General features: G+C 31.7%; 1 protein-coding gene across 4 annotated transcripts; it reads right to left on the bottom strand.

Annotated features, from left to right (window-relative positions):
• Positions 1-32277: 32277 nt before the first annotated feature.
• On the bottom strand, positions 32278-49354 carry LOC131173457 (probable disease resistance protein At4g27220). Of its 4 annotated transcripts, XM_058135832.1 has the most exons (9): positions 46238-49354; positions 42070-42414; positions 40047-40406; positions 38207-38566; positions 36383-36733; positions 34372-35025; positions 33077-33266; positions 32645-32912; positions 32278-32553 (listed from the first exon to the last, which is right to left on the bottom strand). In XM_058135832.1, exons 1-7 carry the CDS (start codon positions 49022-49024, stop codon positions 33129-33131), a joined length of 4995 nt encoding a protein of 1664 aa, XP_057991815.1. In that variant the 5' UTR covers positions 49025-49354; the 3' UTR covers positions 32278-32553; positions 32645-32912; positions 33077-33128. The 4 variants fall into 4 exon arrangements, with proteins under 4 accessions (XP_057991815.1, XP_057991814.1, XP_057991816.1 ...); XM_058135831.1 differs by having other exon boundaries at positions 32278-32912; XM_058135833.1 differs by lacking the exons at positions 36383-36733; positions 38207-38566 and having other exon boundaries at positions 32278-32912.
• Positions 49355-72089: the final 22735 nt, after the last annotated feature.

The raw sequence follows: 72089 nt of genomic DNA, 5'->3' as shown, positions 1-72089 counted from the left end.
CGAGCATTAAATGCTCACGGCATCCTAGGCGGTGCATCGGTTAGCGAGATCTGCCAGCTGTTTCTAACACGTCTCATGAATTTTTCGGAAATTCCACAAAGAGATCGACTAACTAGAGATTGGCAGATTAAGATAAATATTTTGAATTGCGGATCGGTTTAGGGTCATTTAACTTAAAGGTCGGATCGGGTAAATACTTCAGAGATCGAAAAATAATTAATGCAATAATAATAAGATGATAATTGACAAAATAAAATCTTTATTTCCAAAAGATCGAATTACATCATTTGGGCGATCTCTAGGGATCGGATTACACTAAAATTGGACCACGTCATTTCGGTGATCTCTAGAGATCGGAAGAGGGGAGACAGGTATGAAAGATCAGAAAAAGAGCGTGTTAAGAAGATCAGAAAAGAGGAGAGATCGGAAGGCAAAGAGAATAAGACAAATCCCAATAACCGTCATCAGAATCAGAGCCGAGGTAGTTAAAGCGTTGCAGACGAAATCTCCACTGCACGCCTAAAAATCGCCCACAAATGCTGACAGGTGCCAGAGTATGTCATGACAGTCCTGTACATCCCAATCTCCACCGTTGATCTCACTTGCAAGGACGAGCCCAGAGCCTTTGGATCAAAGAGGAAGACGACAAGGCTGGCGCCTTTCATTCCCAGTCCTTGGATCGCCCAGGTCAGCAAAGTTTGGGACCGTCAGATTAGAAGGAGAAAAGGACAAGTATTCTGAGAATGATCTCAGCCGTTCATTTTAATTCTCTTTAATTCTCAAGCATCCGATCATGTCCTTCAAAATCCAGACCCTCCGTCTCCCTCAAGGAAAATCCTGACCCTTCATGGGAAGCCCCCGGTTCCTATAAATACCTGCATGAAAAACTGTTGAATAGATGAAAAAAAATACAAAAGGCAGTGACTATAGTCGAAGAACTCTGAAACTTAATTCAGTTTGTTACTCTGCTATTTTTTTGAGCTTTCATAAGAAAAACTTTTGAAACCAGTTTTCTGAAGTGTTTTCTTGCAAAAGGGTTCTTGAATACTGAAACTCTTCATTTTCAGTTCGTTCATTATCCTGTGGCACTCTCACTTTCTGTCTTTGTTATCTTTTACTTCCACTCCTGTTGTCCAAGCTCAACTCCATTCAAACTCGGTTATTTTGACCCGACTGCATTTTAGCAAAGAATCCTTCATTTCAAGGCGAACCTTAGTCCTCCAGCTATCAACCTGCAGTCCTATTATATTCTGTGATTCTGTAGTTAGTTTAGTAGATTCGACTCCCTACAGGTGAGTGCTTATATTGCTACTTTATCAAATGCTCTTCTTTATTTACGTATTTTATTCATTCTTCTTATGTTTGTAATTTCCACCAAGTTTATACTGTATTTTAAACACGAAGACGGTCATTCTCGAGTTTACTTCTTTGTTAATCAGTCCATTCTTTGGTTAATCTTTATTACTTCTTAATACAGGAGTTCTGGTCCCGAATAGCGTAGAAGTAACTAAACAAAATGTAGGTAACTGTGTTTTAAGCGTTTCTTTGAAATAATAGAAGGTCTGGATAACAAGTCAGGAAAATAGTAAAGTATTAGGTCAACATAGAAAATGATTGGGAAAATGTCACAAAGCGAAATAAAACTAAATATTAGCTAAATGAGTAGAACAGATCGGATATCAAAAGGTATTGGCTAGGCGACCACTCAGGAGGTCGGTAAAATTCGGTTCAGTATCCCTTGTCTAGTCACGAGGTATCAAGGAGTTAAGAGAAGTCTTATTCCGATCCCTGGCACTCGTGAATATTAGAACCCTTGGTCTTAAGCTCTCATAATGTGTAGCTGCAATCAAACTTCAATCAGTCGGAAAAGTCCTTATCCGATCTCCATCAAAGTGTTAAAGAGATCGGAGGAGAGTTCTTATCCGATTCTCATCTAAAACTTTAACAAATATTCAAAAGAGACCGGAGGAGAGTTCTTATCCGGTTCTCAATCTAAAATTAAAATAAAAATAAAAGAGATCGGAGGAGAGTTTTTATCCGGTTCTCAATCTAAAACTTTAACAAATATTCAAAAGAGACCGGAGGAGAGTTCTTATCCGGTTCTCAATCTAAAATTAAAATAAAATGTTTAAAAGAGATCGGAGGAGAGTTCTTATCCGATCCTCAAATCTAAAACTTTAATAAATATTAAAGAGATCGGAGGAGAGTTCTTATCCGATTCTCAATCCAAATTTTAACAAATATTTTAAAAGAGATCGGAGGAGAGTTCTTATCTGATTCTCGATCCAAAATTTTAAAAAGTGATCGGAGAAGAGTTCTTATTCGATCCAAAATTCTAATTTTAATCTAAAAGAGATCGAAGGAGACTTCTCATCCGATTCTCAAATTGAATTTTAACCAAATAACCCTTTCAAACAAAATTAACATACAACAGTAACTCACTAAGGTTGTCTCATTTACTTATGTATCTGGGTAATCCGAATTAGTGAAAAATCAAATATTCCTTTTGTTAAAAGGATTAACATTTCCATTCAAGCCCTCCTAACTAATTTATAAAAATGCAAAGTTAAATCTACTTACCCTTATTAAGGGACAAGGTGGGGTGCCTAACACCTTCCCCACCCGTTTACGGACCCCGAACCTAGAATCTCTGCCTTGAAGTGGTTTCATTTCAATTTATCTTCACAAACGGTTTTCTTTAGTTTCCCTCAAAATTAAAGTGGCGACTCCTCACTCTTTCCCACTTCGGTGAGGGTTCGTCCAGGCAACCGCAAAACACCTTGCGACAGCTTGGCGACTCCACTGGGGAAATCAATAGTTTCGAACAACTTAACCCCTGTCCAGAGGTCCAAAAGTATATTTAATTTTTCGATCAAATCATAGTTAGGTGGGCTCCCTCGGCAATATTTTATATGTTAATTATTGTTATTCCTGCTAACCGTTTTGTTTGTCTTGTTTGTTTTATTTCTCGCAGCACTCTTTGTTTTAAAAAAAAAAAAGAAAAAAGAGAAAATTCCCCCATACTGGGAAGAGGTAAAGGTGTCCCTTCACACACTGAACACTCACACGAAGTCCTCACACACTTTAGCCCTATACTCGGGTTTTCTTACCCTTTTAGGAAAATAGGAGGGGGTCATGTAGCGGTACCCGTGGGTTTTACCCCGTTAGTATCCGTGAAGGCTTCTGCTCAAATTGAAACTCGTTCTATTTACTGTGATACCCGTGGAATTTTCCCGACAGTGTCATGGGGATAGAATGAGGCTCTACTGTTTACAGTAGGGGCAATTTGGGAACCTGTGACTTTTAGAAAATTAGACCTTGAGCTAAACTATCACGATAGCTGAAAGCCGTAGTAAGCTACCTTATAAGATAGAACTATCCAATTAGGTAGCACCCATCCGGTATCAGGAGTCTCCCTATTCTAAGACAAAAGGGGCACGCTTACTCTTACCCTATTCTGCCTCAGTTTTCTTTTGTTCGTTTTTGTGAGGGTAATATTGAATTCTACTGAAACACCTACACATTTTCCTACTTTGATAAATGTGTATGTGTCACCCTGTCAATAGTATAATTCAAAATTACCCAAATTTATCCTGCTAACGAGTTTTTCCCGCAGGCATCATCAAACCAAAAGTCTGTAAAAGAATAAGCATCATTTTTAACATGGCATCCTCGAGTCAGTCGGCAGAAGAAGTTCAGAATGCTAAACTGTGGTCCAAATAAGCTCATAGTCCAGTACCCCCGCAAAACGATGTTTCCAAGGCACATGCTAGCTTACTACCTTCATTGGATCCGAACAAAATTGAGGTCAGAATGAACAGCCTCGAGGGTTTGTCTAATGGTTGGAGGTCGCTTCCCGATCAGGTCAAGGCACGATTTGAGGAGAAGTACGGGAGGATTGCAACCTTAATGCGAGTCAAGGTCCAAATCTCGACATTAAAGGCCATGTTATCGGTTTGGAGTCCTAAGTACGGGGTATTCTCTTTCAATGATATTGACACAGTTCCCACTATGGAAGAATATCAGGCATTACTAGAGATTCCTTACTCAACGTAGAATCGGATCTACCTACACCTCGAGCATAGGCAGACTTGGAAACGATTGGCACATATGTTGGGTACTTCCCCAGAAGAAGTAAAGTCAAAAGAAACTGTCAAAGGAAACACGCATGGTTGGTATTGGACACATCTCAAGAAGTGGTTAGATCAATACATCCAAGAGAAACAGTGGGATCGAGCTTCGGTGGCACTCGCCTTGGGAATCTATGGCCTGATTTTGTTCCCGGGACCATCAGGAATCATAAACTGCAGTACGGTGGAAGTATTCTGGGCAGTAGAAAAGCAAGAGGTCAATCCGATACCGGCAATTCTTGCAGAGACCTTATTAACCCTTACCTACTGCAGACAACAGGGCATAGGGTCCATTAAGTGTTGTTCTCAATTATTGTACCTCTGGATTATCAGTCACATGTGTCCTATGGAGACAAAGGGATTGACTTGGTACCTTGACCAGCCTCTCATCGAGAAAATGACCCGATTAGTAATCAGCCCGAAGAATGAACCGCAGTGGCCAGAATAGATTTTGAGTTTCAATAGCCATGACTACTGTTGGAAGAAACTGTGGACGTCGAGCCAATCCATTTTGATCAGCACGGGAGGTAATCAATCGGTATCCCTAATCGGAGTGACTGGATACACAAGTTACACTCCAGCATTGGTAATGAGGCAGTTTGGTTCAACACAGCCCAGAATCAACATTAAAGAATACCACCAAGGTCATTTCTACCATGAGCTCAAGGAAGAAGAAGGGTTGAAAATGGCTCGCAAATCTTGGGAAAACATCACTCTGATAGAGAGGTTGCCTAAAGGTCCAAGTGCCACAGGCGATTATCTTAAGTGGAGGACCGACAGGGACCAGCAACACTTAGCTGCGGATTCAACAAAATTTGAAGACAGCAACTCTCGCCGGGGCGTCTTATCAGAGGAAGCTAGCAATCATTTGGCCGATTCCCTATAAAAGGCAAACATCGAAAACTCGCAACTGCAAAAACAAATAGAACAGTTGGAGGGCCAACAGCATATCCTCAAGAGAAAATTAAGGAGGCTCAGGGAAGAGGCTAGGACCAAGAAGATGGAGGTTGAAGAACAAGAGACACGGTGGGAAAAAGAAAGAAGTTCCCTCCAAGCTGTCATAAAAGAAGTAGAAGTACGGAATAGCGAGCTTCAGGAGATGATGAAATATCAGGATATACTCATAGAGGAACATAAACAAGAAAACAAAAAGAAGAGGCTAGAACTGAAGGAACAGGCACAGCTCATCAACGACGTTCTGAAGGAGTGTGCCAAAGAAAGAAAGGAAAAAGAAAGGCAAGCTGCTCTTTATCGAGAGCTGAAAGAGAACGTTGATCAGCTGGAAAAAACGATAGCGCAAGGGAAACAAGAACTCCTACCTGAATCCGAATATGCTCTGAAAGTGTTTGACCCCGCCAGACAGGAACAAAGGTTATATGAGTATCTCAGAAAGTGTAATCTCATTATAAAGAACCTCCCTGAGCCTAGGCCAATGTAAAGAATGCCATGTATGAACTAATCAATTAATGGAATGACTTTGGGCCACTGTTTAGCAAAATTGTGAATGAATAGTATGACTCCCGTAGGGACTCCCTCGCTAGAGTTATGCGAAAAATTGAAAGCGCCGTATGGACAAGTACCATAGAGGCGTGTTCAGTCCAGTCATTTACCGCCAGACTATCGAATGATGCCATGATAAAAGTGATGCAATTATCCTTCTGCAGATTTCATTTCTGGCTCTCAGATGCCACCGTATCCTTTGTCCACGTCAGGACCCTATTTAATTTTGATCAAGATTCGCTAAAAATTTCTTTTTTATTCCCTACAGAAAATCAACATTGCTTCAAACAAAGCAAGTTTGACCGGGCACGCAGTTCAACCCAAACGAGTGTACTTTAACAAGATCCCGAACAAAGAAGATAATGGAAGACCAGGAACAAGTACAGAATCTACAAGGGCAAGTCTCTGAGTTGAAAGATCAGGTCTCAGAACTTATGAGACTAATGAGGGAGATGTCCCAGAATAAACCTGCTTCAGAACCAAACTTGCCATTACCTCCACCACCTACAACAAATGATCCGCACCAAGCTTCAACTTCTTTTACCTTTCAGTCACCTATTCCGGACCCGACAATCACTGTCAATCCGGCTACCATGAATAATGACCTACCTTACTCTCATTACCCAGCTGTTTTAAACACCGACCCATACCCTTCAATCCTAATCCCTCCAGTACACTCCGCCCCTCATCTCCCAACTAGGGGAGTATTTCATGCAGTGGGAGGAGAAAATAAGATGAGAGAAAACGAGAAACTATCTGCTCTAGAAGAAAGATTGAGAGCGATCGAAGGACTGAATATGTATGTTCAGTCGATGTGGCATCGCTTAGACTCGTGCCTGATGTAGTGGTGCCACCTAAGTTTAAAGTCCCGGATTTTGACAAGTACACCGAGAACTCAGACCCCCGAATCCACCTGGCAACCTACATTGCCAAAATGTCTGCCTTAACAGAAGATGACAGACTTCTCGTCCACTTCTTTCACGAGAGTCTTTCCGGCGCAGCCCTGAGATGGTGCATACAATTAGACAGGAGCAGACTGCGCTCCTGGAAGGATTTAGCTGATGCCTTCTTAAAGCAATACAAATTCAACTGTGATGTGGCCCCCACGAGGAGGGACCTTCAGAACCTAGTGCAGAGAGACAGGGAAAGCTTCAAGGAGTATGCCCAAAGATGGAGAGAAAAGGCTACAGAAGTATATCCTCCAGTGACCGATAATGAACTTTGTTCCCTATTCATTGAGACATTGAAGGCCCCCTATTTCAATTTGATGATTGGGAATACTTCCAATAGCTTCTCGGATATCATCCAAGCCGGTGAAAGAATAGAGGCCAACCTCAGGATGGGACGACTGCAGGAGGTGAATGAGAATCCTGCGAAGAAAACTGCCAATTTCGGCAAAAAGAAGGAGGGTAATGTGCATTCCATCACCCGGCAAAACAATTATTCCCCACTTCCCCAGAATAACTATCGGCCATATCCTTCCCCTCATGGCCAAACGGTTGCAAACATCCCACCTCCTTTTCCAAATAATCCACACCCGCGCCCACAATACCCACTACCAGCAAACTATCAGCCCAGACCTCCTCCTCCACCTAACCAACCCAGACCACCCCCAAATAACCCGAGACCACCAAGAAATCCCGATCCACCCCTTCCCCTACCACTCAGCGAAATATACCGATATCTCGTCGGTATAAACTAGATAGTACCAGTTCCCCTTGACCCAGTCCAGCCACCATACCCCAGGTGGTATGATGCCACTGCCCGTTGTGAGTATCATGGAGGGGCACAAGGGCATTCAACTGACAACTGCGGGGCCCTTAGGGGGAGAGTGCACGCTTTAATCCGGAACGGGTGGCTGAAAATTGAGGAAAATGGTTCCCTCCCCAATATTACCTCAAACTCGTTGCCCAATCATAATGCAGGCAATGGAGTAAATATGATAGAATCAGATGGAGAGAGGTCGACACCGGAGGTAGACGAGCTGATTCCTCACTTTGAGGAAATTTTTGCTGTGGCAATGAGGGAAGGCTACCTTTGCCCTCGGGTAACAGGATCAGAAAAGGGCATGGATGTCCTTACCATGGAGGGGCAGCTGATCATGAGCTGCGGGATTGTGAAGAGTTTAAGCAAGAGGTTCAGAACTTACTATCCCTCAAAGTTCTGAGATGCCAGACAAGGTCGAAAATGGAAAGGGGAGTGAACACAACTAGATTCAGCCAAAATGCTTCTACCTCTAAACCCAGAATCACCTTCTCACCCCCAGTAGCCTCACCGCCAGTAACGGTTATCCGAACTCCGCCTCAGCTCCCTGTCACCAATACGCACGCTGTGCCTTGGAACTATAATTTCCAAGTCTTCACTCAAGGAGCGTCAAGCAGTACATCAGCTCCTAATCTTGCCTCACCTCCGGCACCACCAAAACCATGTTTCACTCCACATGAGCACTTTAAAATGACTTATGCGGGACCTATCACCAGTGCTACTCCCCAAGTTAATCTTCAGCCCGCCGCTGCCACAAAATCCTCCTCGCTTGAGCAAGAAGTAGAGTTCATAACTCGAAGTGGGAGGTGTTACAGGAACGAAGAGAAAGAAAAGAGAAAAGGGAAAGTAAAAATGGGAGAGTCACTAAAGAATACAGAAGAGGAGAATGAGAAGACTGAGGGAGTAGAGCCTGCCGGGCCTAAAGAGGAGGAGGAACTGTTGCTCCAAATAATGAAGCAGAGTGAGTACAATGTGGTGGAGCAGTTGAGAAAGACACCTGCCCGAATTTCACTGTTATCGCTGATCCTGAGCTCAGAAGTGCACCGACAAGCCTTGCAGAGAATCCTGGATCAGGCCTTTGTAAACCCCGACATCACACCTGGGCAGTTTGAGAATATAGTGGGACAAATCCAGGCATCCAGTTTTGTTACTTTCTCGGAAGACGAGATAGACCCTGCGGGTTTAAGGCACACTAAAGCTCTGCATGTGACAGTAAAATGTAAAGGTTGTATAGTGGCCAAGGTCCTTATTGATAACGGATCGGCTCTCAATGTACTGCCTAGTGCTACCTTGGCTAGGTTGCCAGTTGACCAATCAGATATACGTCAAAGTGCTATGGTGGTAAGAGCCTTTGAAGGTACAAGAAGAGAAGTATTGGGAGATATTGATTTACCACTCCAAATTGGCGCATGCACCTTCAAAGTCACATTCCAAGTGATGAATATTGAACCGGCCTACACTATGTTGCTGGGGCGGCCGTGGATCCATTCAGCGAATGCCGTTCCTTCAACTTTGCATCAGAAAATAAAGTACATCACGAACAACAAAATCATCACGGTGAGAGGGGAAGAAGCCATATTAGTCACCAAGCCACAATCACTTCCTTACGTGGAAGCTGCTGAGGAGTCGTTGGAAAGTTCTTTCCAGGCCCTCGAATTACAAGAAACCGGAAGTGAGGGGGCTATGGCTATGGTGGCCAAAGTGATGTCGAGGAATGGGTATCAAGAGGGCAAAGGCTTGGGCACCGCATTGCAAGGAATCGTTGAACCTATATCGACTATCCAGAAAATAGGCCATTGTGGTTTGGGTTATGAGGAAGATGCCCTTATGGATGGGCGATCCTGGATGAGGAAAATGCTTCGGGATCAAAGGTTTAACCAGAAAATAGGAAAAAGGAAGGTAGTCCCGAGAATCACGAAGATCTTCACTAAACCGGTCATTGAAAATCCGGCAAAGGTTGAAGAATCACCTGATGAACCATCCATCGATGTCATCTACCTGGATTCCTTGTATAAGGCTCTGGTCTCGCCAATAGCTAAGGGGTAAGAACTAGACAACTGGACAGCAGAGGACATCCCTGTACTCAATTTCGAGTAAAGTACCTTTGGTTATCTACACTTGATCATTTTGTCCATGATGCCAAGTGTAATATTGTAAATGGACCCTTTTTCTTATGGCATAAATATTAATGAATTAATAGCGCATTCTAAATCCAATTCTCTCTTTCTTTCCTTTTGAATTCCATCCTTATAATATGTTCTATTTTCATTCATTCAGGACCATTCATCAATTAACACCTAATAATCCAATAGACTCAGAAATTCCTCCGGTTAATTTTGAAATCCCCATAACTACCATTACTTCAAGTGATTCTGAGGAAAATCTCACAGAAGAAAGCAATGAAAGGGATGAACCTTCCCTCGTGCCTCGTGGAGACAAAACACGCACCATAAACTTAGGCACTGAAGAAGTAAAAAGGGAACTTAATGTAGTGGAGAGTGAAGAATTGGGAGATATGATCAGTTTGCTTAGAGAATTCCTAGACGTATTTTCCTGGAGCTATGATGATATGGTTGGTTTGGACCCCCAGATAGTGGCGCACAAAATTCCCCTTATTCCGGGGACAATCCCGGTGAAGCAGAAATTAAGAAAAATGAATCCTGACACACTGCTCAAAGTTCGGGATGAAGTCAAGAAACAGTATGACGCTGGGTTCCTGGAAGTAGTCAAATATCCCCAATGGGTAGCTAACGTTGTCCCGGTGATGAAGAAGGACGGGAGAGTCAGGGTATGCGTTGATTACAGAGATCTCAATAAAGCAAGCCTGAAAGATGATTTCCCTCTCCCTCACATTGATGTGTTAGTTGACAATGCTGCGGGATTGGGTAGATGTTCGTGTATTGATGGGGCATCAGGGTACAATCAGATCCCAATGGACAAGGAAGACAAGGATAAAACTGCTTTCATCACTCAATGGGGAGTATTTTGCTATCGGGTCATGCCTTTCGGGTTAAAGAATGCTGGTGCTACCTACCAGCGCGCAATGGTCACATTATTCCACGATATGATGCATAAAGAAGTGGAGGTGTATATAGATGATATGATCATCAAATCCCGGGGAGAAGAAAGCCATGTGCGGGTGCTGAGGAAAGTATTTGAGAGACTCAGGAAATATCATCTGAAACTGAACCCTGCCAAATGCATATTCGGAGCTAGATCTGGGAAATTGTTGGGATTCATAGTGAGCGAGAAGGGAATAGAAGTTGATCCGGACAAAGTCCGAGCCATTTAAGAGATGCCATCCCCAAAAATAGAAAGGGAGGTGCGCAGTTTCTTGGGGAAGTTGAACTACATATCAAGGTTTATTTCCAATCTCACTGCGAAAGCTGAGCCAATTTTTAGATTGCTCCGAAAGAACAACACCATTCAATGGGATTCAGTTTGTCAAGAGGCTTTCGAGAAAATCAAGCAGTATCTGTCAAACCCACCAGTATTGGTTCCACCCGTGGCGGGAAGGCCTCTGATCCTGTATATGGCAGTCCAACAGAACTCGATGGGATGTGTTTTGGGACAACATAATGATACTGGCCGAAAGGAAAGGGCTATCTATTACCTGAGCAAAAAGTTCAATGATTGTGAATCAAGGTACTCTTTCCTAGAGAAAACTTGCTGCGCGTTAGCCTGGACAGCGAATCGCCTCAAACACTACATGCTGAATCACAAGACATGGCTCATCTCCAGGATGGATCCTATCAAATATGTATTCGAAACCCCATTCGTGCCAGGTAGGATAGCCAAGTGGCAGGTCATACTCTCCCAATATGACATAGTCTATATGACCCGAAAAGCGGTGAAGGGTAGTGTAATCGCCGATCTCCTAGCAGAAAACCCTATCCAAGATTATGAAGCTCTGGATTTTGAGTTCCCCGATGAGCATATTAATGAAGCGGACTGCGAAGAAGAGGGGCCAGCCGATGTATGGGAAATGTATTTCACTGAGTCATCAATTTGTCCGTAATGGAATGGAGCTGTATTGATATACCCTGATGGAAAACAATTTTCGATAGCTAATAAGTTGAGATTTGATCGCACCAACAACGCTATGGAATACGGCTTGTGTAATGGGTTTACAAGTCGCTATCGAAATGAAAATCGTAAAGTTGGAGGTATACGAGACTCACCCGATCATTTATCAAGTCAAAGGAATGGCAAACTAAGGATCCGGTCGATCCCATATCGTATACTTACTGGAGCTGATTAAGAAATTCGAAGAAATCTCTTTCACTCATCTTAGTAGAAACAAGAATCAATTTGCTGATGCCTTAGCTACTCTAGCTGTTATGGCTCAAATAGAAGAAGGACAGACAACTCAAGTATTGAGGATTAAAGCAAGAAGTGAGCCAGCATACTGCTTCATGATTGAGGAAGAACCCGACGATAAACCTTGGTACCATGACATCCTGGTCTACATCAGAACCGGAGAATTCCCTTCAGGGGCAAGTAGAAACGAAAGAAGGATGATTCGGAGGTTAGCATTGGGATACTTCCCCAGTGGAGAAATCCTATACAAGAGGAGCTCCAACGGTGAATTGTTGAGGTGTGTGGATGCAAAGGAGGCAAAGAAAATCCTTTTCGAGACTCATGAGGGAAACTGTGCAACCCATGCCAATGGGCACATGATGGCTAAGCAAATCATGAGAAGAGGATATTTCTGGACTACCATGGTAAAGGATTGCATTGAGTACTTTCGAAAGTGCCATAAGTGTCAGATTTATGCGGATCCGATAAATGTGCCACCTCACAAGTTGTTCAACCTCGTCTCACCATGGCCTTTCGCAATGTGGGGCATCGATGTGATTGGTCCCATCAACCCTAAAGCATCCAATGGGCACAGATTTATCCTAGTAGCCATCGACTATTTCTCTAAATGGGTTGAAGCCACGTCATACGCCCATATTACACAGAACATATTTCTCAAATTCCTCAGAAACAATATCATCTGCCGGCATGGTCTCCCCAATGAAATCGTCACTGACAACGCCAAGAATCTGAATGGTCCGAAGATTCAAAAATTGTGTGATCAATACAAAATCTGACATCTCAATTCCTCCCCGTACCGTCCCCAGATGAATGGAGCGGTGGAAGCCGCAAATAAAAATCTCAAGAGGATAATCCAGAAAATGACGGTCACATATAGGGATTGGCATGATATGCTTCCCTACACTCTTCACGCATAACGGACTTCTGTAAGAACCTCAACCGGGGCAACTCCATACTCATTGGTTTACGGGATGGAAGTAGTATTACCTATTGAAGTTGAAATTCCTTCCCTAAGGATTCTGAAGGAATCGGGGATTGATGAGTCAGAATGGATCAAGTCGAGGTTGGATCAGTTAAACTTGCTGGACGAGAAAAGGTTAGCAGCAGCATGTCATGGGCAGTTATACCAGAGGAGAATGGCTAGGGCATTTGACAAAAGCTTTCGCCCACGCGAATTCCAACCCGGGGACCTAGTTCTGAAGAAAGTGCTGCCAAATCAAAACGATCCCCGGGGCAAATGGTCGCCAACCTACGAGGGACCCTATGTGGTTAAAAAGGCATTTTCTGGAGGAGTCTTGGTCTTGACCCACATGGACGGTGAGGAATTCCCAAGACCTGTGAACGCTGACACCGTCAAGAGATATTATGCCTAAAAAAAAAAAAAAAAAAATCTTGGGGTGAAAACCCGAAAGGGCACCCCCAAGAACCAAAAGGGAGAAATAAGGAATGGGGCATGAAACCGAGGATGGAGAGAAACCGTCACGGCATGAGGCTTCAGGGAACTTGAAATAATGGCAGTTAAGAGACTTCAAAGCCAACCATAAGGAATATGTGAGATCTACCCTTGTACTCTTTTTCTTTGAAACTCTATCTTTGTTTTTCTTAAAACCGTAATAAAAGTTATACTTTATTCCCTCTGCCTTTCCCTTATACTCACTCTTTAACATTATCTTTCTTTAATCTCGTTATTTAATGCTCTATTAATCAGTTAAAATTTTTGCCATAAGATTAGGATTTAACAATTGATAACCTCACGTACTTTACTATGAGATTTGCAGGGAATGACTTGAAGAAAAAAAAAGAAAAAAAAAAAAAAAAAAAAGAGAAAAGTAGGGTAGGAGTGAAAACCCGAAAGGGCGCTCCTAGCAAGATGTGTGAAAGAAGGCGAAAACCCCGAAAGGGCGCTTTTTGAAAAATGAGTGAAGGACGAAAACCCGAAAGGGCGTCCTGAAAGAGAGCCAAAAAAAAAAAAAAAAAAAAACGAAAAAAAAAATGTTTAAAAAAAAAAAAAAAACTAGAGGTGAAAACCTGAAAGGGCGCTTCTAGTCAAATGGACGAAAGGAAAGTGAAAACCCGCAAGGGAGCTTTTCATAAAATAAGAAGAAAGTCGGGAACAAAAATGGGGCAATGGGGTCATAGGTCAAGTCTTGCAACTCGTCCTCCATCAATCCTCGGCTTTCGGGATCCTGTTAAGTATACTTCGTCAGGAAAAACTTCTTGTGCCAAGATTAGACTTGCTTTGTAAGTTGATTTTAATTTCCTGCAATTTAAATTTCCTGTTATCAACCTCTGGTTCCTTGATCTAAGTTGATTTTAATTTCCTGCAATTTAAATTTCCTGTTATCAACCTCTGGTTCCTTGATCTAAGTTGATTTTAATTTCCCGCGATTTAAATTTCCTGTTATCAACCTCTGGTTCCTTGATCTAAGTTGATTTTAATTTCCCGCGATTTAAATTTCCTGTTATCAACCTCTGGTTCCTTGATCTAAGTTGATTTTAATTTCCCGCGATTTAAATTTCCTGTTATCAACCTCTGGTTCCTTGATCTAAGTTGATTTTAATTTCCCGCGATTTAAATTTCCTGTTATCAACCTCTGGTTCCTTGATCTAAGTTGATTTTAATTTCCCGCGATTTAAATTTCCTGTTATCAACCTCTGGTTCCTTGATCTAAGTTGATTTTAATTTCACGCTATTTAGATTTCCTGTTATCAACCTCTGGTTCCTTGATCTAAGTTGATTTTAATTTCCGCGATTTAAATTTCCTGTTATCAACCTCTGGTTCCTTGATCTAAGTTGATTTTAATTTCCCGCGATTTAAATTTCCTGTTATCAACCTCTGGTTCCTTGATCTAAGTTGATTTTAATTTCCCGCGATTTAAATTTCCTGTTATCAACCTCTGGTTCCTTGATCTAAGTTGATTTTAATTTCCTGCGATTTAAATTTCCTGTTATCAACCTCTGGTTCCTTGATCTAAGTTGATTTTAATTTCCTGCCATTTAAATTTCCTGTTATCAACCTCTGGTTCCTTGATCTAAGTTGATTTTAATTTCCTGCAATTTAAATTTCCTGTTATCAACCTCTGGTTCCTTGATCTAAGTTGATTTTAATTTCCCGCGATTAAAATTTCCTGTTATCAACCTCTGGTTCCTTGATCTAAGTTGATTTTAATTTCCCACAATTTAAATTTCCTGTTATCAACCTTTGGTTCCTTGATCCAAGTTGATTTTAATTTTCTAGTATTTTAACTCCCGTTACCAATCTCTAGGTCACTAACTTAGGTATGCTTTAGTTCCCTAACTTCGAACACCTAATCGTCCAAAATATGGGTCTGAATCTTTACATAATTCCTACATGGGAAAATTATTCCCTTTAATAGAAATTATGTAAAGAGGGGCAGCTGTCGAAACCATATTTTGGCCGACCCCCAGAATAATTAAACTTTGAAACTGATCCCCAGCACTAAGTCTCCCTTTGCCAGCCAATTACATTTCCGATCTCTCCTTGCCATTTAACCACATTTCCGATCTCTCCTTACAAGGAATTGAATCAACGCTAAGCCTTCATGTCAGTTAAAGCCTTACCGGTCTCTCAAATCACTCACCGAGCTCTCAAGCCAATTGTCAAACTTCCTGACCAGTCAACTACATTCCCGATCTCTCCTGTCAAATAAAATTGAACCAACACTAGATCTTTATGTCACCAGTTTCATGGCCGACCTCCCTTTTAAAAGTTTAGGAATAATCAAGTTAAGGTTCCAATCCAGTTTAATGTTGATCCCGATCTTAAATGTTCAAGCCAAATTTCCAATTTTAATCAAGTCCCGTTTAGCGTTAGTTCCCTGCCGATCTCATGCTCATTATGTTTTCCGACCTCTTACACTTAGATTAATAATCACTCTTAGATATTTCAATATACTCAGACAATCAAGCGTTTAAATAATTTAGACATTTCCGATCACATTCATTCACTGGACAAAAGAAGACTTCATTTCATATTAAAGTTTGTACAAGTCATTCGGCTGGAGGATCACCCCCAGCCTGATCTACATTTTGCTCACCTTCTCTCTCACCCTCGGCCTCCTCCTCACTATCCTCACCCTCACCCTCGGCAGCCAGGTCTGCCATCCAGGAGAAGTCCTCTTCCGGGTAACGCTTCTTGAGTTCGGCCAAGAGATCCTTGTGAGCATTCACATAAGCACCGGCCACTCCTGTCACCATCTCTTCTTCTTTCGCCTTGAGCTCCTCAGTAAGGTGAGCGATGTGAACAGCTTCATTGGTCCAAAGTGCTTGAACTTCCTCCAGAACACGGGTTCGCTCGGCCAAAACACGAGACTGTTCGGCCAGCTTGTCTTCATAGAACTTCATCCGCCCCTCAATTTGAGATATGTAATCCTAAGCGGATGAGAGTTGCGATCGGAGGGAAGCCACTTCCTGACTCTTCTTCTCGACCTCCTTACCCAGGTGGTGAGCCTTTTCCCGGACTATGTGCTGATTCACCAAGCACTCTACGTTCAGACTCATGGATCGGGTCAGAATGTCATCAAGGTTGTCCGGAGACAGCCTGTCCCGATCCTCCCGAAGGCAGATGGAAGGCCCCAAGACTTTGGCAAAACCTGGGTTCTCCCGAACAGTCCGGTTCTTCTCCAGGGAAGCGACCAGCACTTGAGCGCCACGAGAAAGGGACCTCACAGAAGGTTGAGAAGGACCCCCTTCTGCGCTTGGAGCAACTGGAGGAGGTGGAAGCGGCTCTTCTCGGCGAGGAGGAGATCAGGCAGCTTCTACGATCGGCGGTCCCGAAGGTTGGGGCGGGCCTTCTTGTATTTCCCTGGGCTCATGCAGGTGTTCAGATTTCTCACCGCTTCATCTCCCGTACCTTCCGGGAGATCTCCCTCTTTCGCTTCCTATTCTCCTTGGAGGCTTCGTCTCTTGCCATACCTGCACAAAGAAGAGGTCAGTGAGATCGCTAAGGTCCAAAGATCTGAGATATAGAAAATACCGATGCCGAGGTCAGAGAGCGGAAGCCCGCGATCTTGGCCGGTGACCAGCTGTATAGTCCAATGGTGCAGCTCGGCCGTCACTGCATCTAAGCAAGAAAACTTCTCTCGGCCCGCCTGATCTTTCAGCTCCATCACTATTAATCCTTCTTCTCTATTCAGGGTGATACGCTTCGGGAGTAAGGGGCCCTGGTGCCGCCAGCTGCGAGGAAAACCCTCAAAGTCGTTCGGTATTTTGCTTCTCAGGATAAAGAAGCGGTTCTTCCAATTCTTCAAGGAGGAAGGCAGGTCGGTAAAAAGCCCACAATGGGGTTTCGCCTGAAAGAACCAATACTCATCGTCTTTTCGGCGAGTCAGCCGATGTAGTTCGGTGAATACCTTAGCTGTAGGTATGATCCCTTTGGCTCGGCAAAGGCCCCTGAAAGCTACCAGGATCTGCCAGGAATTCGAGTGAACCTGGGCTATGCACACTTGGTGATATTTTAGGACTTCCTTAAAGAAGTCATCAAGAGGGAACCGCAGCCCGGCTTTTAACTGTTCTTCGTATACTATAATCATGTCGTTCTCTTCGAAGAAATGATCGGCCCGGTGATCGCCGTGACACCGGATAAGTTCATATGAATCAGGCTCAATGTTGTACTCCTGGCTGAACGACTGCAGATCGGTTTCTTGAAGGACCGATGGCAGCTCGTCCATGGGAAGATTCTCTCTCCCTGAAGAAGGCGCATGCCTTGATGATGTCGCTTGTCCCCAAGCTTGAACGGAGACCCTAGGAGGTTCAGGTCGCGCGCTTGGCCCGACCACCTCTACTTCATCAGATGACCACGAGAACTGGATGGAAGGAGGGCTCGCCGCTCTCTGACCTTCGGCGCCGCTCATTTTCAAAAGAAATAAAGAATTTAAACTAAAAGAAGGATCAAAACCCTTACCGGAGCTTGATCGGAGTCGGAAGAACTTGAGAAAATGAGAGAATTTGAAGTTGTTCGCAAGAGACTGAAAACGACACAAGGGAGTAACTGGCTAACCCCACCCCTATTTATACTCGTCCGAGCATTAAATGCTCACGGCATCCTAGGCGGTGCATCGGTTAGCGAGATCTGCCAGCTGTTTCTGACACGTCTCATGAATTTTTCGAAAATTCCACAAAGAGATCGGCTAACTAGAGATTGGTAGATTAAGATAAATATTTTGAATTGCGGATCGGCTTAGGGTCATTTAACTTAAAGGTCGGATCGGGTAAATACTTCAGAGATCGGAAAATAATTAATGCAATAATAATAAGATGATAATTGACAAAATAAAATCTTTATTTCCAAAAGATCGGATTACATCATTTGGGCGATCTCTAGGGATCGGATTACACTAAAATTAGACCACGTCATTTCGGTGATCTCTAGAGATCGGAAGAGGGGAGACCGGTATGAAAGATCGGAAAAAGAGCGTGTTAAGAAGATCAGAAAAGAGGAGAGATCGGAAGGCAAAGAGAATAAGACAAATCCCAATAACCGTCATCAGAATCAGAGCCGAGGTAGTTAAAGCGTTGCAGACGAAATCTCCACTGCACGCCTAAGAATCGCCCACAAATGCTGACAGGTGCCAGAGTATGGCATGACAGTCCTGTACATCCCAATCTCCACCGTTGATCTCAGACGTTCATTTTAATTCTCTTTAATTCTCAAGCATCCGATCATGTCCTTCAAAATCCAGACCCTCCATCTCCCTCAAGGAAAATCCTGACCCTTCATGGGAAGCCCCCGGTTGCTATAAATACCTGCATGAAAAACTGTTGAACGGACGAAAAAAAATACAAAAGGCAGTGACTATAGTGGAAGAACTCTGAAACTTAATTCAGTTCGTTACTCTGCTATTTTTTTGAGCTTTCATAAGAAAAACTTTTGAAACCAGTTTTCTGAAGTGTTTTCTTGCAAAGGGGTTCTTGAATACTGAAACTCTTCATTTTCAGTTCGTTCATTATCCTGTGGCACTCTCACTTTCTGTCTTTGTTATCTTTTACTTCCACTCCTGTTGTCCAAGCTCAAGTCCATTCAAACTCAGTTATTTTGACCCGACTGCATTTTAGCAAAGAATCCTTCATTTCAAGGCGAACCTTAGTCCTCCAGCTATCAACCTGTAGTCCTATTACGTTCTGTGATTCTGTAGTTAGTTTAGTAGATTCGGCTCCCTACAGGTGAGTGCTTATATTGCTACTTTATCAAATGCTCTTCTTTATTTACGTATTTTATTCATTCTTCTTATGTTTGTAATTTCCACCAAGTTTATACTGTATTTTAAACATGAAGACGGTCATTCTCGAGTTTACTTCTTTGTTAATCAGTCCATTCTTTGGTTAATCTTTATTACTTCTTAATACAGGAGTTCTGGTCCCGAATAGCGTAGAAGTAACTAAACAAAATGTAGGTAACTGTGTTTTAAGCGTTTCTTTGAAATAATAGAAGGTCTGGATAACAAGTCAGGAAAATAGTAAAGTATTAGGTCAACATAGAAAATGATTGGGAAAATGTCACAAAGCAAAATAAAACTAAATATTAGCTAAATGAATAGAACAGATCAGATATCAAAAGGTATTGGCTAGGCGACCACTCAAGAGGTCGGTAAAATTTGGTTCAGTATCCCCTGTCTAATCACGAGGTATCAAGGAGTTAAGAGAAGTCTTATTCCGATCCCTGGCACTCGTGAATATTAGAACCCTTGGTCTTAAGCTCTCATAATGTGTAGCTGCAATCAAACTTCAATCAGTCGGAAAAGTCCTTATCCGATTCTCATCTAAAACTTTAACAAATATTCAAAAGAGATCGGAGGAGAGTTCTTATCCAGTTCTCAATCTAAAATTAAAATAAAAATAAAAGAGATCGGAGGAGAGTTCTTATCCGGTTCTCAATCTAAAACTTTAACAAATATTCAAAAGAGACCGGAGGAGAGTTCTTATCCGGTTCTCAATCTAAAATTAAAATAAAATGTTTAAAAGAGATCGGAGGAGAGTTCTTATCCGATTCTCAATCCAAATTTTAACAAATATTTTAAAAGAGATCGGAGGAGAGTTCTTATCCGATTCTCGATCCAAAATTTTAAAAAGTGATCGGAGAAGAGTTCTTATTCGATCCAAAATTCTAATTTTAATCTAAAAGAGATCGAAGGAGACTTCTCATCCGATTCTCAAATTGAATTTTAACCAAATAACCCTTTCAAACAAAATTAATATACAACAGTAACTCACTAAGGTTGTCTCATTTACTTATGTATCTGGGTAATCCGAATTAGTGAAAAATCAAATATTCCTTTTGTTAAAAGGATTAACATTTCCATTCAAGCCCTCCTAACTAATTTATAAAAATGCAAAGTTAAATCTACTTACCCTTATTAAGGGACGAGGTGGGGTGCCTAACACCTTCCCCACCCGTTTACGGACCCCGAACCTAGAATCTCTGCCTTGAAGTGGTTTCATTTCAATTTATCTTCACAAACGGTTTTCTTTAGTTTCCCTCAAAATTAAAGTGGCGACTCCTCACTCTTTCCCACTTCGGTGAGGGTTCGTCCAGGCAACCGCAAAACACCTTGCGACACCATTTCCTACCTTGAATATGCTGGTCCAAATGCTTCTTAATGTAAATCCAAGGCCACCCATGCGAGTTTCCCTTAACGGTTTCTTTTACTTTAGCTTCCTCTGTTGGGACTCCTATTATGTGTGTGAACCATTTTCATGTCTGTCTGTGATCAAGGTGGAGATAAATATGATTCTGGGCTACATATGGGATCTCTAGCAGCATCTGATATTCCTCTATTGTGGGTGTCATATCAACATCATTAAAAGAAAATACTCTATAACTGGGATTCCAAGTAGATAACATGGCCTTTAGTGCCGGAGCTTGTGCTTTGACCTGTATCAGAGAGGCAATCTTCTCATATTTTTCCTCGAACTGCATCTGGGCATGATTGGTCAATAATTTCCAACTATTTAATAAGTCATCGAAACCGACTGTTCTAATCTCAATTTTACTAAGATCTAAGGATTCCGAGCCATGGATTGATTTAAACATTTGTTGAGTACCCCGTTTCTGTTTTGAAACCTCTTCAGCTGACTGGCTAGAAGATGCCATTTTAAAGTTTTTATTACCCTCAGCAGACACCAATTTATAATACCTGCGAAGGAAATAAGTTAGCAAAACAAATTCAGGTAAATTTGGATTATACTGTTTGCATGACAATATCTATACACCTATCAAAGTAGGAAGGTGTTTAGACTATCCTGGCAGTATGATTCAAAATTACCCTCATGTTATTTAAGAAAAGTCTAAAGATATAAGCAGAGTAAGGTGAAAGCAAGCATGCCCCTTTTGTCCTAAAATAGGGTAACTGTAACATTGGGTAGGTACTATCTAATTGGATGGTCCTATCCTCAAGGATGGTTTACTATAGGCTCTAACCAATGTGATGGTTTAACTCAAGGTCTAATTTTCTAAAGTCATAGGTCCCCAAATTGTCCCTACCATAAACAGTAGAGCCTCATTTCACCATTATGATACTAACGGGAAAAATCCATGGGTATCATAATAAGTGAAACAAGTTCTAATCTAAGCAGAAGTCTTCACGGATACTAACGAGCTAAAAAACCACGGGTAACGCTACATGACTCCCTCCTACTTCCTAAAGGGTAAGAGAGCCCAGGTGTAGGGATAAAGTGTGTGAGGATATCGTGTAAGTGATCAATGTGTGAAGGGACACTTTTACCTCTTCTTTATTCAAGGCAATTTAGATGAGGATTACTGCAATAAATGAAACAATCAAAAGAAACAAAATGGTTAGAGATAATAGTAATAATAAAAATATTAAAACTTCTGATTCTATAAGTTAACCCCCATAATTATCGATTTATAAGAGCACATAATTAAATTCGCTCTTTGGACTTCTAAACTAGGGTTATTTTGGTCTTCTTCCCCAGCGGAGTCGCCAAGCTGTCGCAAGGGTTTTGCGGTCGCCAGACGATTCTCACCGAAGTGAAAAAAGTGAGGAGTCACCACTTTAATATTAAAGGAAATTAAAGGAAACTATTACTAAAAATAATAAACCACTTCCAAAATAGAGATTCTAAGATCGAAGTTCGTTCACAGGTGGAGAAGGTGTTAGGCACCCCACCTCGTCCCTTAACGAGGGTTGGTAAATTTAACGATATGCTCTTAATAACTTACGATTGATAATTTTGGGGGGTTTGGAGTTATGATGTCGGTCCTTATTATTGATAAAAGGAGCGTTTAATATCTCACCATTTTGGGTTTTCTAAGAACACAGGTACATGGAATGACCCTACAGTGAATTGGTGTTTTTGTTTATTTAATTTATTACATATTTTGTCTAATTTTTCCTCTTTGAATTAGAATTCTTAATTCTAAAGAGGTGTTGTTTGGGTCCCTAGAGATTCATAATGAATGAGGAGGATTCCCGGCTCACATGTTATGCACCTCGGTATTTAGGTGTTAGTAATATTAAAATTTTGATTGAAAAGATTTCGAAAAAGGACTCTCTCCTAATCTCTTAAAATATTCTTATTAGAATTTTTGCTAAGAGAATTCGGGTAAGGAATCTCTCCCTTTCTCTTAAAATGTATATATTAGAACTTTCGTTGAGATGGATTCGGGTAAGGACTCTCTCCCAATCCCTTAAAATGTTTTTATTAGGATTTTTACTAAGAGAATTCGGGTAAGGACTCTCTCCCGATCTCTTAAAATGTATATATTAGAATTTTTGCTAAGAGAATTCGGGTAAGGACTCTCTCCCGATCTCTTAAAATGTTTTTTATTAGAGTTTTAGCTAAGAAAATTCGGGTAAGGACTCTCTCCTGATTTCTTAAAATGTATATATTAGAATTTTTGCTAAGAGAATTCGGGTAAGGACTCTCTTCCGATCTCTTAAAATGTATATGTTAGAATTTTCATTGAGAGCATTTAAGAAAGGGCTCTCTCCTAGTTCCCTTCTAATTCATCAAAAGTAAATTTTAAGAGGTTTCGGTCATGAGACTGAACTCGTTGGACCCTATTAGATATGAGAGTATTGCTCGCATCGCCTCTCGCTTTTCATATTATCCCAGACTTTTAATTTTAGATCTCCTGATTTATTTATCCGAACTTTCCTAAGCTTGCTACGACTCCTCATTTTGAGTCTTCTAGACATCTTAACTCAGAGGTTTCCCGTCCGAGCTTAATCCCAAATGCCGACCTCATTCCTATTTTCCAGAGCTAGTCTGGGTGGCTAACCTCTCAATTTATCCGTATTATTCCTAATCATTTTTATCCTGATTGGGAATCTCCATATTGTCTTCTCCCATCCATACTCCTTACGGTACTTACAGAATATTAGTGTCCTGAACTATCTTCTTTTTTTTTTTTTTTAACACGAAATAACATAAGAAATTAAGGACAACGTAAAAATGAAAGGTAAAACTCGCGAACGTCACAAAAAGGTGAAATAAGTCCAATTCGGGGTAAACTTATTCTGAAGATTTGTTGCGACGAAGGATCTAACAAAGACTCTATGTCATGAACATTTGAGAATGATAAGTTGAGCACTTACCTGTGGAAAAGGCTGAAATAATAAGTAAGCTGGTACCGATATCTTCGTGTATTCGAAGCCACTAAAACTGAGACGGTAAGGTGATTTTGAGGAGTTGAAAATGATTGAAATGAAATCTTCTTGACAAGCGATGATTGAGTTTTCAAGACAGTGCACAGTTGTTCATGGTATAAATTGCAAGGCCTATAGCTTACGAGGTAAGATTCTTTAGAAAACTTATTTCTAAAGTCTCTAGGAATCTTGAGAGTTTCTGATTGAAATAAAGCTATAGCAAAATTCCAGGGTTTTTCCTTAATAATCACCACTACCTCCATAGCATTACATGCAGGTATTTATAGGAGATGGGTGCTCGGAGATAGAGGCTAAAGATATCAGCAGGAGGGAATGAAGGGTTATGATCCAAAAGGACATAATCCTACATTCTGGAATTAAAGAGGATCAAAATTGAAGGTTAGGATTGCATTCCAAATTTCTATCCTTCATCCTTTCATCCAACGGTTAGGAGTCATGCCTTACAGAATGGATCCCAAGGTTGGGAACAAAAGGTGCCTAAGTAGTTATTTTCTTTTGATCTAAGGGCTTCAAATTCATCCTTACAATTATGATCAATGGTGTAGATTGGAATGTACTGGGCTGCTTTAACCGCCTGCAATCCAACGGTTAAGGGGCTAAACTCATAAATTAAAGGTTATGATTAGGAACAGTTGGACTCCTCCATCACCTCCGATCTCTATAGGTTGTTCCTTGTTTTACCCGATCTCTCTTATTCCTTGATTCCGACCTATACCAGTCAAAGCAATAAATCCTCTGATTATCGATGAGCCGCTTTGAGTTCTGCACGTAATAAATGCCAAGGCCTTATATATGCAGGAGAATATTGTCCTTCACATACTCACAACTTCCCTTCTCCGGTGAATTTCCAGTGTTTTATTTTCCCGTTCTTGGCTTTTCCGGCCAGAATTCCTCTCATGACAACCACCTTGATCTTTTTCCGAATGTTTCCTTTGTCCATCTCCTGAAAATGGACAATTTCGGTGATCAAAGGTTTATGAGGGCATCGTCTGATGACGGTGAGGGAACTAGACTAATTGACCAATCAAGGTCGAAACTGACTACCGCGCCAATCTCGGATCGGCTTATCGGTATGGCTTGTAAACCGATCTCTGACAAGGGAACCGCTAATTTCAATTTTAATATTGGTGACTGCCTCTTGAAGTTCATTTGGCTCCTCACCATCTCTGGGGTCCCGATCGTAGCTCGGTTCTAGTCGATGACATCGACAAAGACACCGAGCTTCCCGTAGTCTTTGCCATAGTTAACAAGAGTTACCCTCCCAATCTCCACGTATCTCTTGAACGGCATCTTGAAATCGAGAGTGGTTTGATCCGTAGGAACAAGATAGGTAGAATGTAGTGGAGGGAAATTTGTAATTGTTGATCTTGAGAGATCGCCCAAATGATGTAATCTGACCTTTTAGAAATGAAATGAAGTTTTATTTATTCAAAATTGATGGTTTATTTTATTTTATTATTGCATTATTTTTCGATCTCTTATAACTGTATCCAATCTAATCTCATAACTCACACTCATCGACCGATCTCTCCTGATCGCTCTTTAAATATCCGATCTCCCTGCCATGTTTCTAGAATTCACCTTTGATGAGTCATCAAAACAATCCAATCCCATTAACCGATGCATCTCTTGGGGCTGCGTGAGCATTTAATGCTCAGGCAGGTATAAATAGGGAGGAGTGTTGGCCATTTGCCTACTTACGCCATTTTGAGATTCTCTGAGCAACTACTACATTCTTTCCTGCCTTCTAAAGTTTTTCGGCACCATTTTATACTCTGGTAAGGGCTTTAATCTTTTCCCAATCAATTTATTTTTATCTTTGAAAATGAGCGGTATCGACGGTCAGAGAGCTGCCAGTCCTCCTTCTATTCACATTTTGTGGACATCGAACGAAGGTGAAGTGGCCAGACTGAGTGAGCGGCCTGAACCTTCTACAACCATTGTCCCAGTCCATGGTCGAGGGGCCAAGTCAAAACAAGCATCGTCTTTAAGTTAAGAGAACCTATCCATGGACAAGTTGTCATCGGTCCTCAAGGAGACCGATCTCCAATCTATTAGCCAAGAGTACAACCTTCCGATTGACTCCTTCGAACTTATCATATGTCATGGTGATCTTCGAGCCGATCATTTCTTTGAAGAAACCGACCTGATCATGGTATATGAAGAACAATTAAAAGCTGGGCTTCAGTTTCCCCTGAACGAATTCTATAGAGCCGTTCTGAAGTTTCATCATATCTGTATAGCCCAGGTACTTTGGTGGCTTTCAGAGGTTTATGACGAGCTAAAAAGCTCGAGCCCATGGTGAAGGTTTTTGCTGAATTGCATAGGCTTGCTCTGCGAAAAGATGATGAATATTGGTTTTTCTAAGCCAAGCCAAACTACGGGCTCTTTAATGATCTCCCTTCCTCATTGAAGAACTAGAAAGATCGATTTTTCATATTAAGGAGCAAGGACCTGAATGGCTTTGAGGGCATTCCACATAGTTGGCAGTATTTGGTTCTTTCAGTTCCAAAGAAGATCGCCCTAAATAAGGATAAGGATGCCATGGTAAAGGAGTTGAAGGATCAGGTGGTCACTCACAAGTGCTCATGTTTGGATGCGGTTATGGCTGAACTGAAATGGTGGTTAATGCAAGTGATCGCCCTCGAGAACTATGAGCTGCAACTCTTTGACCTCAGCCTTGGGATCGGTATAATCTAGATCTTCAGTCTCCTAACTTTAGTGATCTCACTAACTTGTTCTCTATGCAGATATGGCGGGAGGCGAGAGTACAAAGGAGAGCCACAAGCGAAAAAGGGAGCTCACCTAGAAAGTGCAGGAAATGAAGGTGCAGGACTTGGTAGAAGTACCGAGCTCTCCATTCTGACGTCTAGAGCAGCCAGCCTCGGAGGTGGAGATCGTTCCTTCTCCACCACAACAAGCCCAATCTCCACCTCCGCCGGTCTCTTTAAGTGCAGAAGGGGGGCATTCCCGACCAGTCGTAAGGACACTTTCTCGAGGTGCTCAGGTCCTTATCCATTCTCTGGAAAGAAACCATTCAGTTCAGGGTAATCCTGACCTAGCCAAGGTCCTGGGCGCCACCATCTATTTTCAAGAAGATCGAAATAGATTGGCCCCGGATAGCATTGATGATCTCCTAGCTCAGACGATGAGCTTGGGTTTGGAGGCCATCGCGAACCAACATATGATCAGAGAAAAGGAAAGAGATTCTGAAGGCATTCCAAGACGTAGCTTCCACTAAGGCCCAACTCTTTACTGCCCAAGATCACATCGCCAAGATAGAAGATCGGACAAAGTCTTACGAGGAAAGGTAGCTGAACTGGAGAGGGAACTTAAAGATGCTCGGGCTTGCCGATCTGCCGATGTCACTCGACTTACTGAGGAGATCAAGGTGAAAGAAGAAGAGGCCCTGGCGAGAGAGGCCAGTGCTCATGGCGATCTTCTGGCCGAGTTTGTGAAGTGCTATCCTTAGGAAGACTTCTCCTGGATGGATGACCTCGTCTCGAGAGCTAAAGAAGATAGCGAGGAGGAGCCTGAGAGAGAGAGAGGGAATGATGAAACTGAAAATGTACCTGAAGAATAGGTTAGGGGAGACCCTCCTGCCGAATGACTTGTATATTTCTATTTTGAAATGAATTAAGTCTTTTCATGCTCAATTTTCTTGATGAGATCAGAAAACATCCAAACCAAATTGTATGAGTACTTAATTAATTGAATAAAGTTGAACATTAAAACCTGAGACTGGTTATTAATCATAAAACATCAGGTCACTTCAAGAGATCGGAAAACCATTACACGTGAGCATGAGATCGGACGGTGCTGTAACCTGATATCGACTGAAACCTTGAAACATGTAAAGATTTGAAAATGACTTGAACTTATTAGGGTTGGAATCATTATTTAGAGATCGGATAAAACCTTAACTTTGTTGAGAAATGTTTGAACAATTCGAGCGAGATACCTGATCACAAAACTATACGCAGATTTAGAATTTTGAGGTATTCGAACATAGTGAGATCGGAAGACAATAACATGTAAGATCGAATGGTCCAAAAATCCAATATCGATCCGAACATGTCGAATAAAGATGAAGAGATCGGGAAACAACCTAAATTGAACGTGAGATCGAGCTATTCCGAGGACAAACCATTGCTGAGTTCAGAAAGGTGATCTCTGATTGGGTCAATAGTTGAGAATGGATAACATTAAGATGGAAAATCCATTCAAGAAAACATTTGAAATTAAAACTTCATTACAACTTTAAAAGAAAATTGTATATTAAATCATGCATTTGAGGGTCGACCAAAATATGGTGTCTACACTGTCTTTGAGCATTGTTCTCTCTTCCAGTTCACCAATTGTAGAGTCTAGTGGAGGTCAGTCCAGTGTGTTTCTTTTTTATATTAATTTTTTTTAAAAATAATATACATATGTATAGGCAGCTAGAAGCTCTACATTGTAAATATTTTCTTTTGATTCTCGCGGAGAGGATAATTGTAATGTGTGTATTTAAATATGGAAAATCCATTCAAGAAAACATTTGAAATTAAAACTTCATTACAACTTTAAAAGAAAATTGTATATTAAATCATGCATTTGAGGTTCGACCAAAATATGGTGTCTACACTATCTTTGAGCATTGTTCTCTCTTCCAGTTCACCAATTGTAGAGTCTAGTGGAGGTCAGTCCAGCGTGTTTCTTTTTTATATTAATTCTTTTAAAAAATAATATACATATGTATAGGCAGCTAGAAGCTCTACATTGTAAATATTTTCTTTTGATTCTCGCGGAGGGGTTAATTGTAATGTGTGTATTTAAATATGTTTGATTGGCATAAAGCCATATTCTATATATTATGTATTTTAACAGGTTTCATATACTCCTTTAGCTATATTTTTAGGGAAAGCACTGTCAGTTTTCTAGGTTACATCAGTCTCCACATGTTAGGGATAGATGTGACAATTGTCATCCAATAATATGTATACACATCCACCTATATGTTGATGGATCAATTTTAACAACTGTCCCTGAACTTATATGGTTGTAACATTATAGTCATTCAACTTTAAAATGTAACATAAAACCCCCTCAACTTTTAAATTTTGTACAGTAAAATCCCTCTAACTTTTAATTAATGATTTTCTAGTTAGATGCTGACGTAAACAGATCCAGCGTAATGCTTAGTCAGTATTTTTCTTTCCTTTCTTATGCAAAGTGTAAAATTATTCTCTCTATACATGAAAAATTATTTTCTCTATGGAGAGTAAAAAGATTCAATTTGTACATGGCTTGAGAGAGAAAAGAGAAATGATGACTAAGCATTACACTGGAACTATCTACGTTAATATATAACTGAAAAACCGGTGATTGGAGGTTAGAGGAATTTTACTGTACAAAATTTGAAAGTTGAGGGGGTTTTATGTTACATTTATAAATTAAAAGACTGTAGCGTTACAACTATATAAGTTCAAGGACGATTGTTAAAATTTACCCATATATTGATGATGATGATGATAATGATGATGATGATGAAATTTATTATTATTATTATTATTATTATTATTATTATTATTATTATTATTATTATTATTATTATTATTATTATGTGCTAAAATGATGAGTATGGTTATTATTGACTTTTTAACATGAATTTTTAATTTTTAAATAAATAAAAAATTTTTTATTTTCACAAATAAGTTTAATAAATGCTATAAAAAAATGAGCTGACAGTGAGGAGAAAAAATTATTTTTTTTATTAAACTAAATAATATAAATATTCATTTTTGTAATTATATTAAGTAAAAAAATATTAATTTTTGGCCAAGTTAAATGAAAATTAGTTAACTGACTATAAAAAAAACAAACTTATAAAATTAGCTATAATTGATAAAAGTCAAAAAATTTTAGATTTATTTTATTATTATAGCTACGCCACATCAGCAATAGCAGATGAAATAATAATATTTTTACCACGTTAGTAAGAACGTAAAAGTTCATGCCACATCAGCTGCCTCACCAACAACAACATATTTAAAAAATAATAATTTTGTCACATCAAGTATCACATCAGCATCCCCAATTCTCCATTTTTGACAGGGCCACAGTAAATATTGAAGTTCCAAATTAATCCAAAATTGACAAAAAAAAAAAGTTTTGGCTATAATTGCAAAAACACATAAAGTTTTTGTTTTTTTGAAACATTAGGCTTGAAATAAAATGAGATCTAGAATCACAGCTAAATAAATGGCTGAATACACTCTATATATATACCGAATAGATAGCACTTTAATGACTGATTATTTATTTTTAGCATAACTTATATTTATACTATCTTTGGGACAATTCTTCATTTACACAGCTTTTGAAGCGTATATCTGGTGGTTGCCCTTCGGGGTAGCTTTGCACATGTGTATGACCTGCATTTTATTACTCTTGGGCTATCAATGTCATTATAGTGTCCAAGATGTCAGCGTTGCTGTTAGATTGCTAATATTTTTATTTATGCACCTAAGATGCCAGCATTATCTACAGGAAACCTATTGTAAATGTAGGAAGATATTTTAGATTTTAGGATATTTCAACAATATTTTTATGGCATAAAATTTATTTTAGCTTTATTATGTGATTTGGAATAAATGATATTTATTTAGCTTACTTGTTCTAGCATAGCAAGTTGGTACTATTAAGTACCAAACCCTTGTTCTTTCCATATATGTTATTTATTTATCTGTTCATTGAGTAATTATATTCATCCTTTAATTTTAATATTTCAAATCATTTTTGCTTATTCTAGTATTAGCAGCTCTCTTCATTATTGTCCTTTCTTTTACTTCATTAGTTGTAGAGTTTAATAGAGGTCAGGCTAATATGTTTCATTTATATATTTTGTTTTGTTTTGAATTGTTGTACACATGTTTAGGCAGTTAGAAGCTCTATATTGTAAATATTTTCTTTTTGATCATCACTTAGAGGATGATTGTATATGTTTGTCTTTAGATATGTTTGACTGGAATAGAGCCATATATATTTAAATGTATTTCAGCAGGTTCCATATGTTTCATTTGTTATATTTTTAAGGGAAACTCTGTTAGTTTTTGAGGTTGCATCCGTCCCTATAGGTTGGTACTATGTGATAGGAAGCAGGTGAGAGATGGTTGAGTTGGTCAAATTTCACATAACCCTTCTCAATTTGATGTAAAGTGGCATCCTCCTGCATTTGCTTCCTTAAAGTGTGACTTTGATGCTGCGATGGATAAGGAGGAGGCAATATAGGATTTGGCTGGCTCTTGCAGCACTCTTAATGCCATTTCTTGGGTGGAAAGATGAAGAATCGGGAGGGTTTGATACTTGTTGAAACCGTTGAAGCTCTTTCTGCCACGGAGGCTCTAAGTAGGCTAAAGTTCAAGAGTATTAGTGTATGGTTCTTGAAACAGATTCTGCAGTGCTTTACTATGCTGTTAATGGTTCAAGCTTAGGTGGTTCTTACTTTGGTAGGGTAGTTGATGATGTTAAAGCTCTAATCAACACTTGGAGAGTAGAGATAAAGGCATCGTGGAGGCTGGAGCAATAGGAGGTGACAGGTGAGTGTTCTTTTGGTCTAGGCTGCTGCCTTGACTCTACTTCGACGTCATGGGTGTAAATGAGAGAATAGATTCTGACTAGCCTTTATAACCTTCACTCGGCTCCAATCGACCACGACTAGTCCTCTACCCCTAATTAATTAATAGCAAAGATTAATCTTTGCTATTATTCTTTTAATAAAATGATTGTCATTATCCTCAATTAATTTCATCATTTTGCTTGCTTTTAATTGGATTTATTATTATTATTATTATTTATTGTACATCGCGGAAGCGTATAAACTGCAAAGAAACAAAGTAAACATACAAAACATCAATATTTACATGGTTCACCCTCTCAACATAGGGCTACATCTACGGACATGCCATCTTCCACTATCATCAATAATGAATCATCAATTACAAGCTCAAACTATACTACCCATCAACCCAATTACACCCAAGAGAATCCATACAACACCACACCACAAAGGGTGTCTTCACCTATATGGGCAAGAGCCCTCTCACCAATGGACAAGAATTCCTTCCTCTTGAATTCTATGTCCTTACTCCACTTTAGGGCGAATCCTCTCTCCACTGCAATGGGCAAGTGCCCCTCATCAATAGGCAGAGCCAAATCCTCAACAATTGGCAAAGCCCCTCTCTACAATGGGTGACAGCCTCACTCCATGGACTGAAAGCCATTCTCTTCAATGGGCAAAAAAAGCCAATCTCTTCAATGGGCAAAAAAAGCCACTCTCTTCAATGGGCAAAAGCCAAATAAATTTCCTCAATACTTATCTGATTAGGAGTCAAACTCAATTTAGGAATAACACTAAAATAAGAGTTCTACTCATTATAGGAAATATTCATTCATTCTATTGAGGAATATTTCTCCACTTCCCACCTGTGGCCTTAGTTGTCAATTTTCTGTTTTAAGTCCTCGTTCTGCCCCTGAGACATTTCATTATGTTTTCTGTTCTTTTCATTGCTGTTTTCTATATATAAAAAAAAAAAAAAAAAAAAAAAAAAAAAAAAGATTATGTTTCTGTTCTTTGTGAGTCTTAGCAAACCTATCATCAGTATCTCTTATCTGCAGAATTGTTGGCATTCTAAGTTCTAACTGCTACTCAAGGCTAGCACATAAGTGTGTTAATTCTAGTCTCCCACTCCAAAAGAAAGAGAAATTATGAATCATGAATTGGGAAAATTTAGATTGCAATTATAAAATTAAAGCTGCAATAATTTCATGAATTTGTCATCATGAAAACAAAACCAAAAGGTAATATAGTTAACTGTGAAAGTAATTTTTAGTGTTTCGCAGCTTCTACAATTCAATACCATGCTCAAATTCATACCCTTACACAGTAGATATATTGGTTGAATTGTCTTCTATCCAAGATGTGAACTTCAACAACATAAAAAGAAGAAGAAGAAGAAGAAATAAAAGCTCAGATGAAAACCATATCTACTACAAAGTGAAAAACAATGAAAACCACTCAGAAAAATCCCAAGAACATCAGCCAAATGAAATATGGTTTTAGTAATTTCTTCAATAGAAAGTGACTATGCCATTTTCCCCTTGAGGACATTTAGAAAGTTTCACTTTCTCGATGCTATTTAAATCCATCCTGAAAAAGCCATAATGCTGCATTAGTTAAAGAAGAAATAAAATTACTCAAACTGACATTGTAAGAAAAATTTTAGTGGATACATACATACCATTTCCATATACAACTATTTCCCTTCCAAAGCCAATTCCAAAAATGTCAGTTGTACATGTTGAAGCTTTGGTATGCTTAATGCTTTTACATTTACTTCTAACAAAGATGAGAATTTAGAAAGTTTCACTTTTACAGTTACAGCAACAGCTTATGAGGCTTGCTAAATGAATGAGTTCCAAAGTTTTCAATTTGTTGAATTCAATCTCTTCTGCTGTTCCATGTTCTTCATCTGCTACAATTTCTATCAACAGCTTGCAACACTTAATCTGCAAATAGCAATTGATAGTTAACAAATTTAATACTAGCAAGCAATCAAGTTGCAGAAACTCAGAAACAAAGTCTATCTGGAGTATGTGCTGAGAACAAGTATGAGCTCAAAGGAAACCACTATGATATAAGAGAATGGATCGAAGGATTAAAGGCTTCTTACTTCATTGAAAATCTGCCTCTTTGTTCCAGATTTGCAAAAATGAAAGATGGCTTCAATTTTCCTCATCATCCTGGACATTTTTTCCAGATTGGGTAATCTTTGAAGGAATCCAAAAAGACTGACCATCTGACCATCTGATCATCTCAAACATCTGACCATCTAATGACAACTCCTCCAAATTGGGGAAAACCTATGCAAAAGCAAATTGATTATCTCACAGGCCATGAATTGATAATGGTATTAAAGAATAGTATATAGATATAGAAGATTTTCCATTTTCTATTTCTGATGTATTACAGGCAGATTTTCTCAGCTAATCTTAATGAATTTCTTGTTACTTCTTAAAAATGAAATGATTTAAACCAACAGAAGGGAAATTATAACATGCAATAAAATCCACAGAAGGGAAATGACGTCAAGACCATTGACTTTATAACAACTTTTTTCTTAAGTATAAATTTGAAATTAATATAATGGCAGTCAAGTTTAATTTTCATTCTATGATTTTGAATTTATTTTATTTTAGTGATTAATATTAAAAAGTATTTTTGCATTTTATACTATATAGTTACTAAATGAATTAAATTATTTATTCTAAAAATTATTCTAAATTCTTATTCATGTAATTTAAAAGTAAATTACCATTTAGTCTATAAAATTAGATAAAATTAAACTTTTTTAAACTTATAAATTCTTATTCTTGTAATTTAAAAGAAAATTACTATTTAGCCTATAAAATTAAATAAAATTAAACTTTTTTTAAACTTTTTAAAAGTTATAAATTCTCTTATAAATTCTTATTCACTTATAAATTCTCTCTATTTTTTAAAACTTTTTCGTTAATTAAAGCAATCAAACATTTAAAACATTGTAAAATTTCACAATTATTTTTTATTATTTTTTTTTTCAGAAGAATGCTTTTGAAAAATCATTTTCAAATAAAGAACTTTTCTAAAAAAAGATATCAAAAAAATTTTTTGTCAACAAAATTTTTTCCATAAAAAAATTTCAAAGAAAACATTGTTTGTTTAAAAAAAAGATTTAAATAGAAAAATTTATAAATACTAAAAAAAGAAAATTTTTTCCAGAATTTATTTTTTAAAAAATTTTTTACTTGAAAATAATTTTTTCTAAAATTTTATTTTTGAAATATTTTTTCTTAAAAAACACTTTTAAACTAGTGTATTATTATGGCCTATACCTTTTATATAGTGTAATTATAGTTTTTTTTTCTTTATTTAAAGGAAGTACCTACTTTTTCAATGAATGTCATTTAAAGAATAAGAGGATTGTACCTTTTTCTCCAAGTGTAATGGTTGTTGGATAGTGATGTGATGATATTCCTCTCCATGTTTTCCCTGCAAACTAAACAATTCTGAACAAAACTCCATTCCATCTCCACAATCATGCACCTTCAAATCTTTTAACCTTGGAAATTCCAAGCTATGTATTCCTAGATAAAATCTCCTGATATCTTGTAGATTTGTGAGATTCAAGGAGAGCAGTTTTGGGAACACAAAAGAAGGGGCTGCTTTTGCACCTTCTGCCTTTGCAACAATCGTCTCCACCCCACAAGAGTCTACACTAAGCTTTTCAAGTAGTAAAAGGTTTTGTGCTACGGAAGCAGGAAAGAGATTTTTCAAATTTTTCAGATCACGAATTTCCATAGACCTTAAATTCAAATCTATTGCAAAACTTTCTTCTTCAGCATTGAATTCTAGGAGTTGATATATCTCTTCTAGTGAATCACAATTCGTTAAATTTAACTTCTCCAATTTCTGGAATCTTCTTAAGTCATTTGATGGAAAAAGTGTGTGCAAGTTTTTACAATCTCCTACTGTCATTGATTTTAGCATGCAAAAGGAACCTCCAGCGAGTTGGTTGTGCCATATCCTTTCCAAGTTACTCATGCTAATTATTGTCAGATGCTCCAAGCTCGAAAATGCAACCTGCAATTTTGTTCCAAATTTATTAATAATGTGGCACTCCATGAAAATTTGAGTAAATTATAGTAGTAGTCATGTAATTTTGAGGATATTTCATTTTAATCACTCAATTTTAATTTATTAAAATAATATCATTCAACTTTAACATATGTTCAAAAAAATACTCTTGACTTGCTATAGTTGATTTTCCAAATGCTAAAATAAAATTACCATTTTAGCCTCTTACTCCCTTTTCTTTCTCCATTCTTCTCCTTTCTCTTTCAATCAAAATAAAAATAAAAAGTTATTTCCTTTGTCTATTTTTATCCATGGCGATTTTATAAGCGAGATAATTTTTATCCATGGCGATTTTATAAGCGAGATAAATGATAATTTTATAAAAACAAAGTTATTTAATTATATCCTTAATTATCGTATAAAACCTCCCCAAATTTTTGGGATAAAGGCTTAGTTGAGTTGAGTTGAGTATAAAACCTAAATGCGACAAATAATAATGGATGAAAATAGTAATACTAACTATCAAAATCTAAAACTATGATTAAAAAATAATTATTTTACAGAATAAGATTATGAAAATTTTAATTTTTGTCAAATAATATTTTAAGAAATTTATTTTTATAATTTATAATTTTTTATTATTTCAATTTTTTGAATTGATTATTATAAATTTATATATTAATAGGAAACTTTAAAGAAATTTCAACTCCAATTCAGTTTTCTAAATACTTGTATTACATAATTTATAAACTTATTAGAGTTTAAATACACAACTTATTCAAAGCCAAACACTAAAAAAAAAAAATAAATCAACCTATGAAAATGAATAAACGTGAAATTTTTGTATTTAATAACATAAACAAATTAATATAATATGTTAATCTTAATTATATTATTTTTTTATTTTTTAAACAATAAAATAGCAAATTCATTTTCCCTTTAAATTCCTAAGCGAATCTCAATTAAGTTCAAAATAAAGTTTTCTATCAAATTAGTCAATAATTTTTAATTTACCAAATCGAACTTTTGACAAACAATTAAAATAATATGATTTTCATTTTTTAAAAATAACAAAAATTTTACGCTTTAAAATCTTAAATTAAAGTAGTTTTGTATTTTTGATGATTAGTTGTAATTTTTATTTTGATTAAGAGAATGAGAGAGAGAGGGAAAAAAAAAAGGATGGGAGGTAAAATGTAAATTTTATTTTCGTAACCGAAAAACTTTATATGGTAGATTAAGATTTTTATTTTAATAAATTAAAGTTGAGTGACTAAAATAAAATAAATTCAAAATTAATTGATATATGTGTGTGTGTTAGATTGTGAATAAAAAATACAAATTAATGATAGAAAAGACTAACCTTTTCATCAAAAAGAGATCCACTTAGACGATTTGAGACGAAAGTCTTGAACACAGGGCAATTGTATATCCATAGATTGGTCAGAGAGCAAAATTCAATTAAATGCCCATCACAAAAATTTGTGAGATTTGGAAGATTCGAGAGAATCAAATTTTCTAAATCAGAGAAGATTATCTTATTCAGTCTCTCTTCTTCTGCGAATTCTTCTGTGAGAACTATCCTTTCCATGAACTCACATTTACATATCTGAAGTGTCTTGAGCCGTAAAAGGCTTTTGACAAATGAAGTTGTAAATAAATACTTCATATCTATGGAGCGTACATAGAGTTTCTTCAAGTTGGGGAATGAAACCTGCACATAAAATGCTTCATTTCATAAAAATTGTTTTCTTTTAATCAAGAAATTTTACAACATGCAATTATATATGCAAGGAGCAGAATTAAACATTGCCACTTAAGTAATTATATATTCAATTAAATCCTTTAATTTAATTTTATTAAATTTTAACAAAATGGTATCGAAATCTATTAAATGATTGCAATTTTATCCTACAATCATTGTAATCATTAAATTTATAAGCCAACTTATTAAAATAAAATTACTATTTTACCCTCTCTCGCCCTTTTCTTTTTTCATTCATCTCTTTTATCTTTTTCTCTTAATCAAAATAAAAAATTACTAAAAAAAATTAATACTAACTACCAAAATTTATAAAAACTGCTTTTTTTTAAGTAAATTTTAATTTTTTTTATCAAAATAATAAAGTTTAAGTTTTTATATTCATAAAATTTTTAATTATATTAAAATATTAAAATGTGTTATTATTAAAAATAAAAGTCATATTACTTTAATTTTGTCAAAAAATAAATTCAATTAATATTAAATTAAAAAAAATATTTTAATTTGATTGAAAAATGTGGTGCTTAATGTTTAATTATGTTTGTTGATTGGTTGTTGCCTTTGCACCGACGAAGCCTTCGGATGAGCATGATTAGGACTTTTCCATTTTTTACATATATTTTTAATTAAATTATATGTTTTTATTAGTAATGATATATTTATTATTAGATAATATAATATAATTTAAGAAATATTAAACCTCAGTTTCTATTTTTTTTTTTAATTTATCATTGTTTATTATTATAATTTTTTGAATTGATTATTATAAATTTATATATTAATGGGAAATTTTAAAGAAATTTCAACTCCAATTCAGTTTTCTATATACTTGTCTTACATACTTTATAAAGTTATTAGAGTTTAAGTACACAACTTAATTAAAGGCAAACACTAAAAAAATAATAATAAATATCGACCTATAACTTAAACAAATTAATATAATATGTTAATCCTAATTTTTTTTAAAATAATAAAATAGCAAATTCATTTTCCCTTTAAATTTCTAAACGAATCTCAATTCAGTTTAAATTAAAGTTTTCCATCAAATTAGTCAATCATTTTTAATTTAACATTAATTCAATCATATTTTTGACAGACAATTAAAATAATATGATTTTCATTTTTTAAAAATAACAAAAATTTTACGCTTTAAAATCTTAAATTAAAGTAGTTTTGTTTTTTTGATGATTAGTTGTAATTTTTATTTTGATTAAGAGAATGAGAGAGAGAGGGAAAAAAAAAGGATGGGAGGTAAAATAGTAATTTTATTTTGGTAACTGAAAAACTTTATATGGTAGATTAAGATTTTTATTTTAATAAATTAAAGTTGAGTGACTAAAATAAAATAAATTCAAAATTAATTGATATATGTGTGTGTGTTAGAATGTGAATAAAAAATGCAAATTAATGATAGAAAAGACTAACCTTTTCATCAAAAAGAGATCCACTTAGACGATTTGAGACGAAAGTCTTGAACACAGGGCAATTGTATATCCATAGATTGGTCAGAGAGCAAAATTCAATTAAATGCCCATCACAAAAATTTGTGAGATTTGGAAGATTCGAGAGAGTCAAATTTTCTAAATCAGAGAAGATTATCTTATTCAGTCTCTCTTCTTTTGCAAATTCTTCTGTGATAACTATTCTTTCCATGAACTCACATTTACATATCTGAAGTGTCTTGAGCCGTAAAAGGCTTTTGACAAATGAAGTTGTAAATAAATACTTCAAATCCTGACATCCTGTGGACTCTACATAGAATTTCTCCAAGTTGGGGAATGAAACCTGCACATAAAATGCTTCATTTCATAAAAATTGTTTTCTTTTAATCAAGAAATTTTACAACATGCAATTATATATGCAAGGAGCAGAATTAAACATTGCCACTTAAGTAATTATATATTCAATTAAATCCCTTAATTTAATTTTATTAATTTTTAACAAAATGGTATCGAAATCTATTAAATTATTGCAATTTTATCCTACAATCATTGTAATCATTAAATTTATAAGCCAACTTATTAAAATAAAATTACTATTTTACCCTCTCTCGCCCTTTTCTTTTTTCATTCATCTCTTTTATCTTTTTCTCTTAATCAAAATAAAAAATTACTAAAAAAAATTAATACTAACTACCAAAATTTATAAAAACTGCTTTTTTTTAATTAAATTTTAATTTTTTTATCAAAATAATAAAGTTTAAGTTTTTATATTCATAAAATTTTTAATTATATTAAAATATTAAAATGTGTTATTATTAAAAATAAAAGTCATATTACTTTAATTTTGTCAAAAAATAAATTCAATTAATATTAAATTAAAAAAAAATATTTTAATTTAATTGAAAAATGTGGTGCTTAATGTTTAATTATGTTTGTTGATTGGTTGTTGCCTTTGCACCGACGAAGCCTTCGGATGAGCATGATTAGGACTTTTCCATTTTTTACATATATTTTTAATTAAATTATATGTTTTTATTACTAATGATATATTTATTATTAGATAATATAATATAATTTAAGAAATATTAAACCTCAGTTTCTATTTTTTATTTTTTTTTTAATTTATCATTTTTTATTATTATAATTTTTTGAATTGATTATTATAAATTTATATATTAATGGGAAATTTTAAAAAAATTTCAACTCCAATTCAGTTTTCTATATACTTGTCTTACATACTTTATAAAGTTATTAGAGTTTAAGTACACAACTTAATTAAAGCCAAACACTAAAAAAATAATAATAAATATCGACCTATAACTTAAACAAATTAATATAATATGTTAATCCTAATTTTTTTTTAAATAATAAAATAGCAAATTCATTTTCCCTTTAAATTTCTAAACGAATCTCAATTCAGTTTAAATTAAAGTTTTCCATCAAATTAGTCAATCATTTTTAATTTAACATTAATTCAATCATATTTTTGACAGACAATTAAAATAATATGATTTTCATTTTTTAAAAATAACAAAAATTTTGTGCTTTAAAATCTTAAATTAAAGTAGTTTTGTATTTTTGATGATTAGTTGTAATTTTTATTTTGATTAAGAGAATGAGAGAGAGAGGGAAAAAAAAAAGGATGGAAGGTAAAATGGTAATTTTATTTTGGTAACTGAAAAACTTTATATGGTAGATTAAGATTTTTATTTTAATAAATTAAAGTTGAGTTACTAAAATAAAATAAATTCAAAATTAATTGATATATGTGTGCGTGTTAGAATGTGAATAAAAAATGCAAATTAATGATAGAAAAGACTAACCTTTTCATCAAAAAGAGATTGACTTAGACGATTTGAGATGAAAGTCTTGAACACAGGGCAATCGTCTATCCGTAGATTGGTCAGAGAGCAAAATTCAATTAAATGCCCATCACAAAAATTTGTGAGATTTGGAAGATTCGAGAGAATCAAATTTTCTAAATCAGAGAAGATTATCTTATTCAGTCTCTCTTCTTCTGCGAATTCTTCTGTGAGAACTATCCTTTCCATGAACTCACATTTACATATCTGAAGTGTCTTGAGCCGTAAAAGGCTTTTGACAAATGAAGTTGTAAATAAATACTTCAAATCCTGACATCCTGTGGACTCTACATAGAATTTCTCCAAGTTGGGGAATGAAACCTGCACATAAAATGCTTCATTTCATTAAAATTGTTTTCTTTTAATCAAGAAATTTTACAACATGCAATTATATATGCAAGGAGCAGAATTAAACATTGCCAATTAAGTAATTATATATTCAATTAAAGGTTGAGTTTGGATAAGTAATTATTTGAAATGAAAGAATTTTACCTTTATACATTATTTTTATTGTTTATAATATAATGATCAATTTTGATATATTCTTATTTGAAATGGATGCAAATTCATTATTTAGTTTCCCTTCTCCTTTGCAAACATAAATATTTAATTATACAATTTAAAACCTAATTACCAATTTAATCCCTTAATTTAATTTTATTAAATTTTAACAAAATGGTATCGAAATCTATTAAATGATTGCAATTTTATCCTACGATCATTGTAATCATTAAATTTATAAGCCAACTTATTAAAATAAAATTACTATTTTACCCCCCTTTTCTTTTTTCATTCATCTCCTTTATCTTTTTCTCTTAATCAAAATAAAAAATTACTAAAAAAAATTAATACTAACTACCACAATTTATAAAAACTGCTTTTTTTTAAGAAAATTTTAATTTTTTTATCAAAATAATAAAGTTTAAGTTTTTATATTCATAAAATTTTTAATTATATTAAAATATTAAAATGTGTTATTATTAAAAATAAAAGTCATATTATTTTAATTTTGTCAAAAAATAAATTCAATTAATATTAAATTAAAAAAAATATTTTAATTTGATTGAAAAATGTGATGCTTAATGTTTAATTATGTTTATTGATTAGTTGTTGCCTTTGTACCGACGAAGCCTTCGGATGAGCATGATTGGGACTTTTCCATTTTTTACATATATTTTTAATTAAATTATATGTTTTTATTAGTAACAATATATTTATTATTAGATAATATAATATAATTTAAGAAATATTAAACCTCAGTTTCTATTTTTTAATTTTTTTTAATTTATCATTTCTTATTATTATAATTTTTTGAATTGATTATTATAAATTTATATATTAATGGGAAATTTTAAAGAAATTTCAACTCCAATTCAGTTTTCTATATAATTGTCTTACATAATTTATAAAGTTATTAGAGTTTAAGTACACAACTTAATTAAAGCCAAACACTAAAAAAATAATAATAAATATCGACCTATAACTTAAACAAATTAATATAATATGTTAATCCTAATTTTTTTTTAAATAATAAAATAACAAATTCATTTTCCCTTTAAATTTCTAAACGAATCTTAATTCAGTTTAAATTAAAGTTTTCCATCAAATTAGTCAATCATTTTTAATTTAACATTAATTCAATCATATTTTTGACAGACAATTAAAATAATATGATTTTCATTTTTTAAAAATAACAAAAATTTTACGCTTTAAAATCTTAAATTAAAGTAGTTTTGTATTTTTTATGATTAGTTGTAATTTTTATTTTGATTAAGAGAATGAGAGAGAGAGGGAAAAAAAAGGATGGGAGGTAAAATGGTAATTTTATTTTGGTAACCGAAAAATTTTATATGGTAGATTAAGATTTTTCTTTTAATAAATTAAAGTTGAGTGACTAAAATAAAATAAATTCAAAATTAATTGATATATGTGTGTGTGTTAGAATGTGAATAAAAAATGCAAATTAATGATAAAAAAGACTAACCTTTTCATCAAAAAGAGATTGACTTAGACGATTTGAGACGAAAGTCTTGAACACAGGGCAATTGTCTATCAATAGATCGGTCAGAGAGCAAAATTCAATGAAATGCCCATCGCAAAAACTTGTGAGATTTGGAAGATACCAGAGAGTCAAATTTTCTAAATGAGAGAAGATTATCTTATCTAGTCTCTCTTCTTCTGCGACTGTGAGAACTATCCTTTCCATGAATCCACAATTATATATACCAAGTCTCTTGAGCCGTAAAAGGCTTTTGACAAATGAAGTTGTAAATAAATACTTCATATCTATGAAGCTTACATAGAGTTCCTCCAAGTTGGGGAATGAAACCTGCACATAAAATGCTTCATTTCATAAAAATTGTTTTCTTTTAATCAAGAAATTTTACAACATGCAATTATATATGCAAGGAGCAGAATTAAACATTGCCAATTAAGTAATTATATATTCAATTAAAGGTTGGGTTTGGATAAGTAATTATTTGAAATGAAAAAAAATTTTACTTTTATACTTTTTTTTTATTATTTACAATATAATGATCAATTTAGATATATTCTTATTTGAAATGGACGTAAATTCATTATTTAGTTTCCCTTCTCCTTTGCAAATTTAAATATTTAATTATACAATTTAAAACCTAATTACCAATTTAATCACTTAATTTAATTTTATTAAATTTTAACAAATTGGTATCGAAATTTATTAAATAATTGCAATTTTATCCTGCAATCATTGTAATCATTATTGACAAAAAAAAAAAATCATTGTGAGCCAACTTATCAAAATAAAATTACTATTTTACCCTCTTTCTCCCTTTTCTTTTTCCATTCATCTCCTTTATCTTTTTCTCTTAATCAAAATAAAAATTACTAAAAAAATTAATACTAGCTACAAAAATTTATGAAAACTGCTTTTTAAAAAACACAATTTTTTATCAAAATAATGAAGTTTAATTTTCTATATTCATAAAATTTTTAATTATTTTAAAATATTAAAATGTGTTATTATTAAAAATAAAAGTCATTATTTTAATTTTTGTCAAAAACTAAATTCGAGTAATATTTAATTAGAAAAATTATTGATTAATTTGATTGAAAATGTGATGGTTAATGTTTAATTGTGTTTATTGATTGGGTGATTGGGGAATTTTTATTTTTTTGCATATATTTTTAATTAAATTATAAGTTTTTATGAACAAATATATATTTATTATTAGATATTATAATTAAATGTAAGAAATATTAAACCTCAGTTTCTTTTTTTTTTATAATTGTTTAATGTATTATTTTTTATTATTATAATTTTTGAATTTATTATTATAAATTTATATATTAACGGAAAATTTTAAAGAAATTTCAACTCCAATTCAGTTTTCTATATACTTGTCTTACATACTTTATAAAGTTATTAGAGTTTAAGTACACAACTTAATTAAAGCCAAACACTAAAAAAAATAATAATAAATATCGACCTATAATTAAACAAATTAATATAATATGTTAATCCTAATTTTTTTTTAAATAATAAAATAGCAAATTCATTTTCCCTTTAAATTTCTAAACGAATCTCAATTCAGTTTAAATTAAAGTTTTTCATCAAATTAGTCAATCATTTTTAATTTAACATTAATTCAATCATATTTTTGACAGACAATTAAAATAATATGATTTTCATTTTTTAAAAATAACAAAAATTTTGTGCTTTAAAATCTTAAATTAAAGTAGTTTTGTATTTTTGATGATTAGTTGTAATTTTTATTTTGATTAAGAGAATGAGAGAGAGAGGGGAAAAAAAAAAGGATGGGAGGTAAAATGGTAATTTTATTTTGGTAACTGAAAAACTTTATATGGTAGATTAAAATTTTTATTTTAATAAATTAAAGTTGAGTGATTAAAATAAAATAAATTCAAAATTAATTGATATATGTGTGTTTTAGAATGTGAATAAAAAATGCAAATTAATGATAGAAAAGACTAACCTTTTCATCAAAAAGAGATTGACTTAGACGATCACAAAAACTTGTGAGATTTGGAAGATTCCTGAGAGTCAAATTTTCTAAATCAGAGAAAATTATCTTATCCAGTCTCTCTTCTTCTGTGAGAACTATCCTTTCCATGAACCCACAATTCTCTATCTGAAGTCTCTTGAGCCGTAAAAGGCTTTTGACAAATGAAGTTGTGAATAAATACTTCAAATCCTGACATCCTATGGACTCTACACATAGTTCCTCCAAGTTGGGGAATGAAACCTGCACATAAAATGCTTCATTTCATAAAAATTGTTTTCTTTTAATCAAGAAATTTTACAACATTCAATTATATATTCAATTAAAGGTTGAGTTTGGATAAGTAATTATTTGAAATGAAAGAATTTTACCTTGATACATTATTTTTATTATTTATAATATAATGATCAATTTAGATATGTTCTTATTTGAAATGGATGTAAATTCATTATTTAGTTTCCCTTCTCCTTTGCAAACATAAATATTTAATTATACAATTTAAAACCTAATTACCAATTTAAGCCCTTAATTTAATTTTAACAAATTGGTATCGAAATTTGTTAAATAATTGCAATTTATCCTACAATCATTGTAATCATTATTGACAAAAAAAAAAAATCATTGTGAGCCAACTTATCAAAATAAAATTACTATTTTACCCTCTTTCTATCTTTTCTTTTTCCATTCATCTCCTTTATCTTTTTTCTCTTAATCAAAATAAAAATTACTAAAAAAATTAATACTAGCTACAAAAATTTATAAAAACTGCTTTTAAAAAACACAATTCTTTATCAAAATAATAAAGTTTAATTTTTTATATTCATAAAATTTTTAATTATTTTAAAATATTAAAATGTGTTATTATTAAAAATAAAAGTCATATTATTTTAATTTTTGTCAAAAACTAAATTCAAGCAATATTTAATTAGAAAAATTATTGATTAATTTGATTGAAAATGTGATGGTTAATGTTTAATTGTGTTTATTGATTGGGTGATTGGGGAATTTTTATTTTTTACATATATTTTTAATTAAATTATAAGTTTTTATTAACAAATATATATTTATTATTAGATATTATAATTAAATGTAAGAAATATTAAACCTCAGTTTCTTTTTTTTTTTGATAATTTTTTAATTTATTATTTTTTATTATTATAATTTTTTGAATTTATTATTATAAATTTATATATTAACGGAAAATTTTAAAGAAATTTCAACTCCAATTCAGTTTTCCATAAACTTATATTACATAATTTATAAAGTTATTAGTGTTTAAGTACACAACTTAATCAAAGCCAAACACTTAAAATAATATATATATATATATATATATATATATATATATATATATATATATATATATATATATATATATATATATATATATATATATGACTTACCATGAAATTTTTGAATTTAATAACTTAAATAAATTAATAATGCATTAATTATATTATTTTAAAAATAATAAAATAACAAATTCATTTTCTCTTTAAAATTTCAAACAAAGTTCAATTAAGCTCAAATTAAAGTAATCAATACTTTTTAATTTAAAATTAAATGAATCCAATTTTTGGTAAAAAAAATTAAAATAATATGATTTTTCATTTTTGAAATTAACAAAAATTTTATATTTTAAAATTTTAAAAGTGGTTTTGTATTTTGATGATTAGTTTTAATTTTTATTTTGATTAAGAGAAAGAAGAGAGAGAGAAAAAGAAGAGGCATAGAGGTCAGGTTTGTAAAATGATAATTTTATTTTGATAATTTGAAAAATCTAATATAGTAAGTTAGGTTTTTTTTAATATAAATTAAAATTGAGTGATATTATTTTTTAAAAAAATTAAAATTAAATAACTGACTTTTTTAGAAAAATGTGAAATATATATTTAATTATACACGATATATCATTCAGTTATATATTTTTCAGGTTGGGTTTGGATAAGTAATTATTTGAAATGGATCCCTTATCTGCAAAGATAATTTAATTATATAATTTAAAACCTAATTATCAATTTAGTCTCATAATTTAATTAGAATTTTAATAAATTTTAACAAATTGGTATCAAATTCCTCAAAGGATGGATAAAAGTTAATATTGAAAAATGCTATAATAGTATTAAAAATGGAAATGTATGGACATACCATTTTGTCAAAAAGTGGCCGTGGATTATGAACCTCATCACTCATCGACTCCTTCACTTTGATGCAAAAGCTCTTCAGCAGTGGCAGATCAATTAGTTTCAGGGAACGTAATTGACTGAACTCAGCCACTTCTATATTGTCTTCTCCTACGCCACTTTGATCGATCACAATCTCTTCCATGTTCTGGCAATCGCTTACTGTCATCTCCTGAAGCTGAGATAGGTTTCTAACCATGAAGAATGAGAAGAGACTCTTCAATCTGTTGCATTTTCCGACTTTTAATATTCTTAATTTGGTGAAAGGCCCTGTTGTGAGTCGCCCATAACAAATCTTCTCTAGGCTCACCAAATTATTCAAAGACAGAGACTCCAGGATGGGAAAGACATTTAAACTAGGGACCTGCACCGTTGAGTTAATAATATATTGAATGTCATCACTGTTTTCGATGTCAAGATGCTTTAATCGCTGAAACCCTTCCCGATCCATGTCATACAAAATGCTCTTGATCCCCTTCACATTATCTAGATATAGAACTTCTGCTTTCTTGAGCAACAAAGCAAGTCCATGATCCAGATGAATGTCTGTATTAAGCCAAATCCTCAGCCTTCTTGAGGATAAATACTCATCATACCGATGCCTCTTTTTTCCGATAACAATATCATACCTTTCCAACTTATTAGAGAATAAGTCTTTCGGTAACATCTCGACATCTGGAACATCTATTTCCAACGTTGTCAACCTTGACAGGTTTTTCAATTCAGCAAGGCTTGCATTGTTTGAACTGTTGAGACCTTGAAGCTCCCATTGACCAAAGCTGTTCCGCATATACAGTTCTTCTAATAGGGATAACCTTGATATGACATTTGCCGGAATGACTTTGAGTTTGTCACAGTCGCTCAGATCTAACAATTTCAGCCCAGTTAAATGCGCTATTTCTCTTGGCAGCTCTTCTATCATAGATCTACGAAAGCTGAGGACCTCTAATCTCTTCAGTTCACCTATCACAGATGCATCCCGCAATACACATTCATCTAAACACAAGGTAAGAAGGTTTGTTAAGTAACGAAGAGATGGAGGCAGGGACCGTAAACACATCCCAGTGAAATGCAGTACTTTAAGCTTTGTAATCCCTTCAAAAAATATATCAGAGATATTCAAATCAGGGCCTTTCGAATGAATGGATCCCCTTCCGAGGACAAGTAACTCTAATTTTGGGCACTCCAACCGTTCAGGAAGCTCATGGATTTCACAGGAAGGCAAAGCGATTCTGGAGCAGCTTCTGAAATCCCTGTTTGGCCATTCTTTTGTTTCAACTACATCTCTGAATGTGAATGAGTGTTGAGATTTAGATGCAATATCGAGAGCAGTATCCCTAACAACGTCATGCATTTTCAGAGATCCATTCCTGTCACCGTCTAATAGCAAGCAAGAGGCTTTGAGGTCTCTTACCAATTTATATACTTTGTTTCTTGCATCCGCCACTGTATCTTTGCCTCTAAGCAAATCCAAACCCATACTGTACAACAGCAAGTCCCGGATTTGAATATCACTCTGAGCAATTTGAGCACAAAGCAAGAAAAAAGACTTCAGTTCTTCATTAGCCAAATGGTTGTAGCTCAACTTCAGAGTTGCGTATACTTTTGACTGAATTCCTTCATTGTCAACCTTAGATAACTCTTTCAAAGCAACATTCCATTCGTTCAAGTCCCGATTTTTCAAAGCTCCTGCAACTGTAACAATTAAGACGGGCAAACCTGCACATTTTTTTGCTACTTCAGATGCTATAGAGCGCAAGTCCTGATTCGTAACATCACCAACCACTGTCACAAATAAACTCCACGCCTCTGCTTCTGATAGAACTCGAAGCTCAAAACTTTCTTGGGTGCCCATGTCTCGGGACAATATATCTTCTCTTCTGGAGGTCAGAAATATTTTACATCCTTTGTGATCATTCCCAAAAGGTATTCCTAGTTTCTCCGGTTCGAGTTGTTCCCAAATATCATCCAAAATCACGAGGATCTTCTTCTCCTTCAGTAATCGTTGACGCAATCGACATGCTCTCCCTTCTTCAGTCTCCTCTTTTAATTCTAGGCCCAGCATATCTGCGATCGTCCCTTGAATTTTTCGAAGCTCCGGTGTTTCAGACACAGTAACCATAAGTACAACATCGAATAACTTGTCTTCTATTGCTTTCCTTCGGACTTCTTTTGCTAGAGTGGTTTTTCCGACACCACCCAGACCATACACTCCTATCATGTTAAATGCAGGATCCCTCAGCGCATTCATAACTTTCTCCAAGATAGAAATTCTTGAATGCAACACTTCATTATTATAGACAGATGGAGGCACTATTTGCCAAAGAGAAGGGCGGCAGGCAATTCGATCGAGATCAAATTTGCATTTCTCCCGAAGCTCAGCAACTGTTTGAGCTTTCTTCTCTACTTTCTTGCTCAGCTTGTAACGCTTCTTCAAATTGGGAATCAATCCCAAGAAACACCTTTCCCTTGCTTGTTCTTCATCGACGACGAGATCATCAGCCTCCCCAATAGCTTCGTCCACACTGGTCAGCCAGTTTCGAACATTAGCATAGATCTCATCTCCTCGCCTCGTAGCTTCATCAACATGCGGCTTCAAACCATCTCTCTGATTTTTTAGGTTCTCAACCTGATTCTTCAGTTTTTCAACCTTGCTTCGGCAGTTGAAAGCGTAACTGAGGTGTCGCTTGACGGGGACGAAAGTGTACTCGACAATCATCGGAACAATAGCAAGAATGGTATCCAGGGCCATTTCCTATTTTGTTTCTTTCCTTTTTTTGTGGTGGGTAACAACAGATGCAAGCAGCAAGAACAGTGAATACAACAAATTGTAAGCAGAAAAGGGGAGAAAAAAGAAAGTGCAACGAAATTCAAGGATAGATGAGAAGGGCAACAGAGCTAGAGAATTTTTCGAAATCAAGAACACAGAATACAAAGGAAAGTGAATGCTATTTGACGCATGAGCAGCAGAAAGAAAGAAGGTAACAGATGGAGAGAAAAGGGGTAGTTGTGCATATGCCGTGGTGAAACAGTAGAGGAGCCAGTCCCGTCTGTTAAAGAGAAATAATAAGCGAAACAAAAATTATTTAATATTAAAAATTTGGAAAATAAGCTGTGCATATTCAATGGGAAATTAATGATTATGGCCCACCATACAACAATCATGCTTTGTCGTTGTCAAATTATTATATATATTTTTCTAATTACAAAAAGTAAAAAATAATTTAAAGAAGTTTGTTTGTCACTCTAACCATTTATTTTTCTTTATAGCCATTTATGATTTAATCTAATATAAGGAATTTGGATTTCTATAATTTGAAAAAATATATATTAACATTTTTTAATTTTATAATTTATGAATATTTTTAAAAAATTAATTTGATAATGATTGAATTGCATTATAAGAGAATATTTTAAAACTGAAAACTTAATTTTAATGTTGAATTATTCAAGAAATAATTATTTGCAAGAATTTTTAATTTATCAAATAACAATAACAATTTACAATGAAATTGATATTTTTAATGAGGAGATATAATGTATTATAATTACTGGTGTAATTACATAAACAGAAGAATCATGCAAGTTATTTATATTAATTATATTTGGCGGGCATTTTCAGTAGGAATAAAATAACGTTTACCTAAAATTACCTAAATAAAATAATGTTTTACTACAATAATAATTTCAAGAGATAAATATCTTAAAAAAAAAATTTAGACGATAAATGAGAATAAAAATAAAGAAATTTTTCGAAATGAAGGACACTAGGGGAAAAGAAATTATGAAATCAATATTATATTTAAATAGAGAAAAAATAAAAGAGAAAAAAAATTTAAAAGAAAAATAATTTTAATTTTTATTATTTTATATTTGAATTGGTAAAAAAATTAAAAAAATTTTAATAGGAAAACAAAAGTTTTTTTTCTTCATTTTACTGAGAAAGAGAAAAGAAAATATAAAAAATTATAAATATATTTTTTTATATTTTATAAAGTTTTGTTTCTTAATTTAAAGATAAAATCATAATTTTATTATTTATAAAATATTTTTTTTTTCAATATTTCTCTTATTATTATTATTTTTTTATTTTCTTTTTACTATTTTCTCCCTTCAATCAAACGCAATGCAAATCAGACAGTGATGCGTGGAAAAGTGAAAGACAAGGGAGACATTTTTCATAAAATTATTGCTGCACCTGTGTCAGAGTATACTCATCTTTTTTTGTCTTTGCCTTTTTTTCCACACCTTTGAAAATTGGTTGTGTAATTTTTTTAAATAATAATAATAAATAAATAAATAAAATTAAGTATATAAAATCATGAAATTATTGTATTTGAAATCTTCTTTATAAAAAAAAATCAATTGTGAAATTTTCTTTTTTACTTTTGACAAAAGACAGTCATTGGCATCAATTGTCATAAAATTATAGAATTATTAAATTTTGTATTTTAAATTTATATTCTATCTTTATTTAATAAAAATAATATAATTAAAAAAAAAGTTTTAGCATGAATAAAAAAAATAATAATGTTTTACGAAAATCATTTATTTTTCTATCAAGTATTAATAAGAACACAACTAAAAGAACTCAAATTTCAGTCTTTTTGTTCATCATTTTCATTAGAGAAAATGGGGGAAATAAAGAAATAAAAAATTATAAACTCTCCGGTTTATACTACTTTTAAATTTGAAATAAAATCTATATTTTTAAGGAAAATTACTAATTTATATACATATTACATCTATTATCTTTGTGGACAACTTAAAAAAATAAAAAGTTTGTCTGTCACTTTAACCATTTAATTTCTTTTATAGCAAATTATCAATTATTCTTTATGTTACTATTTGAATTTTTAAAATTTTAAAGATTATTTTTCAAAAATTTTGAAATTTATGAATATTTTAAGAAAAGTAACTCAATGTTAAATTAGTCAATTGTCATTATAAGAGAATAATTTACAATTAAAAAATAATTTTAATGTTAAATTATTCAAGAATTAATTCTTTACAAGTATTTTTAATTTATGAAATAATAATAATAATAATAATAATAATAATAATAATAATAATAAATTTTACAATGAAGTTGATATTTTTATGGAGGAGTTATAATGTATTATAATTGATGGTAAAAAGGAAAGGTCAATTAAAGTTACTATTTATCAATTAAAGCCACAATTTAATATCTTTAGCCGCCTATCATGAAATATGATTTTCTTGAAATTTTTCCAACACTTTCAAAAGAATAGCAAATAAATAAAGGCAACGATAAAAATAAGAGGGAAGAGGGATGGTAAGGATTACTGTACTCTTAATAAAAAAAAAATTATCATTTTATTTTTTAATAAAATTTTATATTTTTATATATTTTGTTTTTATTTTTTAAAATTTCACTTCCAACCATAGATTTTACCGTTTTATTTGTTTTATTCAATCTGTTGAAATTGAAAATCTTTTAATTAAAATTGGTAAAATATTAATGCATTTGCAAATAGTTAATTATTTTAAATTACTATAAAATTAATTGCTAATAAAATTAAAAATAATTATAATTGAAAAAAGAAAGAAAAAAAAATAACGATTATATTAAAAACAAGGATGAATACAATGAGCGTAACTGAGAAAAAGAGAAAAAAAAAATATTACATGCAGATTAAATTATACAGCATCTCAATTTAGATATATGTAATAGTAATATATTTAAACTTTAATTTGTAGTACAAAATTTTTAATTTTTAATTTAGATAACATAAAACTTTATAAACTTTAATAATAGGTTTCTAAATTATTTTTCTTAATATGAAATTTGTAATATTAAAATTGATATTTTCTCTATACTATTTTGATACTTATCAGAAAAATAATAATTAATTAAAACAAATATTTATAATTAATTTCTCTCTAATATTTCTCTCATTTATTTTTACTCTACCCACAGCTCGGGCAATTCAAGTTACACAAATTTACTCTTCAATAACTCAAAATCAATGTACCCAAAGTTGTCAATGCATGAAAATATATATATTTTTTAATTTAATAAACACTATGGGGGTATAGATAATCTAAAAATTGACTACTAAAAATTATAGGGATTTTATGTTACTTTATAGCTAATTATCATTCAATCTTTAATTATAAGGACTTGAATTTCTATAATTTTAAATGTTTGAATTTAAATTTTTTAATTTTAAAATTTATTAATATTTTGAGAAAATTTATCTAATAATTATTCAATTGTTATTATGAGAGAATATTTTAAATTGAAAAAGTAATTTTTAATGTTGAATTATTCAAGAAATAACTCTTTGGAAGAACTTTTTAATTTATGAAATTATATATATAATAAATAAAATAAATTTACAATGAACTTTTAATGTAGCTGTAATGCATTATAATTGCTGGTGTAGTTGCATGAACATAACAATCATACAAGTTAATTGGATAGTTATATTTGCTGGGCATTTTCAGTAGCAAGGAGAATTGGTAAGCCACTCAACAATAATCAAAAAAGAAAGAAATTCAATTTTTGAGAAAGTATTAGAGTGGGTTTCTGTACTTCCTTTTCCTATCAGCATAAAATTTTGAGTGTATTTGGAGGGTTAAAATAATTTTTCTAAATAAAAATATTATTATGTATTATTAAAAAAATAGTTTGAAAAAAATTTATTTTATTATTTTAGTGTTTTTATAATTAAAATTTATTGAATTTAATTTTAAATTACTTTTTAATTCTATCTTATTAGTATATTTGAATTTTTTTTTACTTGAGTATTTTTCTCCATAGCTTTAAAAAAAGTTTGTCTGCCACTCCAAAATATAAAACATACACTTAAAAGTAACATTTTATATTTATAATTATTATTTAAAATTTATTTGTATATAATTTTATTTTTTTTAAATCATGAGTTTCATGTGTCTGATAAATCCAATAGTAAAGCCACTAACTTTTTAAATAATAATAATAATAATAATAATAATAATAATAATAAACCAAAGAAGCAAAATTTGATTGTTTTTACATTGGATTAGTACAAAGATTATGAAATCGATTAGTAATAGTTTATTATCGAGTGGAGTATACTTCTCATCAAATGGGTATATTAAATACTCTATAAATATGATCAAATATTTTAAATTAAGATAATTATTATTATATTTTATATAAATAGTTTATTTTAAGTTTCCTTATACAAAATTATAGTATTATGAAATTTTATTTTTTAAAATTTGTATTATGTTTCTATTTAATGAAAACAATATAATTTTTTTCTTAAAAATTAACTTTAACATAAATTAAAAAAAATAATAATTTATGAAATTCCAAAAGTATCCACAAGAACATAACAAAGAAAACTCAGAATTCATTCTTTTTACTCATATTTTCATTAGAGAAAACAGGGAAAGAAGTAAAAAATTATAATCTCTCCAATTTGTTCTACTTTTAAATTTATAATGAAAGTGATATTTTTATGGAAGAGCCATAATATATTATAATTAATGGTGAGTAAGGAAAAATCAATTAAAGTCACTTTCTGTCTATAACCCCACAAGCTACGGCCTAATTTTTTTAGCCTATTGGGAATTTTTTTTTTAATATTTTTTTATGTGAGTTAAGAAACCCATACCTATCATGAAATGTAATTTCCTGGAAATTTCCCAAACACTTCCAAAAGAGTAGCAAATAAATGAAGGCAAGAATGAAAACAAGAGGGGTTACTGTACTCTTAATTAAAAAAAAAAAAAAGAAAATTAGGTACCTATTATAGTTATTCTTTTGTAATCTCATACTCCCTTCAACCCAGCTTAATTTTTTTTGTAATATTTAATTTTAACTGTCCTAAATAACTTTAACTTATTTCATGATTTAAATTCATAATTATATAAATATTTCAATCTATTAAAATAATAAATCATAAGCAACATTTAATGTTATAATTAGAAAAACTTTTGTTGTTACTGAGACTTTTACTGACTTTCTCTTCAATTGTACAACTACTAATTTTGATAAACTTAAATACACCTTTTTCATTCATTCTTTATTATTACTCCTTTTTTTTATTTTATTCCATAATTAAAATTAATAATTTCATTTATACAGTTTTTATTAAGCTTTGATATTTAAGTATGGATGAATGAAAATTTTACTTAGTCTATTTTGGTTTAATGACTAAATAGAGTAACTATTATTCTAATCTCCTCCTCAATAAAAAAAAAATTAAGTAATATTTTAATATATTTTAGATTTAGTAAATTAGGGGCAATGGTGCTAAATTAAGGTTAGAATGTAGGATGGGGACAAAGGGGGAGGGAGGATATTTAGAATTTTTTTATCATTTTATTTTTATATATAATTTTATATTTTTATTTATATTTATATATATATTTTTAATTTCACTTCCAATCATAGATTTTGACGTATTATTTATTTTATTCAATCTATTGAAATTGAAAATCTTTTAATTAAAATTGGTAAAATATTATCGCATTTGTAATAGTTAATTATTTTAAATTACTAAAAAATTAACTGCTAATAACATTAAAAATTAAAAATAATTTAGATTGAAAAGAGAAAAAAAATGAATTCAATGAATAAAGAAAAGAAAAAATTATTGAAAGTAATCACTTATTTTTTTATGGAAAAATTAAAATAACCTACTAGTCCCTGATGCTGAGGATTGCCAGCAAAATAGTGGAGGATCTGGTAGACTTGGAAAATAATGGGAGAAAAACTATTGCTACACCTGTTTATGTGGCTTAGTTGTTAGATTATTTATGTGTATCTAGATGTGGATTAACATTAATTAATTGTTAAACTCGTTGACAGATTAAATAATGATATTAAATAATAAGTTTAGTAATCGGCAATATCTAAATGAATTGGGCCATGTGATTGGGCAAGTCATAATGGATCAGGCTGTTCATAAGCCCAATAAGGAAGATGCCATAACTCTCAGTCCTCTATATATAGATATATTCTAATAACCTTATTTAACATCAGAAAGAATTCAGATAGAATTTGAATACTGTGGATATTAGGAGTTGTGAACTTACCTTTCGCTTCTGTTATTAATTATTCATAAAAAATTATGAATACAGGTATATTTTCAGGTACACATTATCTAATCATGTAATCTATAACGATTTAATTTATATTTTTTAACATTAGTTATAATTACATACATTAATCACTTTTTTTCATTATCAAATTATTATATTTTTTATTTAATATAAATTTAATCTCAAATAAAAATAAATTTAATAATTATTGAATTAAATATTTATATTAAATTTTATGTAAATTAATTAAAATATATATATATATATATATATTTTTAATTATAAATATTTAATTTAATAATTATTAAACCCTTTCTAACATATATTCAAACTTTCCGCAGCGGCACTTTTCTAGTTTGGGCTAGAAAATGGAGGTTGCACATGCGGCCGCGGTCTCTGCCGTTGGATTAACTTTACATAGCGATAAGCACTCTGTTGTGTTTATTACTCTTTCTACAATATTATTTTTAAGTAAATTTCGTACCAATTAATAATACGTAAAATGATCAATAGAGAAAATTCGGCTTGCATGCATTATTTTTTTTCATCTGCCCTCATTGAATTCATCCTTTCTTTCTTTCTTCTTCTTTTCTTTTTTTTTTTTTTTTCCTCATAACATTCTTCCTTGTTTTCTAATGTAACTGTTCTCTTCTTTTCCTTTCTCAATCTAAATTATTTTTAATTTTAATGTTGATTAGTAATCTAAATTATTTTCAATTACTATAAATTTCTTCATTCAACTAGTGAAAACAGTGTATTAAAACTATATTATCTTTCATAATTATGAATTTAAAATATTTTATCCTAAAATTAAATCTAAATTATTTATTTTTTACCTTTTAAAGGATTTAAATATTTTTATATTTTTATATTTCATTAAATAAAAAATTGACAAAAGGAAATAAGGGATGATAAGACTTTAAACATTGCATTAAAATAGAAAAATTGTTAAATTTAGTGATATTTTAAAATAAGTTTCCTCCAATTAAATTTTTAATAAAATTATTAATATTAACGTATTTTAAACAAAGTAATATTTTGCCTTTATCTAATTACTGAAAACATATCTTAAGTTCTGAGTACCCACTTTCCTTGATCCCCTACTAAGAAAAGAAAACTAAGTAATGTTTTAATATATTTTAAATTTATTAAAATTAGTGGCAACAGTGTTAAAATTAAGGTTAGGAGGTAGAATGAGACAGAGGGAAGGGGGAGGTTAATCTAAAATTTTTTTATTATTTTAATTTTAATATAATTTTGATATTTTTTATTTATTTTGTTTTTATTTTTTAAAAATATAACATCCATTCATATATTTTCAAATATTATTTATTATATTAAATTTATTGAAATTTAAGATCTGTTAATTAAATTGGTAAAATAATAATGCATTAGTAATAGTTAATTATTTTAAAATTACTATATTAATTTCTAATAACATCATAAATTAAAAATAATTTAAATTTTAAAGAGAAAGAAATTAAAAAAAAAAAAAACAAACATGAATACAATGAGCGCAAATGAAAACAAAATGCATGCAAGCCAAATTTTTTGTGTTGATCAGAGTTTGTGTTTTAATGTATTTAATTTGTCGGGATGAAATACATTCAAAAATATCGTTAAAGCAGTGATAAATATAAAATAGCATTTTTGTCTTTTCCATGTGAATTAACAGCCAAAATAGTGATATGGGTGGTCGTTGTATTGATGGGGTTTGAATCGTTGAGCCGCTCTGCATTAAAAAAGTTATGAAATTTGATAATTGAAATAAAATTATCAAAATTGTTGATTATAAATAAAATATAGAAAACACAAAAATTGACTTTCTTTTGCAAATAGACAGATCTTTCAATCAATGATTAACACATTTTATTGAATTAAAATCTATAATTAAAAGTTTCATATTTTCATATATTATGTAAATACGCTTTGTTTATTTTATAAAAATATTTTTTTAGAAAATATTTTTTAAGATTTAGAATATTAAAAAAATAAAAATAAAAAATATTTTTTTATTAAAAAAATTATTTTTAAAAAAATGACTTCCTCCTTCTGAAATAGGAAGCCATTTTTTATTTTTTAAATTTTGATAATTTTATTAAAATATAAAAATATTTATATATATATACTATTTATTTAACATTATGAAAAATATTTTTATGAAAAAGATTTTGTTTAGAAAAATATTTTTCATATATAAATTATTTTCTGCAAAATAAAAAAAGTTTTATTTTTTAAAATAATATATGTTGCATTTCTTTTATTAGAATAAAAATTCAAAGGGTTCTTATGGTATTTTGGCAAGATTTTTTTTTTATCAAAAAAATTAAGTAGAATTTGAATCAATATTTAAATTATGACCAATAATATAAATAATTTTAAAAATTTGAAACATTATACTTTTCCTTTAAAGAAAAACTAGAATTGGGAGATAAATTTTAAATGATTTTCAGGGCAAAAATTAATATAGAAATTAGGGTAGTTGAAACATTGATTAATGAAGTTGTTGGGTAGAATTATTAAGTGGACTTGTGATGGTAAACCCAACATTGAAATTGAAGAATTTATTTTAATATTTATTAGAATCATACTCAACTGCATAACAGTAGCCAATAAGATGATATTTGATTCTTTCCCATTTATTAAATATATATATACACACACTTGAGAGTGACATTCAAAGACCTACCTTACAATAACCAATCAAATGAAGGTGTATATGTGATGTATGTCCAGAAGAAATTAAAGTTTTCTTTAAATATCAACAAGTGGCTTGCTGGATAGTGATGTCAGGTGAATTACACTCACAAAACTAGAGCTTTGAACTTTGAATTATAAGAGCTCCAACCTACCTGAATGTAAAAACCCAATACTAAATGACACACAACTGGATTTCTTGCCTTCCTTAATTTGCATAATCAAAAGGAAGTTGATGGGGTTATGCATATTTTTTAATATAATTTAAAATAAAAGTCAATAAACTGTCCATAGTCTTGTGACTCTATAAAATTATTTTTATATCAATAAATTTATTAGTGTTGAAATTATTTTAAAATTATAAAAATTTAAGATTTTAATTGAAATTATATAATAATATATAAAATTATTTATATTTTCAATAATAAAGGACATATTTTCAATAATTAAGACAAAATATAAAAATAACAAATTAAAATGCAAATCCAAAATAAAAATTTCAATATGAAATATAAATGGGAGAGAAAGTTATAATTTTATAGGGACTATTAAAGTGTAACAAAGGGGGGCCGTTAGAGCTTCTTTATTTATAGGCTCTAGCAATATTAAACAGGTAATCAATGGGGTGTAACTCATGGTTGAAAACTTAATAATTGAAGCGAAACAAGGCATTGGAAGCTATTTATGAAGGTTCTATTGAGTTGTTGCAGAAGCGAGATTGTGTAATGCACGCTTGTTTAAACCCATGGGCCTTCAAACATATTATGTGCCTAGGGGTTAGCACTATTCGGTTTAAAATGAATTGAATTATCTTAATTCAGTAATTCAATTTGATTTTTAAGATAATTCAATTTGATTCAATTTTATATTTTAAGAATTTTGATTTTTTCGATTCGATTTTAAAAAGAAAAATAAGTTGAATCAAATTACTTTATTAATTTTTAAATTAATTTATTTTTATAAAAAATTTATCAATTATATGTAATTATATATATAAATTATCTAAATTAATTATCAATTAGGTTTAAAAATTAAGTCTAAATTAAAAACTCTATCAAAACCTCTTGATATCTAAAATATTATAATTAAGTTTTAATGCTCAACGTTACATATGCTTTTGCACAACATATGTTTTGGTTCTTTTTGGGTTATAAATCAAAACTTGAATAATTAAATTTTAATTCATTAAAGTTTGCGGTGAAATACTAAAGATTTGTTTATTGGTAAAAAAATAGTTATTTGTTTTTCATTTTCGGTTTTCTAAGAGAACTCCAATTTCTAATTTTTCATGGAAGATAAGAGAAAACATGAACACGTTCACCCCGTCAACAATAGAAAATAATTTTCAAATTCAAAAAATTAAGAAAATTATTCATTTATTTTACAATAATATCGTTGGTTCCATGGCTCAAGTGAGCATGATTTTGATGATAGTGAAACTTAATGGAATTAAACTAGCTCTTTTTAAAAATAAATTGTGTTAATAAAATGTAAGAAAAACTTATCAAAACTGGTTCAAAACTAGCCTAGGTCAGTAGACCCACCCACATACACCTAACCTAAGACCAATGATATTAAGTGAGAAAGCTTAAGGAAATAACATTACAAGAAAGCTCATTAGAAAGAAAAATGGGAGAGATCACCTAGTGACTACGTTGAGCATATAATAAAGTTGCTCTCACTAAGGAATGGGTAGCAAGGTTAGCTTAACGAGGAGTCTAATTCGTAGAAAAACTCAATCCTTAAGATAACAAGAGCCTACACTTAGCCATGATCTATCCAAACTCGGGCCAATCTTGAGCATTAGAGATAAGGCTATATAATACTTCTTGATAGTCAAACTCACATCAATCAAAAGGAAATTGTGCTACAGCAACCAGGATAATGCCTCCCTAATAGCAATGACCTCCACCACAATTGGAGTGAAAACTCCATCATAATTAATTTTACTATAATTGAGAGATTAAATAATAATATTTTTTAAAATGAAAGAACTAACTAACTAATTTTACTAAAATAGAAGAATTAAATAATAATTTAATTAGATTAAAATTTATTGACTAATAGAAAAATTGGTGAAGAGATTAAATAGTTTAATGGAATAAAAATAAAGGGATTAAATAATATATTTTTTAAAATAAATAGATTAAATAATTAATTTTATTAAAATATAAAGATTAAATAATAATTTTTTTAAATAGAAACAATTTTTTTAATATTTTTTTCAAGAAAAGCATTTTTACCATGAAAAACAATTTTTTTTTCAAGTTTTTTTTCTAAGAAAAATGCTTTTTTTTTTCTTGTCAGAATATATTTTTTTTAGAAGAAAACGTTTCTAATGAAGGGTATGGAATTTCATATGAATTATCTTTTAATTATTTTTTCCTGTTAAATTAATGAAAGTTGACTAAGAGAAGCTATTTAGTTAACAGAATTAAATTTAGAGAATCAAATCATGTGAATTTGAATTTTTTTTTTAAAAAAGAATCAAATCTTGTGAATTTAAAGACAAAGAAGCTAATTGTTATACTACATCAAATCTTTTAAGACAAATAGCAACTTTCGTATGAGATTTGATGTAATTTCATAAAGCAAATAATTGCACTGGCCCATTCAGTCTTTTAATAATAACAACAACAACGGCTTTTCTTTTTGTTCATGGGACAAAGGGTGAATATTGAGTTTCTGATTGCGAGCAGGGCTGAATTTAGAAATGGTAGCATGCCGTTGCCTTGGGCCTAGCTCTTAAAATTCTTACATAATTTTGGGTTTGGGCAGAGTTCTAAGCCTAAATGAGAATGACCATATCTAATCTAGACAGATGAAAAACATTTGACTTTATTTAAATTTAGTCTGCCTCGCAAGATGGAAAGGCATACTTCTAATCATGGGTGAGTATTATTCGATTTAAATCGAATAAATTAATTAAATTCATTTAATTCGATGATTAAACTTGATTCGATTTTAATTTTTTTTTGGCTCAATTTAAAAAGTAAAAAATTTAGTTAAATCGAGAACTATGCTTTTTGATATGGAGTGTTAAACCTGTAATATCTAATACTCTTCTCTTTTACTCTTCTTTAGTCACCCACCATGCGGCCTAACCCATTTCTCTCTCTTACCCTTTGTTTGGATCGAGAAAAATGGAGAGAAGAGAAAAAAGAAATGTGAAAGAAATAAACAAAAATGAAAGAAAATTATGTTTCCCAATTTCCCTTTCATGGATTCAAAATATTTCTCTCCAATTTAGAATGAAGGGCTTCTTTGATTTAACTGTTGAATACAGCTGATAACTGTTAGCTGATAGCTGATAGCTAATAGCTGATGATATCTGATTTATGTTAAGTATTTGGTAAAACTATATTTAGCTGTTACTATTTATATGTGAAATAACTAATAAGGGTATATATTATATAATTTATTTTATTATTGAAATAAATATAAAATTATAAATTTATTATATTATATTATTTATTTTATTATTAAATTAAATATATAATTATTAAATTAATATATTTTATCATTTATTATATTATTAAAATAAATATATAATTATTAATCTATTATATTATATCATTTATTTTATTATTGAAATAAGAAAATAATTAAATATTTTTTAAAAATAATTAAATAACTTTTAAAATATAGATAAAATAATAAAGTAATTGTTATTGTTGATAAAGAAAAAAACTTATAATTAATTTTAAGTTTTTAGATATAAATACATATTTTATATTTTATGTTATTAATAAAAAAATTTTTTAACAAAGTTGAAATGCATTAATTAAAATATTAAAATTATAAATAAAAAAGATAAAAGTGTTAATCATATTAATTTTTGAGTTAAATAAAAAATGATAATATAGTCAAAATAAAAAATAAAATCAAATCAGCTATCAACTGATGAGAAACAGCTCTAAAAATAGAGCTGATACAAACTGCAGTTGACGAGTCAGTTACTTATCACCTATCAGCTTTATATTTTGAAGTTTACCAAACACTCTAATTCACTTGTTTGGGTGTCTGTCAGCTATTAGCTGTACCCAACAGGTGAACTGAACACCCCCGAAATAAAGAGAAATGGGGAGAATTAGACATCATTTATATTAAAATTACTTAGACACTCTAACATCATATAATAACAAAAATCATAAATTCATGTCAACTAAGTAATTTTATTAGAAGAGAAATTTATTTCTCTTCTATTTTAGCAAAGTATCCAAATAATAATAATAAAAAAAAACTTTATTTCTCCTCTTTAATTTTTACTCATTTCTTTGCTCAATTAAGATCCAAACAAAGAGTTAGTACTCTCTATTCTCTATTCTCTCTCCCTTCCCTAGTCCCTAATCTCCAACTCAACCGTCTACAGATCAAGACTCAGACTCATACCACCTCTACAACAACACCAATTGCCAATCCAACAACTTCTTGTCAGCATACTTTCTTTAAAATCAATCTTATGCTTTCTAATCTTCCTCTTTTTCCTTTCTGGGGATTTAACATTTTATTCTTATAGCCACTTTACCCTCGTGTTCTAGGGCATGAAGGTTTTGGGTAAGTCTTAATTTTACAGAATAATATATATATATATATATATATATATATATATATATATATATATATATATATATATATATAAAGAAATAGAATTGGTACGATTATATTTATTATTGTATAGTGGTGGAGAGAGTATTGGGATGAAGCGAAAGATTTAAGAGAAGGAGACTTTTGATTCCAGGCTACGTTGGAGAGTGCCAAGAGTGTGAGAATTGCACATTAGAAAAGACCAATTTGTGATTAAAACACCCACTAACCTTGAATGGGTTAATCCCTGATGGAACTTCTTGAATGTTAGTTAGCGGTCAGAATTTATCATCTTTTTTCTTGCTCAACATGGTCTGAATACATGGTATAGTTGATGCCAATTTGGTTTCCAAGATTAATCCAAGTCTAAATCTGTCTGGCACAAGCAAGTTTCCTGTCAGGTGGGTTCTCAATTGGATTTGGCTCAGCCTGGAAGGTTGTCAAAGTTGAGAAAGGGTCTAGTATTGTCGTAATTGGCCTTTGGCGCTGTTGGATTGGATTTGGGGGGTCATTGGATTAGTATAGTCTCTAGTGTTGCTTATAAAACCAATTGAATTAAACTGAATTAAATTGAAATCAAATGATTTAGTTTTGTTTAGTTTTTTATGCATTTTAATTTGATTTGATTTTATTAGTAATATGTAAGTTTGAGAGTTTGATTTGATTTAATTTGATTTGAACCAATTGCTCGCCTTAACAAATAGTTGAAATATCTAGGAAAATCTTAAAGAATATTAAAAATATATGAGAATAACTTAGGCAAAGTTAAGAGTAAAATTTTGATCATTATTGAAAATAAAAGTCAAAATGACAAGTAAGTAGATAGCCTTTTTAAATGTGGTTCAATCAAGGAGCAAGTCAAGAAATTGAACTAGCGGGTTAATTTTTTTTTTTTTAATTCAAAAGAAAATAAAATATTGTATATAATAATAAATTATCTATTGAGAGAGAAAAAAATACATATAAATTTTTAATATATAATAATAATTAAATAGAAAATAATAAGCTCTCACTCTAATATTAAATTTACAATTGTCCTTGATAAGTTTTCTTTTTTATTTTTTTTAGATGTTGCATGATTTCTTCATTAACGAATGTATATTTATTAATATATGTAATCAAAGAATCATATTTATTATTTGATTTCGAGTTTTCATGATATTTATTATGAAAAATGTACTTTCAATACTTGCAGTTTTAACAAATAATATTATCATCAATTCTATAAGTAAATAAACTAATAGGTACACAAAATTTTTAATGAATTACATGTCAATTAAAACGATTAATATAATAATTATCAATATACGTACTAACTATAAAATAAAATGCACACTAAAACAACATAAAATTAGGTTTTATTAGTTATTTTAAAATATTAAAATAATTTAATAAATTTAAATTTATTAAATATAATAATATGTTAAAAGTTTGAATGAGATAAAAAAAATTACTTTAATAGGTTCATCATATAGGTAATTTAGTATAATATCTATAAAGAAATTTTTATTTTTTTAGATTGAGTGGGTGAATTGAGTCATTTACTTGTATATAGCTCTGCCATTGGGTTCAATTAATATTTAATGATAACGAGATAAGTTTCTTGTATAGTTAATGATAAAGAGATAAGCAACAGAGATGACAATGAGTAAGGTACCCGCGAAAATCATTCTACTCGAATCTGAACCCGAACCCGAACCCGATTAATATTCTCAATACTCGAACTCGTCCCAAACTCGATTAAAATTTATTTTCAACTATCCGAACCCATCCCAATCCCGATTATTATTATCTGAAAAATACTTGAACCGGTTTAATTTTATATATTTAATTAATAATCTATATAAAAAATTATTTTTATTAATAATTTATATTTTAAAATTTTAATAATTTCATAAAATATTTCAATTTTATTTTATATAAAATAAAATATATAAAAATTTATAAATATTATTAAAATATATATATTTTATATTCAATTAAATATTTATATAAACGAGTTCGGGTAACAGATACCCAACATATAAAACTCGAACCCGACCCGAATCCATCACGAGCATTAAATTTCAAACCCGAACCCGGTTTAAACTCGATTATATACTACCTAAACCTGTCCTATTAGGGTTCAGTCGAATCGGATGCCCGTAAATATCCGACCCGTTACCATCCCTAATAAGCAACTCACTGACATGATTGCTGCCCTTCTCAAGGATGACAACTAAATATGCTTAGGAATGGCAACGGGTCGGGTTTTTGTGGGTACCCGATCCGACTGAACCCTAATATGGCGAATTTGGGTAATATATAATTGAGTATGTGATGGGTTTGGGTTTGAAATTTAATACCCGTGACGGGTTCAAGTTAGGTTCGGGTTTTATATATTAAGTATCCATTACCCAAACCCGTTTATATAAATATTTAATTAAATATAAAATATATGTTTTTTTTTAATAACATTTATAAATTTTTATATATTTTATTTTATATAAAATAAAATTGAAATATTTTTTGAAATTATTAAAATTTTAAAATATAAATTATTAATAAAAATAATTTTTTATATAGATTATTAATTAAATATATAAAATTAAACGGGTTCAGGTATTTTTCAGGTAATAATAATAGGGTTTGAAACGGGTTCAGATAGTTGAGAATAAATTTTAATCGGGTTTGGGACCGATTTAAATTTGGGTAGGGTGATTTTCGCGGATGCCCTACCCATTGTCATCCCTAAACATGCTTCTCCGATCCATCGGCTGTCAGAACTCTATAAATACCCTTTAATTCCATGTAGTTGAATTCGGTTTTCAATTAATATAATTTTTATAAGAGTTATTTTTCTTTCAATATTTTATTTGTGTGTAAATGCGTGCTTCTTTAATCTTCAATTTGTGTTTGCAATTAGAGCAATTAGAATATGGAATGAGAAAGTGGCATTCCTTTGTTCTTGTTGTTGTTTATTAGCTTTGAAGGTTTCTATGGAATGAATTTCCTTCTTCATTTTTTGTGGTCTGTTCTGATAATCTTGATTATGAAATTCTAATCTATGTTTTGCTTGTTTCTGCTAACGAACACATTCTGATTACATTAAGAAGACATTGTTTAAAAAAAAATTATCTATAATAAAAAAATTTAATTGAATTCTCATACAATTATATTTAATTTTTATTATTTTAAAATAATTTTTTAAATTGAAAAGAATTAAATTATTTTATTCTAAGACTATTTTTTTTTACTGAAAATATTTTCCTAAAAATATGTTTTGCATTTTCTGGTATTTGAACACTAAGGAAAATTAATCAATAAAAAATATTTTCCTAATCAAAGAGAAAATTAAGTCATTTTTAACGAAAATAGCTTCTATTTTTTAAAAGAGAAAATTATTTTTCATTTTCTAAATTTTAATAATCTTATTAAAATATAAACATATTTATACATACATAAAATAAATACATATTATTAATTTAATATTATTGTTAGCATAATTATAGCAATTAGCATAATTATAGCAATTAGCATAATTACAGTAATTAATTAATATGATTATAGGAGATTTAGAAAGAATTGTGTATTTGTTAATTAATATGATTATAATTAATTAACATATTAATTAGCATAATTAATATGTTAGAAGAAAGAATACAAGTAATGAAGAAAAGGATTGTGTATTTGTCTGTGTCTTTGTCTATCTCATTTACAGAGATATTACATCTATTTATACATGAGAATATGAACTAATTTAGAAATATGAGCTAATTTAGACAAGAATAATAATTGCTATAATTATGCTATAAATCTCCTATAATCATATTAATTAATTACTGTAATTATGCTAATTGCTATAATTATGCTATAAATCTCCTATAATCATATTAATTAATTACTGTAATTATGCTAATTGCTATAATTATGCTAATTGCTATAATTATGCTAACACCCCCCCTCAAACTCAAGGTGGTAGCGCATGTGCCAACTTGAGTTTGCTTAAGAGATCCTGAAAGCGAGTGGGATGATGCGTTTTGGTGAATATATCGGTTTGGTGATAGAGAAGACAGGAATCAAACGAACGGTAGAACGACGAAGAGTAGTGCTAGGAGCGGATGCAGCGCAGTCTGGATCAACAATCGTGCGATTCAACGAGACAGTAAATCGACGGGTAGAACTACGAAGAGTAGTGCTAAGAGAGCGATGCAGCGCAGTCTGGATCAACAATCGTGCGATTCAACGAGCGAGTAAATCGGGCGGGTAGAACTACGAAGAGTAGTGCTAGGAGCGAATGCAGCGCATCTTGGATCAACAATCGTGCAGATTCAACGAGGCGATTAAACCGACGGGTAGAACGGCGAAGAGTAGTGCTAGGAGCGAATGCAGCGCAGTCTGGATCAACAATCGTGCGATTCAACAGAGGCGATTAAACCGACGGGTAGAACGACGGCGAAGAGTAGTGCTAGGAGCAGATGCGAGCACAGTCGGATCAACACCGTGCGATTCAACAGGCGGTGTAGTTGGACTAATATTGAGCACATCACAATCCTGGATCGGATTTGGAAACGGCACTTTGGTATAATAACAGAAATAAAAGAATGAACCAGAACATGTTGTAGAGAGAGAAGAGAGACCCCAGAAACTATAAATAAAAGCTTTATGGCTCTGATACCATGTTAGAAGAAAGAATACAAGTAATGAAGAAAAGGATTGTGTATTTGTCTGTGTCTTTGTCTATCTCATTTACAGAGATATTACATCTATTTATACATGAGAATATGAACTAATTTAGAAATATGAGCTAATTTAGACAAGAATAATAATTGCTATAATTATGCTAATTGCTATAATTATGCTAACAATTATAATTAAATAAAAAAATATTTTTTTAAAAATATAATTTTTATATATAAATTATTTTTGATGAAACAAACGAAACCTAAATATGAAAAAAATTACCATAGTTAAGAAATCCATTTTTTGGGTGTGTTACTTAAGGCATAGCATCTCTCATGTTTAGACCAAGCCAATGTACCCTCCATAGACCATCAACAAGTGGTACAAGAGCCCGTAAGGCCCAATAGCCTCAAATATGTTAGGGAGAAGGGTAAGCAGATTTCGATTTAAATTGAAAAATTAAATTTGACTGAGTTAATTTGGTTCAATCGATTTAGTTTTAAAATTTAATTGGTTCAATTTGATTTTATATTATAAAAATTTCAGTTTTTCGGTTCAATTCAATTTTGAGAGAAAAAATCGATTAAATCGAACCGAATTAATAGTAATTTTATATATTCAAATTGAATTAAATTGAATCGAATCAATTTTTGAATTGATTTATTTTTATGGGAAATTTATGAATTATATTTAATTTTACATATATAAATTGTTAATTTTATTGATTAATAGTTATTAGGTTCAAACCAAAGTTAAAATTACATCAAATAACTTAAAAATCAAGTCTAAATTAAAAAAAAAATAAAAAATAAAACTGATTAGTTTGAACCGAACCGAACTGAAATAGAACGGTTTGGTTTGATTCGATTTTTCATCCATTTCAATTCGGTTCGATTTCTAAAATATATAATTTGATTTTTATGATTTAATTCGGTTTGATTTAATTTAATTCAGTTTAAACCGAATGCTCACCCTAGTTAGGGATGGACGAAATTCCATTCACGTTTAGCAAGTGAGAATTGGGATTTTTTTTTTCCTTTTAATTTTCTCCACGACCTGCGAGTTTCAAGAATGAATTAAAGTTATTCATTAATTTCCTTTTTTTTATTAATTCTCATATTCAAAATAAAAAGAATAATTTTATTAATTTTTAAAAAAATATTTTTAAAAAAATAAAAATAAGCATAATTATTTAATAATTTATTTTAAATTCCTTGTTTTTAATAAATAATTGAAACGAAAATTAAGAATCAATGAAAAACGCTGAGCTTTATTTGATCAAATAAGGGTAGTTGTGCTTGCTATTAGCCATACAGAGATTTGTCGCTTATAATGGGAAATTAAAAGTTGATATATTAAAAAATGGTGTTCCGATAGATTAAAGAAAAAAAGGACTTATGAATCAAATATATTCTGAAAATAAATTCCAATAAAATTATCTTTCAAATGTTTTGCTGACTTAATTTAATATTAAATATCAGATTTAATGACTTAATTAAATAACAAAACCTCTATAATTTAATCAGATTAATTAAGATTATCTTTAACTTATGAAATTTCTAATCTGTTTATATATATATATATATATATATATATATATATATATATATATATATATATATATATATGTATTTTAAAGGTAATCCGTTTATAGTCAAGTATTAATGTCATTAATTTTTGGCTTATTAGAAAACAAAAATTTTTAAGTATTTATAATTGTAGCCAAAACTCCATATTACCATTGAATTTCTATTTTTGTTTTTTAAAACCAAAAATTATTTTCTATTTTCTAAAAACTGTTTTTATAACAATATTTTTATAAATTGTTATTCATAAAAAAATATTTTACAACATATGATATTTAATAATAAAATAAACATATATTCTTAAAAAATAATTGAATTATATTTTTAAAGAAAAGTTTATGGATTTAATAACAAAAAAATTCATATCAATCAAAATGAGTGGCAATGTCAGACTTGGAATCTATTAAAAGCTTAATATTTTGAGCAATTTTGATAATCTTACTAATTGTTAAAGATTAGAGGATGCAAGATAATTTCAGATACACCGTTGCAATGTTTTCTCTAAAATTTTCTTCTTTCATTTGAGCTATTCTTCACCAAGTTAATGAGACATTCTATTTTATTTCCCATAGATATTTGAATTTCAGTCATTGTTAAACTCTAAGTAATATTAATTAACTGAGATCAATTTCTCACATTGATTACAAAGCACATTTACAATGAAGAGGTTATATAAGTAACATTATGTTGTTATACATTTATATAATATATAAATGTGGGAAGGGGAACATTGGTTTTGCCAAAAATGTACTTCTTTTTTCAAATTAATTACAATTATATTTATATTATTTAAATTAATTTTAATATTGTATGAATTTTAAATTTTTAATTTTAGACTTCATATAAATTTAAAATTTTTAATTCTACTTATATTTAACTTCAATTAAATATAAATTTTTATAAGAAATAATTACTAAAATAAGAAATTAATAAATGAGAATGAATTATTTTGGATCCATGAAATGGAAGTTTAGAAAAAGAGATTATAGGATGTTCTAAGCAAGGGTGAATTAGGAGCCAGGGGTAAAAAGAGGAGGAATTCGTAACGTATAATTGAAATCAACTTTTGAAATGTGCCACTTATATAAATTATAGTCTTGGTATGAATTGACTTTCCTTGGGAATATGGTTTCCTATTTTCAGTCCTGAGTTTCAGAATCTCCTCTTTAATTTATATTTAATACCAATCTCTGCAAGCTGTTGTATATTTTTTTGCCATTTGAACATTTGGGGTTTACTGTTTTTTCATTTCTTTGTCTGATCTGTGTTGTTTGACAATTTTGCTTGTATTTTTTTCTTACCCATACTCTTACCCAAAACAGCACAGTTCAAAAGCCTTTCTTCTTGTAACTTTGCTTTTTCTCCAAACCAGTTTTCATGTTTTTCTTCAGATTCACTCGAATTTTCTGAAAAATATGTGTGGATGTCATTAGATTTTAATACATTTGCTTAATATGCAAGATCTTCGTAAGCATGAGAAAGAGAGAGAGATTGAGGGCAGATAAGAAGATTTTTATTTTTATTTTTTTTAAGGAAAAGATTTCATTGATGGCCTAAGGTGGCCAAAAGAGATGTTACACAAATAATTTGCTGCCAGGATTATACAAAAAGGAGTCATCCCTGAGAGTGATGGCAGCTAAATAATAGGCTACTTGATTACATGACATGTTCACTTAACAAAAGAAGATTTCAATATAATCAGACGAAAGCATTTTAACATCATTGAGAATGTCATGTATCTCTAAAGGAGCTAAAATAATCTCTCTATTAAGTAGCTTAATAACCACTTAACAATATCCTTCTATTATTACTTTCTTAAAGCCCTTCGCCTTTGCCAATTGGAGTGCTGCTTTACAAGTTAATGACTAAAGAACGAGGGAGATTGTGATAGCATGATATTTTCTATAAACCCATTCACAAGGCTTATTCTAATGGTCTCTACCTAAGGTTGCCATAGCTCCATAGTTCCTTTTTCTATTAACAGCAACAACAAAATTTATATTGATGTACTCACTGCGGGGAGGAAAAATGTGAGTTGCTGCTGAAATCACTGTCCTTTGGGCAAATGAGAGATTGAGAAAGAGAAAACAAACCTAGCACCATCACACCTCCCTTAGAGCATCAGACTGCCATTCGACCACCACTGTCCCCTTCATTCTCAAGTAACCAAGAAATGCTGAGAGAAACATTGCCATTGTTGGAAGAAGCTACCATAGGTTGTACTATCATTGTCAACACATGTACTGAAAACAAATTTAAAGCTTTTATTATCTTTTTCGTTTCCTCGCCCTCTGGAGCTTTTTTTTCTAAAAGTTTGTAGACACATCATTGTACTTTAATAATACAAAGTGTTTTACTAATTTATTTTGTTTATTACTTATACTGTATTAATTATCCTCTTAATTTTTTAAAAACATAATATTATATTATATACTATACAAAAAATTATTAAAAAATTATATAGAAAAATTAAATAATAAGTATGTACAATGAGCACAAATAAAAAACTAGTACTTTCAAAATGTCTTTAGTGCTATCAGCATTGTCCCAAGTGGAACAAAAAAGCTTTACAGATTGCTATTAGCTACTCAAGGGATTACGCCTGCTAAATTTCAAGTTTGAGCAATAAGATTGAATTGAAATAAAGATAAGTTCATATGACCAACTTCAGCTTTGAGCCTCCAGTTCTCCTCACAACCAACATCCTTCAGTTAAAACTAGCTATAGGACCAAGCAATCTCACTTTTTGGAAACATTAGAAGATGGAAGAGAATCAGTGAGTTCAAGCTGTAAGACCAAACATAATTAATGATTACTCTAGCTTGCATAACTCTCTAAGAATATGACTTGTGGGCATAAGTCCCACATTAATAGTGTACAAGAAAATTAAAGTGTTGGCATAATGATGTGTCATAATTTAGTATTTATTTTTATATGTTTTATTTGCATATTTTAGGTTATTTTTTTTCAGTTTTTGTTTAGTTATTTAATTTTTTTTAGTTTTGTATAAATTGAATGGTCAAAAATGCTTTCTGCCTAAATATATTTTTGCACACTATAGAGTAGAGGCGTTTGGTTCCAGTTCTAGTACGATTCTAGCTAAGAACCAGAATTGGAATCAAACCTTCAGTTTTTTGACTTTTACGAACCAAACTCAAAACTAAACTTTGGTTCTAATTCTAATTTGGTTCTAAACAATTTTGGTATGATTTTCGGTTTTATTTT

Source organism: Hevea brasiliensis, chromosome 14 (assembly GCF_030052815.1).
Source record: "Hevea brasiliensis isolate MT/VB/25A 57/8 chromosome 14, ASM3005281v1, whole genome shotgun sequence".
In the NCBI taxonomy this organism is placed as follows: domain Eukaryota; kingdom Viridiplantae; phylum Streptophyta; class Magnoliopsida; order Malpighiales; family Euphorbiaceae; genus Hevea; species Hevea brasiliensis.
Note: the sequence above shows the minus strand (reverse complement) of the source record. Positions and strands in the feature narration are given on the sequence as shown.

Bases quoted from the DNA above. Each gene is read 5' to 3' on its own strand.
- LOC131173457 (XM_058135831.1), bottom strand. From the start codon at position 49,024: ATGGCCCTGGATACCATTCTTGCTATTGTTCCGATGATTGTCGAGTAC. The intron at 40,407-42,069 runs GTTAGTCTTTTT...TTTTATGTGCAG, and splicing joins AATCTCTTTTTGATGAAAAG to GTTTCATTCCCCAACTTGGA. The intron at 36,734-38,206 runs GTTAGTCTTTTC...TTTTATGTGCAG, and splicing joins GATCTCTTTTTGATGAAAAG to GTTTCATTCCCCAACTTGAA.